This window comes from Thalassophryne amazonica, chromosome 10, assembly GCF_902500255.1.
Source record: "Thalassophryne amazonica chromosome 10, fThaAma1.1, whole genome shotgun sequence".
NCBI classification, from domain to species: Eukaryota; Metazoa; Chordata; class Actinopteri; order Batrachoidiformes; family Batrachoididae; genus Thalassophryne; species Thalassophryne amazonica.
The window spans coordinates 89,912,370-89,966,577 of NC_047112.1; the positions used below are offsets into that span (position 1 = coordinate 89,912,370).

The following is a 54,208-nucleotide window of genomic DNA, read 5'->3' on the forward strand; positions in this document are numbered from 1 at the left end:
CCCCCACCCCCAAAACAAAACCCATAACAGATGGCCCCATGACAATTCAGTTGTGGCAGATAAAAGGCCCATGGATCAAACATTTGAAGGATGCTTGATTCACTTTTAATTAAAATCAATAATGTTTTCATTGTGAAATATTCTAATTTTACCTAAGGATCCTTCGAAGACACCTAGTACCAAAGACATGCAGTCTTCACCTTAGGTCACTGGTTAGCATCCGAGTCTTGCAACCATATAACAAGAAAGGCAGCACCAGAACCCTAAAGACTTGGACCTTCACTCACATGCAATGATATCGGCATTGTCAAACACCTCTGTTCAGTGACCTCATGACTCTGGACAAGTTCTTCCCAGGCACCCCTTGATCTCAAAGGCCGAGGACCCAGAGACATGTATGTCACTGCTAAGATGGATGGATGATGGATGACAAATTTGTGTGAACCACCACAGCCAACTGCCACATTTATGCAATGTTTGCTTAGCTAGTTGGGGGCAGTTGGCTACCTTTGGTCGTAACATAAAACAAATGTCACATCCCTGGTAGGCACTCCGTTGGGCATCTCCCAGTACACTCGTCTTTTTTTTCCGCTCTTAATCTGGTATCAGTTGTGCAACATTGTCTCCAAGTGACATATAATAATGGAAACATTCAAGCTCCCTGTTTTTCAGTCGAGCAGAATTTGGATCCAGATATAATACAATGTTCCTTTTACCAAAAACCAATCAATACCAGTAGTCTGTTAAAACTATTCTTTATGGGCTATGTGCAAGTCTGATGTCAAAACAAGTCATCTTCTGCTGCAGATCTGTATCCTGATGTCTGAGACCTGACTGACATTTGGTTGTTGATATTTGTGTCGAACCTGAGTGTCGACATCCAATCCAGAACTCCACCAAAGTCAGTAAATAATGGTCCTGGTTCATCTCTCTTGACTGTAAATGAAGCACAACAAACTAGTTATGATGCTTTTGTCATGGCAGTTTTAAATGGAGCTGATGGAAACAAAGGTTTTACTCACAGTCAGGCATCAGAAAGTATTTGCTACTTCGAAGAAGATCTGTTGACTGCAGTGTGCCTTTATCCATTTTTTCAATTTCCTGGTTGATTTTCATATCGATGCTCCCCTCTCTATCCTTTCCATCCTTCTTGCTTTCACCAAACCCTTTGATTTTAATTTTTGTTACATCAGCAACTATTAACAAAACAAAGATAGAAGCAGTGTAATAGACATATGTGTGTATGTATAATATTTGCATTGTTGTAACACTTACTCGCTTTGTGTTTAATGCCTGATGAGCTTCTCTTGATCTCGGATTGTAAATCGAGGAGTGTTTGTCTGAAGCCTCTCATCAGCTCCAGCTCCCTCGTCCTGTACTCCTGATTCAGTTGCTGGATCACGACATACTTTGCTTTCTTCCTTCTGAACTTCTCATGAATTCTCTGATGGATTGTGTTCATATCCGGGCAGAAGAGCTGGCCATTGTTCCCTGCCACCATGTCATCTATCTTTCCATAGAGCTCCATAATCTGACGCACATCATTTTTCTTTGTATTATTCAGGACAAGATATCTGTTCTTGCACTTGTCTACCAGCCAGCGCACAGCATGATGCTCCTTCTCAATGTGCTCCTCTATGGATTCGTCTGCGAGTTTGTCTCCATAGGTGAAAAGAACCAATGTGTGATTCCAGACGCTGGAATCCAGGAGGTTCATGTGGTCCTCAGTGGCAACCTTCTGAACATCTCTGAATGTCAAGTGCAAGGGAACAACCAGCAGAACCGCATGAACTCCTAATGGGCACAGAGTCAAACCATGCACAAATTTTTTTGCCCATTTCTTTAGTGCAGTAGGACGGGTCCTTCCACCAGCCCGGGGTGTTGACGACTGTGACCAGTCTGTCACCAACTTTCCCCTGCTCTGCCTGACAATACTCATTCTGACAGGGGGCAAAGACTTCTTTGTGTAGCAAGATATTTCCTAATGGGCTCTTCTCAACTGTGTTTTCACCAAGCAGAAACAATCTGAGCTCCGGTAATTTGTATCTAGAACCTAAGAAGAAAACTATATCAGTGACTGTTCCATGTAACATTACAAAGTACAACATTCATGATTCCAGAGTACTAAGAGTACTCTGGAATGAAAGCCAACAGTTTTTCACATTTCCTTATAAAATGTGAAAAACTGTAGTTTCACTATAGTAGTTTCACTGTAGTTTTATAGGTCATAGACCACAATGCATATAATTCAATCAATCAATCAATTTTTTTATATAGCGCCAAATCACAACAAACAGTTGCCCCAAGGCGCTTTATATTGTAAGGCAAGGCCATACAATAATTATGTAAAACCCCAACGGTCAAAACGACCCCCTGTGAGCAAGCACTTGGCTACAGTGGGAAGGAAAAACTCCCTTTTAACAGGAAGAAACCTCCAGCAGAACCAGGCTCAGGGAGGGGCAGTCTTCTGCTGGGACTGGTTGGGGCTGAGAGAGAGAACCAGGAAAAAGACATGCTGTGGAGGGGAGCAGAGATCGATCACTAATGATTAAATGCAGATTGGTGCATACAGAGCAAAAAGAGAAAGAAACAGTGCATCATGGGAACCCCCCAGCAGTCTACGTCTATAGCAGCATAACTAAGGGATGGTTCAGGGTCACCTGATCCAGCCCTAACTATAAGCTTTAGCAAAAAGGAAAGTTTTAAGCCTAATCTTAAAAGTAGAGAGGGTGTCTGTCTCCCTGATCTGAATTGGGAGCTGGTTCCACAGGAGAGGAGCCTGAAAGCTGAAGGCTCTGCCTCCCATTCTACTCTTACAAACCCTAGGAACTACAAGTAAGCCTGCAGTCTGAGAGCGAAGCGCTCTATTGGGGTGATATGGTACTACGAGGTCCCTAAGATAAGATGGGACCTGATTATTCAAAACCTTATAAGTAAGAAGAAGAATTTTAAATTCTATTCTAGAATTAACAGGAAGCCAATGAAGAGAGGCCAATATGGGTGAGATATGCTCTCTCCTTCTAGTCCCCGTCAGTACTCTAGCTGCAGCATTTTGAATTAACTGAAGGCTTTTTAGGGAACTTTTAGGACAACCTGATAATAATGAATTACAATAGTCCAGCCTAGAGGAAATAAATGCATGAATTAGTTTTTCAGCATCACTCTGAGACAAGACCTTTCTGATTTTAGAGATATTGCGTAAATGCAAAAAAGCAGTCCTACATATTTGTTTAATATGCGCTTTGAATGACATATCCTGATCAAAAATGACTCCAAGATTTCTCACAGTATTACTAGAGGTCAGGGTAATGCCATCCAGAGTAAGGATCTGGTTAGACACCATGTTTCTAAGATTTGTGGGGCCAAGTACAATAACTTCAGTTTTATCTGAGTTTAAAAGCAGGAAATTAGAGGTCATCCATGTCTTTATGTCTGTAAGACAATCCTGCAGTTTAGCTAATTGGTGTGTGTCCTCTGGCTTCATGGATAGATAAAGCTGGGTATCATCTGCGTAACAATGAAAATTTAAGCAATACCGTCTAATAATACTGCCTAAGGGAAGCATGTATAAAGTGAATAAAATTGGTCCTAGCACAGAACCTTGTGGAACTCCATAATTAACTTTAGTCTGTGAAGAAGATTCCCCATTTACATGAACAAATTGTAATCTATTAGACAAATATGATTCAAACCACCGCAGCGCAGTGCCTTTAATACCTATGGCATGCTCTAATCTCTGTAATAAAACTTTTTGGTCAACAGTATCAAAAGCAGCACTGAGGTCTAACAGAACAAGCACAGAGATGAGTCCACTGTCCGAGGCCATAAGAAGATCATTTGTAACCTTCACTAATGCTGTTTCTGTACTATGATGAATTCTAAAACCGGACTGAAACTCTTCAAATAGACCATTCCTCTGCAGATGATCAGTTAGCTGTTTTACAACTACCCTTTCAAGAATTTTTGAGAGAAAAAGAAGGTTGGAGATTGGCCTATAATTAGCTAAGATAGCTGGGTCAAGTGATGGCTTTTTAAGTAATGGTTTAATTACTGCCACCTTAAAAGCCTGTGGTACATAGCCAACTAACAAAGATAGATTGATCATATTTAAGATCGAAGCATTAAATAATGGTAGGGCTTCCTTGAGCAGCTTGGTAGGAATGGGGTCTAATAAACATGTTGATGGTTTGGATGAAGTAACTAATGAAAATAACTCAGACAGAACAATCGGAGAGAAAGAGTCTAACCAAATACCGGCATCACTGAAAGCAGCCAAAGATAACGATACGTCTTTGGGATGGTTATGAGTAATTTTTTCTCTAATAGTTAAAATTTTGTTAGCAAAGAAAGTCATGAAGTCATTACTAGTTAAAGTTAATGGAATACTCAGCTCAATAGAGCTCTGACTCTTTGTCAGCCTGGCTACAGTGCTGTCCCAAAACTCCTCTTTGTCACCACCTCCTCTCTGTGCATTCTATGTAGATCTGAGGCATCACTTTTGAATGAAAGCTCAGGAGCTTTGTTAATGGATGTAGCAGCGTTCATTTCACTCTGTCTGTCAGCCATCGGGATGTTTCTGTTTTTCCTAAAATGTACACACAGAGAAATGCAGAGAAATACAGAGTAAAGCCCCATTCACACCGGGCCTATGTAGAGTTGCATTGTGCTGTGTATCTAGTACACAGGAATGGCTGTGTAAGCTGTGTGCAGGGGAGAAAAACCTTGCACACAGTGGGGGAGAAACCTGGCTCCATGACAGTTTACAGACTGCCTAGACACGCAGTTGATACATTGGAAAAAGTCAGAATACATTATTTCCAGGGGTTAATGGACTTTATTTAATGCGCCAGAACTTGAGGAAGTGAAAGTGCCAGCAATCGCGCAGCCAGCAATCGCGCGTGCGATTAGTCCATGAGGAATGGATGACATGTCCTCTCACTGGTGATCAATCAGTGAGGAGTTATACTCATCGATTTCTATTTAATCCAGTAGATGGTGGATGCAGCCTATGAGCTTTTGCCAGGCACCACCGCGACGCGCGAAGCCTCCGCTCCTCTTTCCATGACAAAAACTCTTGTAACAGTGGACTGTGCCGTTCATTTCCAAACTGGACTCTGTGTTTTATTCGGGACGTCGTCTGACTAGCACAGGAATTGTGAAAAGACGTGGACATCAGCACTTTTTCGGCACATTGAGACAGACGTACGGAGGAATTCCGCGCGTCGTGGCGGTGCCGCATGGCGCACAGCAATGCCGTGATGAAGCCTCACGGGACATGTTCTGGCATGTCCAGGCACATCCACAATTTCTCGGATAATCACTCGATGGAAAAACCACCAACAGCTGTCTGAACGCCATCTCAAAGCCGTCCTGTGAGACCAAAACGGAGGTGGTTTTGTCTCGTTCCAGTAGTGAATCCATTGTGATGCGCGAAGCCTCCGCTCGGCTTTCCATGACAAAATCTCTTGTTAAAAGTGAAATCTGCCGGAAAATGGTTGATGTCCAGCTCTTGTGATAACCAGAGAAATGGCACACAACGGTCCTGGCTCCACAGAGCCATCCGTTTAGAAATGATCCAGTGGTTTGTGGCTCTCGATGGCGGCACAGAGCGCGGCACGCCGAGCATCATTAAAGCCGCCCTTAAAGCTGTAGTAACAGTCCTTATTCTCTGTAAAGCCTGTAAAATTTTCACCGAAAGCCAGATAAATTTTTCGAATGGTTTCCAGCTGCCAGTCTCTAACAGTTTCTGAAAAAATTCTGATGGAAAAAAAGCCCAAATCATTCCGCCATTTCCTGACAATGAAAATCCGCCGAGGGGGTGGACCACTCCTCACTCAAAGCCTGCTCACAGGCGAATGACGCAACCGACAGGTGTGGAAAAACTCACGCATGCGCACGAGGGTTCAAGCTTGTCTGACGCAATCACACATGATTCAAATCCATATGGTTTTTGAAAAAAATAATAAGGTCGGATACTTTTCTAATAGACCTCGTATTATGCAACTCTAAGTTGGCCAGCTGTGAAAGGGGTATTAGGAACCAAAATGGCGCCATGTTCTGAGATGACACCACTCTCTCAGTTAAGGCAGTCTGTAGTAAACCTCCCTCCCCAACAGCTCAAAAGGATTATCTGGTCACAAGGCCAGAGCCCTGGGTTTTAGCATTCTGGTTAGATAGTCCACCTCACATGCTAGGGATCGTGAGTTCACGTCCCAAAGGGAGCGAATGGGCGGAGTCGAAACAACACAACGCAGAGTGCAGCTGCTACAGTGGTGCCGTGATCTGGATTGGAATGAGTTTAGGGGGGGGTGAGTGCAATGGAAGCCAGCAGGAGTCGCTGTGCATATGTAGTTAGTAAACCTCACTCCCCAACAGCTCAAAAGGATTATCTGGTCACAAGGCCAGAGCCTTGAGTTTTGGCCTTTTGGTTTTCTGCCTCCTATGCCAGGGATCGTGTGTTCACGTCCCAAGGGGACCGAATGGGCAGAATCAAAACAGCACAACGCAGAGTGCAGCTCTTACACCTGTACATCACTAAATAATGCAAGGATACATAAATATGTGACAGCAATACTAATAAATTATATTACATTATTGTGATTTTGTTTACTGTGGAGTGTGTTTACTCCTGTTGTGTGGGCACAGGTGTAACAATACTGATGAGAGGTGACCATGAGCTATACCTTTGAAGCTGTTTCTTCTGGTGTCAACTTGATTTTGTCTTAGTTTTGCAGCTTCTTCCACTTTTTCTCTTCTTTCTTCAATTTTCAAAAGGATTTGCTCATCTGGGACACAATGGCTCCAGTCATTTCCAGCTTTAGTTTCAGAGATTTTCTGGAGCAGCTCTGTAACTTGGCTGCCATCATCTGCGTTTTTGCTGTCCATGACATGTTCAACTAGAGACTGCAGGGCCTCTCCCTCGCCTTCAATGTACTCTTCTACATTACGGGTTCCCAGCCAGTCTCCTCTGGTGAAGACTACAATGGTGCATTTCCATACTTCTCCAAGAAGCTCCAGATGCGTCAAAGTGCCTTGCCCGGAAAGACGCATCTGCATCAATCACCAGGAGAAAGACATGGGGCCCGGGAGGACAAAGGAACATGCTAAGCTTCATTTCCTCCTTGACTACTTCCGGAGTGTCAATGACAGTGAAGCCTTTCCACCAGCCTGGTGTGTCAACCACAGTTACTTCAGTTGTACCTACAAAACTTGTCTGGGCTACTGAGTGTGTCATTCTTATGCCATCCTCGTGGTCTTTGCGTCCTAAGATGGTGTTCCCAACTGAGGTCTTCCCAAAAGATCGACTTCCCAGAAGAATGAGCTGCAGTTTTGGAATTGATTTCTTTTTTTCTGTTGTCGGACAAAACACAGTTAGACATAGACAATGCAGTAGACCACATGACTGAACTAACAATGAAACATGGAGAGGAAACAGAGTCTTTGCAAATGGTTATTAACAATCAATAACTATCCCAAGTGGACAAGACATCCATATGATGGATAAGAGAACTGCTCATGTGTGTGTCCACCTTTTTGTCCAGAGTGACAGTTCATCAACATCAGTGTGAATTTCCTACAGATCTGCTAAGTTGCCAGACTGAGCCCAATTTGCTATCCAACACATCAAAGTCTGCAGCCCTTTGGCTGAAATCTCAGTATCTATTTGATGAAGTTTCTTCATTTCTTATAATGTTAATGTTTAAAATAATGAATAGTATCCATGATGTGCATGAATTCTGTCCAAGGTGTACCCTGCCTCACGCCCTATGACTGCTGGGTTAGGCTCCAGCCCCCCATAACCCTTAATTGGAGTAAGTGGGTATAGAAAATGGATGGACGGATGGATGATGTGCATCATGAAAGAAACCTTTCAAAAAGTTATGACGCTGCTCATGTGTTGCCATACAATTAAACATTTTACACAGTATATTTGATATGGATATTTGCCTCCTGCTAGTCATATGTATGAAGATCATGCTTTCCATCTTGACACAGGATGTAAAAAATGATCTGCACAGTGGGAATAAATAAATCCATTTGGGGGGTGTGACTGAGTGCACATTACTATCCTACAGCTGGAAATACCAGCATTGTATACCATATGTGTACCTCCAAGCTGTGTCCCCCAGCAGCTTCATGTGCTCCTCCACAGTTATCCTCTGCTGCTTTGAGAAAGCCGAGCCTATTGGAACAATGAGGAGAACAGTGTTTGGTCCAGGTGGACATTTGGATGAACCTTTTCTTGTCTCCTTCTAGGATCTCTGTGAGGGAGAGGGATTTGCTGCATCCTGGGGCGTCGACCACAATGAGATTTCAACCCTCGACCTCTCCGTGACCTACTTCTGCCTGAGCTGTTCGGATTCTTCCACACTCAAACCGTTCGGTTCTCAGTATGGTGTTATCAGAGGAGCTCTTACCGGCCCATCTCCAACCAATCAGCATGAGCCTGACCTCTGGCAGGGCGACGCCCTCTTTGTCTCCTGTAAAACAAAGAAGCACTTGACAGTAACTGTCACCTGTCAACTTTTCAGACATTTTTAAAACAGGCATCATGACAGTAAGTTTTGGTTCAGTCAAAATAATGCTGAAAGTTTTCTAAGGGCACTCGGTAAATCTTCTCCCATGAATCAGGAGATAACAGTCACCAAAACTGAAGTGACAGGGTTATGACCTGAGATGTCTCTGCCGCTTCAGATGACTGACACAAAGGGAATGCTCACCTGCTTTTTTCTTTCTGTGGGATTTTAAGGCAGTTATTTTAGACTTTAATGATCCTTTTAATTTAATCAAATGCTTAAAAAAAACAAATAACACTGTGAAAATCAACCGAAACAGTGAGACATTTTTAGAATGACCCAAAATCAACACAAATGATTTTATAAACAGCTGACTTGTAATGACTCAGTGGAGACTGTAGGCAGGAGGCTACAGAAAGCACCTCACTGTATAAGGCATCATTTTAAGAAGTTTCTTTACATTTATTGACGTAATCATGCACGTTTTCTGTGCTTCCAAACACCTCTAATTACATTTTTAGGTTTTTCAGTGGTGAAAAGAAACATGTTTACTGTGAGTGTTTTTAGGCTGACCCAAAAAATTAGATGGTGTCACTGTGACAGTGTTTGTCTTCTAATGCAATACCAGATTGATTAAAATTGTCTCTGACCTAAGTGAGTAGGTGAACCAAAAAAACCAACAACAAAAAAACATGTAAAAGTAGATCCCAAGATGAACAATCCCAGAATTCCCCTTTAAGAGCAGGTAAAAGGTGAAATATGTCAAACATTTGCAAATTGTCTTCAGTCAGAGCTCTCAGTGTTCTTTGTTTCAATTTCACTGATCAAAAAACTTAATTGATGACTCATTTGGGCTCTTCAGAAGGATTATTAATTATTATTATTAATACTTTACCAAGGCGTTGCTAGGCCGGTAGCGTAGATTTATGTCAACGCTACCTGGCTATACCCGCCCGCTGTGCGTAAACAAATGACATCATAGTGCGTGCAGCCAAGAACTGTCCGCAGAGGAAAAGATAAAAAGGCGAGACGTGTGTGTTGGTCCCAATATGGATATTCCGGATGATTTTCTCATGGATAGTACGACAATGAACAGCAGCCAAAGCAGCCAAGCTTGATGAGGACGCACTGCCGAATTTAGAGAGCAGCGCGCGCCAGCCGACAGGACAAAAGTTAAAGTGGCCAACTTTTTATGTACGCGTTACGTGTTGTGTATCTCAGTAAGTGATAATAATGCAAATAACATGCATTTGTTGTACGGTATGCATTTTCTGAGTCCCTCCGTCCATGCCGTTGCCCGCAATGAGAGATATTCGCCCTCATCTAACTCGGGCGAATATCTGTCATTTTGGGTGACTGGGCATGGACGTCGGGCCTCTGAAAATGCATACCACCCTCCAAAAGCATGTTATTGTATTATTATTATTATTACTATTATTAATACAGTGGGGTAAAAAAGTATTTAGTCAGTCCCTGATTGTACAAATTCTCCTACTTAGAAAGATGACACAGGTCTGTAATTTTCATCATAGGTACAATTCAACTATGAGACACAAAATGAGAAAAAAAAAAAAATCCAGGAAATCACATTGTAGGATTTTTAAAGAATTTATTTGTAAATTATGGTGGAAAATAAGTATTTGGTCACCCACTAGCAATCCACAAACTTTCAACTCCCTCAACAAATTTTCTATGGGGTTGATGTCTGGAGACTGGCTTGGCCACTCCATGACCTTGAAATGCTTTTTACGGAGTCACTCCTTCATTGCCCAAGCATTGTCTTTGGGATCATTGTCATGCTGGAAGACCAAGCCACATTGCATCTTCAATGCTCTCACTGATGGAAGGAGGTTTTGGTTTAAAATCTGACAGTACATGGTCACGTTCATTCTTCCCTTAACGCGGATCACTCGTCCTGTCCCCTTTGCAGAAAAACAGTCCCAAAGCATGATGTTTCCACCCCCATGCTTCACAGTAGGTATGGTGTTCTTGGAATGCAACTCAGCATTCTTCTTCCTTCAAACACAATGAGTTGAGTTCTTACCAAAAACTTCTATTTTGGTTTCATCTGACCACATGATATTCTCCCAGTCCTCTTCTGGATCATCCATATGCTCTCTGGCAAATTTCAGATGGGCCTGGACATGTACTGTCTTAAGCAGGGGGACACGCCTGGCACTGCAGGATCTGAGTTGTTCTTCCTGGTGTCCTTCAACAGCTCTTTGGTCTTGGCCATGGTTGAGTTTGGAGTCTGACTGTTTGAGGCTGTGGGCAGGTGTCTTTTATACAGATAACGAGTTCCAACAGATGTCATTAATACAGGTACGAGTGGAGAACTGAAGAGCTTCTTAAGGAAGAAGTTACAGGTCTGTGAGAGCCAGAAATCTTGCTTGTTTGTGGGTGACCAAATACTTATTTTCCACCATAATTTACAAATAAATTCTTTAAAAATCCAACAGTGTGATTTCCTGGATTTTTTTTTTTCTCATTTTGTCTCTCATAGTTGAAGTGTACCTATGATGAAAATTACAGAACTCTCTCATCTTTCTAATTAGGAGAACTTGCACAATCAGGGACTGACTAAATACTTTTTTACCCCACTGTAATAATAATAATAATAATAACAACAACATGGCAGCACGATGGCTTAGTGATTAGCAATATTCCCTCACTGCAAGAGGCAGACAAGAGGCTAAAACATTGCCATTCTGCGCATCCTGTGCCTTTCAGTCCAGCCCGTGCTTGTTCTGTCCCCTGAATATTCCTTCCATTTATCTGGTTTCTTGAGTTCTCCCAGTGTCGTTGTCAGCGGAAACAAAGTTACCGACGATCAGCTTGTTTATCCCATTAACAAATTTCTGTCTGAGATTTTTCATTGGACTGAGGAAAGGAGATGGCAGTCTGTACACGAAGAAGTCAGTGCGCGGCGTCAGATACAGACTACATCATCAGGATTGTGTTGTGTGGGCCGCCGAAGAGGAGGTACTGCTGGCCCACCACCAGAGGGCGCCCTGCCTGTTGGCATTTTTCGGGCTCCAGAGGGCGCACTGGCCATGTGGATCCTCCAGGTGCACCATTTGGCTGTCAGTTGTCTGTCATCATTCATCACCTCATCCATAAAAGCCTGGGAGAGACACCATAACTCTGCCGAATTATCAGCTTACCACGCAGGTAAACCGACTCAGCTGTTTTGTGCCGTATGCACATTCATTGTTACTGAAGTCTTTGCAGTTGTGACTTATACTTGCAGCTTGTAGCCGAGTTTGTGGAAGTTGGAGGAGTTGGCGTCTCCACTCCTCACTTCTGACTTACTAAGTATAACAATAGACATTGCACGTCCTCCAGTTTTTCCTCTGCACTCTGGGAGTATCTGGATTTATTCCTCCAAGAGGATTTCTGTGAGTTGCTGACTGTTTGCTGGGTGTTCACACACCCACCCTAACCTGTTTTTGCTCCTGCCAGCAGTATCGGGTCTGACAGCCACGAGTGGTGCCACCTGGGGAAATCAGGACTTGGTGGCTCTGGTGTGTTGCAGGCCTCCGTTGGCGGTGGAACTTCGTGGGTCCCGGTTCTTCTCTGGATAGGCGTCTCCTACCCTCGGGCCTGCCCACGCGTCACCATTTTGGTTATTGATTGACTCAAGCATATTTGGTTGTGTTGCACATTTGCATAATAAATTGTCATTTATTTTGAATTCCTATTGACCATTCATTTACGCGTGGGTCTGTGCATTTCACTTTCCCAACAGATTGTTTTTGAACAATCTGACTGTTTTTGCGAGTTGACTGAGAACAATTTTGGATTGGATTAGACTGCTATTTAAAGTTTGTGTAGGACTATTTAAAACATGTTGACCTCAAAGGACCAGCAACGCACACCAAAATGTAAGTCCCTTTTCTCTTGTTTATAAATTAATGAAATATCAAATGACAACAATCTGTTTTAGGCATTGTATAAAACAAATAATTAATGTTTTTTAATTTGTGTAATGGAAAGAATATTTCATGAGGTGAAAGCTGAAACATTCCATCTTTCACCTCATGAGACATTCTTACCATTGCACAGGTAAACATTCATTATTTGTATAATAATTTATAGATATTTATGCAAGATGCGCTTGCTTATCTACCATGGTTGGTCATAATATTGACCCGTAGTGGAAGAAAAGCAACAAGATTAGTGTATGTTCGATAACAATTTTGACAAGAACTATTTCATTTCAATAATTTATACTCTTTGCATGGCTATCGTTCTTCAGCTATTCAATGGGGCGAAGAGTAAAGATGGTCAGTTTGGCGAGATGACCGTAAACTGTGATAGAGCATGTGACGAATTTGCATGACACGCAAATTCATGAAGCGTTCCAGATTTTTAACTCTCCCTGGCCTTGCCCCACCTCCTCTGGAGGAATTTATTAGACATAGTCCTAACCTCAGGACTCGGTCTGCTTCTAGAGGGGACTGTGAGGTGCCCTTCAGACAAACTGCCACAGGACAAAACATCATTTCTGTGAAGTGTTGTACAAACTGGAACAGCCTTCCAACAACTATACGAGACAGTCCCACCCTGAATGCTTTTAAAAATGAGCTTAAAAAATGTAAAATAAATAACCTGTCGACACAGGTGACATGTATTAGTACATAATCTCATGTTTTGTTTTAATTTATTTATTGTAATTGTTTGTTGTTGTGTGTCTGAGGACTACAGATGGAAAGTAGCTTTTAGCTAAATATGACATATTTACACTAAGGCATGAAAATGTACAAAGTGTTCATTAATGTGCATTGTCCTCATCAAATAAACAATAAATAAATCAAATAAATAAATAAACATCCATATTATTTTGTTCAATTCCTGCTTGGGTTAACTAGAATCAAAACATTTAACCAGGGAACAAATGGTTTGCATGTGCTCACTGTTAGTAATCAAGTCTAACTGGTTTTGTGTTTCTCATGTCCTGAGGTTACATTTGGTTACATTAACATTTGTTAAAGCATTAAAACAGTTTTAAATTATGAGATTTACTGATTTGTTTTGTATATATTTAATAGCCAGTGTGAGGTTATTATTACGAACTGTAAGTGGTACATTTATTTAGTCTACAGTCTGTTCAATGTATACATCAACATATTTCTAGCTGAGGCAAAGGAAAACATAGGTGAGCGAACTAGTTTTACCACTTTCAGTTTGATTTTTTTGAGACGCCCACAGAAACACAGACGCAGTTAAGTGCTAGAAAATGGCACAATAGATAATGGATGGATTATCCATTTTCTATACCTGCTTACTCCAATTAAGAGTCACGGGGGTGCTGGAGCCTATTCCAACAGTCATGGAGCATGAGCCCTGGACAGGACTCAGATTAGTAGCCAGTCTATTGAAGGGCCATATATAAACACATTCAGACTTACACATTCAGACAAACACTTCACCTAACATGCATGTTTTTGGATGTGGAAGGAAGCCAGAGTACCCCAAAGGAACCCACCCAAACATGGTGATAACATGCAAACTCCACACAGAAAAGCCCCAGGTGAGAATCGAACCCATGACCTTCTTGCTGTGAGGCAACAGTGCTAACCACTAATCCACCATGCTGCCATGGGTAGATTGTTATTAATATGATCATTCTTATTATATGTAAGGTAATGTTTTGAAAATATTTTCAAAAGTGGAACTTTACCCTACGGGGGGCTGAGAGAGTGCGGGGTGGGGTGGGGTGTGTGTGTGCTTTCAATATCTCTTTCTGGCTACATGCCTTTAGGAAAACAGATGATGTGAAACTTGTTTTTATTGGGGGGGGGGGGGGGGGGGGGGGGGAGGATTGCTACCTGATTGTCTGTATTCGAAGAAGGGCCGGCTACTCACTAGAGGGCACCAGGGTGCCACTCCCTCAAAATATTGAGAAAAGGAAATATACTACATCATAATTAGTAAATAAGAAGTTTGCTCAGAGTCAAAGTATAAAAGTGTGTATAAATGTATCAGTATGCATTTAAAGACTTCATTTCAGTGTTTTAATTTCATTTCATTTTGCTAGTGAGAATAAAGCCGACTTCCTGTTTGGATCAACAGTCATATGAAAGTCTATGGAAGGTTGTGAACATTTCACAGTCATGTGACTCAATACTCAAATTAAAACTCGGGGACTCTGAGCAAGCCATACTTTTTTCTTATTTATTAATTATATTGTATTATATTTCTTTTTCTCAGTGTTTTGAGATGCTGGTGCCTTAGTTTTTGAACACATCTAAAGTCACAATTTCAGTCATTTTTATGAAATGTACGCATCCACAGCAGTGTTCCCATGCCTTTTAAATCCTCAGAAATTACCTAAGTTTATATTAATGTGCTGTGAACACATGCCTCTGTGGGAAAGGATTGTTCTGCAGTTTATCTCAAGCATGGAGACATGCTTCATGAGAGAAAGTGACTGCAGAGATAAATCCATTCTTTCAGAACTGAGATCAAAGATAAATACGCAGACGCATGTCAATTTATTTTTGTTGTTTTTGCTTTTATTTTTCAAGGAGTGACAGCTGTGTGTCTTGCCTGTTCCTTCAGTATCCATTCAGTCATTTACGGTGTATCTGGAAAGTATTCACAGCGCTTCACTTTTTCCACATTTTGTTATGTTACAGCCATATTGCAAAATAGAGTAAATTCATTTCATTTTTTCTCCTCAATATTCTACTCACAACACCCCATAATGATACCATGAAAAAAGTTTTTTTTTTTTTTTTTTTTTGCAAATTTATTAAAAAATAAAAAACTAATAAATCACATGTACGTAAGTATTCACACCCTTTGCGCAATACTTTGTTGATGCACCTTTGGCAGCAATTACAGCTTCAAGTTTTCTTGAATATGATGCCACAAGCTTGGTGCACCTACCTTTGAGCAGTTTTGTCCATTCCTCTCAAGCTCCATCACGTTGGATGGGGAGCATCGGTGTACAGCCATTTTCAGATCTCTCCAGAGATGTTCAATCGGATTCAGGTCTGAGCTCTGGCTGGACCACTGAAAGACATTCACAGAGTTGTCCTGAAGCCATTTCAGGACAACTGAAGTGTCCTCACACCAAAGAGTTCAATTTTTGTCTCATCAGACCAGAGAATTCTGTTTCTCATGGTCTGAAAGTCCTTCAGGTGCCTTTTGACAAACTCCAGGCAGGCTGCCATGTACCTCTTACTAAGGAGTGGCTTCCGTCTGGCCACTCTACCATACAGGCTTGATTGGTGGATTGCTGCAGAGATAGTTGTCCTTTTTGAAAGGTTCTCCTCTCTCCACGGAGGAATGCTGGAGCTCTGACAGAGTGACCATTGAGTTCTTGGTCACCTCCCGGACTAAGGCCCTTTTCCCCTAATCACTCAGTTTAGCCAGGCGGCCAGCTCTATGAAGAGTCCTGGAGGATCCAAACTTCTATTTACGGATGATGGAGGCCACTGTGTTCATTGGGATCTTCAAAGCAGCAGAAATGTTTTTGTACCTTTCCCCAGATTGGTGCTTTGATAATCCTGTGTCAGAGGTCTACAAACAATTCCTTTGACTTCATGCTTGATGTGCTCTGACATGCACTGTCAACTGTGGGACCTTATATATAGACAGGTGTGCGCCTTTCCAAATCATGTCCAATCAACTCGGTTTACCCCAGGTGGACACCAATTAAGTTATAGAAACATCTCAAGGATGATCAGTGGAAACAGGATGCACCTGAGCTCAGTTTTGAGCTTCATGGCAATGGCTGTGAATACAAATGTACATGTGATTTGTTTCTTACACACACACACACACACACGTATGTATGTATAGGAATAAAGCAGTCCTGCCACTGTTTTATTTATTATTTTGAACACTTGGTCCAACTGAAGCTGCGATCTGACGAAGGCCTTTGGCCGATACATTATTATGAAATAAAACAGTGGCAGGACATCAATATTTTGAGTGTGCTATGCTTTTTCTTTATATTTGAGTTACTATTTCTGCATATGCACCTCAGCAGAGGATCTTGGTGTGCATTTGTACCTATTTATATAGGAATAAAGCTGTAACATAAAATGTGGAAAAAGTTAAGTGCCGTGAATACTTTCCCGATGCACTGTATATTGAGCTTTCTTATTCCATGCACTTCAGTCTTAATAAATCTTACACTATTTCACCTCTTTAGATGAAACTAATGTCTTCTGAATAGGGTTAAACACTTTAATCCTTCAGTTATGTACTTCATTACTGTGGTGGTGTGGAATATAGCTCTTTACACAAAAAGGTTCTCAAAGAAACCCATATACATATTGACATAATGTTGGGCACAGATCAAATCTAAATTTGTAAAGACAGAAATTTTCATCTAAGCAAAAGTAGACAACACCAGCCAAATCAAAGGTGGACTATGGAAGCATGTTGCATTCATTTGATAAATTTATCTTTTGTTTTACTGAGTAACTATTTTTGTTTTTCTGATTAATTTATTTTTCATCTGTTTTTTTGAATAATTATTTCTGTTTTTCTGAGTAATTAATTTTTTTGGTCTGTTTTTTGGAATAATTTTTTCCTGATTTTCTAAATTTTTTTGTCTTCTGTTTTTCGGATCAATTTTTTTCTGACTTTAGAGAGAATTGGAAGACGCATTCATTCACTGAGAGCTGGATTTGGTAACAAACATGACATTGTTCAGTTTAATCGAGTTTTACTTTGATCTGGGTTTAAGACACTGGGAGACTGCCCTGTCTTTAAGTCATATGGATGGTATTATCATTAGTTTGTCAACTCTACACAGGCACCTGAGGACTATTTCAGAAAAAAAATACCCCAAAAAACAGGGGGGGATTACCACGCAAAACAGAAAACAAAAACTCAGAAAAACTGGAAAAAATCGTAAAAAAGAAAGAAAGAAAGAAAGAAAAATAGCAAAAAAAAAAAAAAAAAACCAGAAAAAATAGTGAAAAAACAAACCTAAAAATAAATTACCCCAAAAAACAAACCTAAAAATAAATTACTCAGAAAAACAGAAATAATTATTCTGAAAAACAGACAAAAAATAAATTACTCAGAAAAACACAAATAATTACTCAGAAAAACAAAACAAAAAATAAATTTATCAAGTGAATGCAATAGTGGACTAACTTTAGGAAGGAGAGTTCACCATTTTTTCTTGATTCTCTAAAAAACTGCGGGCCTCAAGACCACTTTCATTAAGTATACGAGGTCTGTTAGAAAAGTATCCGACCTTTTTATTTTTTTTCAAAAACTATATGGATTTGAATCACGTGTGACTGCATAAGCCAAGCTTGAACCTTCGTGTGCATGCGTGAGTTTTTTCACGCCTGTCGGTTGCGTCATTCGCCTGTGAGCAGGCTTTGTATGAGCACCGGTCTACCCCTCTCGTCGTTTTTTTATTGCGAATAAATGTCTGAATGATTTGGAGCTTTGCTGCATCATTTTTTTTCCAGAAACTGTGGAGACGTCCAGGTGGACACCGTTCAGAAAATTAATATGACTTTCAGGGACGATTTTATGGGGGTTACACAGATTAAGGAGTGTTACTGACGCTTTAAGGACGGCCCACAACTGCTGAGAGCGCGCCGTGCTCCAAGCGCCGATCGACAGGCTGACACCCCGCTGAAACAACCAGAGCATTTCCCACGTGAAGGCTTTGTTGATCCTGGACGTCATCTGACTTTCACAAAAAGGCAGAAGACGTGGATATCAGCACTTTTTCGGCACATTCCACTGTTACAGGAGTTTTTTTCATGGAAAGAAAAGCGGAGGGACACGCCACGGAGCCGCTCATTACGCGGCACAAAACCACCTCCGTGTTGGTCTCACAGGACGGCTTAAAGGTGGATTTCATACAGCTGTCGGTTGCTTTTCAGTCGTGTGATTATCCGAGAAATTGAGCATTAGCTGGACATGCCCCAACATGTCCTGTGAGGCTTCATCACGGCGTTGCTTTGCGTCATGCGGCTCCACCGCGATGCACGGAACTCCTCCGCACGTCTGTCTCAATGTGCCGAAAAAGTGCTGATGTCCACGTCTTTTCACAATTCCTGTGCTAGTCAGACGACATACTGGATCAAGACAGCATCCAGTTTAGAAACAAATGGCACATTCCACTGTTACAGGAGTTTTTGTCATGGAAAGAGGAGCGGAATTCCGCACGTCGCGGTGGAGCCGCATGGCGCAAAGCAACGCCGTGATGAAGCCTCACAGGACATGTTGGGGCATGTCCAGCTCATGCTCAATTTCTCGGATAATCACACGACTGAAAAGCAACCAGCCGTCTGAAATCCACCTTTAAGCCGTCCTGTGAGACCAACACGGAGGTGGTTTTGTGCCGCAAAATGAGCGGCTCCGGCAAAAAACGCAAGAAAGCATGCAAAAACTGTCCTTTACAGGCGCATCTGGTGTTACTGTTGGCAGATGACCGGAAGTGAATTACCCCAACTCTCCCGGCTGAGTGGCTGAAATCTTGGGGTCGCAAGCTCACAAATAGAACTCAGTGGAAAGAGATCTGCAGTTGGCATTCCAGTCTCTCTACTTCTATGCTTCTACCAAAATGCTGGAAAGAGAAACATGTGGAAAAGAATTTACTCATGATCCAAAACGTGCCACCTCCTGTGAAAAATGGTGGTGGTATTGTGATGTTGTTAGCATGTGTGGCTGTTAGTGGAATTTGTTCTCTTGTTTTTGCTTTCCCTATCCTTTGCCATCTATGTGATACGCCCAGGTGGCACATGACTTTCCAGGTGATGGCGTCCTTAACAGTAAGGTACCTGTACACTGGACCATGATTAAGAGCACCACATGGCTAAATTGTCATACTTGACATTCCTTCACATTGTAAGTATGTCTCACCTGAGCCTCCCAAAGTAACCATTCATTTGAAAGAAAGGCATTCTGATGGTACCCAAGGACCTTGCATTCAGTCAACATCTTACATCACTGTGTACCATCTTGGTCTTACAACTTTTTCCTCAGCAACAATGACACCTAAGCTGCAAAATTTCACAATCATACCTAACACTCAGTCTGTGCAAGCACTGAACAGAGCAGGAGCAAGTACACATCCCTGATGTACACCAGTATTCACTTGGAAGACGTCACTAACTCTGTTCCCACTTGCCCGACACTCACAGTACCTAGGTTGATGCCAGCTAAGATTCAGTTGTCCAGCAACTCATTGGGGTTACCACAAATTCTCATGATGTCCCACAGAGCAGCAACTGAATGCTTTGAGAAAATCTAAATAGGCTGCAAAAAGTACTTTGTATACTTTGTATGCTTGCATTCAATGAGTAGTCCCACCTAGGAAACAGCTGATGATTGAATTCTTAGGAATGTTGTAAGCTTACTCTTGTTGCTCTGGCTGCTTCCCACCTCCTCCACTAGTGCAGAAAGGGAGACTGGTAATTAGCAGTGAGTTATTCCATTTCATTGGCTGGAGAACTCTTTGCATTGAGTATTTCTGATTGGTTTACACAGATGCAAGCTATTTATGGCACTGGCTGGTTCCCTTCTCCTCCTGAAGGAATTGTTAAATATGCTACCATGCTCATTTTTATGCATGCTTATTTTTCACGCATAAAATTCTAAGTATAGTTTTTTTTTTTCACTGACATGGAAACAAATCCTTATTTGCTGGTCAAAAAGTGTGGCTGCCACTATAATTGACATCAAGTAATATAAATCAGCTTGAATTTTGTAGCTGTTAAGAAAAACAAAAATTCACAAAATGCAGCTGTACTAAATGTGTGATTTCACTTATTTGAATGGCAATACGAGTGTTTTAGAGAACATAAGCAGATGTGGGTAATGATGGCTTCATTAAGTAAAAGTCCAGCCACAGATTAGTTCTGGTCACCCACTAAACAAGCTGATTGTAATTGGTTTTACTGTTCAGGCAGGTAGATGAGCTCATCAGTGAAATCACCTGTTTTACATCCACAGGTTGAAGCAATACATGGTATGAGTTTTGCCCACCTCTGAACATAGTATGCATAAAGTGCACACTTGTATTTATAATATATCTGATTTGGATCAAAATGTGCAACAGGGGTCAGTATTGTACAGTTAGGATGCAGAAAACAAAGCAGAATTAAGCAAAAAAAAATAAATAAATAAAGGAGAACAGCAAAAAAAAAAGTCATCACTTCCTGTGTGTGCCTGTGTCCTTTTCCACCCTAGCGCAAGAGGCGGGAGCCAACCAGTCTTGTCACTGTGTGTCAAGTAACTATGACTGAATCCTGTCTCTTGCGTTGGTGGTTTCAGATCACTCATTATGTTTACAGTCTCAGTGCCTTGTCCACTGGTACGAGATGCTTATTTATCGTCACAGCAATGCATCAACTCCTCAACCACAAACAAACTTGGGGCGAGACTGTCTGGTATCTTGGCATCACTTCGGAACATGATCATTCAGTAGATAGTCTTATAGACACCTTAAACTCAGCACTCGCGAGCATGAATGCTCTGCCTACATGAAAACTACCCCACCCCCCAAAAAAGCACACTCTCCTTGGTTTAATGACCATTTATGTGGCCTCAAGTACAAGTCTAGAGGTCTCGAGCGAAAATGATATATCTCAAAACTAGAAGTATTCGACCTTGCGTGGCGCAATGCTATTCTGGACTATAAGCATGCATGATTGGCTACAAAGCAGGCCTACTACTCTAATTTGATCAACAAAAACAAGTATAATTTAAAGTTCTTGTTTGACATGGTGACAACAGTTATTCAAGGACAACCACCTGTAAGTCACTCTCTATTTACAGTTCAAGATTTCTTAGATTACTTTGAAAAGAAAACAGATGACATTAGGCCTAATATACCAGCATGCCTAAGTCCGGCCACTGCACCCTTTTACTGATGTGGGTGCCATTGCTGACACCTCACCTAGACTACTGAATTTGATATTATCTCACTGGCTGCACTGAAGAAACTTGTAATTTCTGCTAAATGCATGTCTTTTTTGATCCTATACCAACAAAACTGTTTAAGGACTTGTGGCCTACTTGGGCCTACTGTATTGGAAATTATTAACCTGTCACTAACCTCATGATCTGTTCCTAAATGCTTTAAATCTACAGTGTTTAACCAACATTTAAGAAATCGAACCTTGACCTCAGTCTACTGAAAAGTTATAGGCCAACATTAAACCTATAATTTTGTTCTTAAATTCTTGAAAAAGGAATTTTGCAGCAGCTTGTGGACCACCTTACTGAGAATAACCTCTATGAGCCACTGCAGCTCTTACTAAAGTGGTAAATGACCTGCTCACTATGGATTAGGAGACCACCACAGTTCTGTTACTGTTAGATCTTAGCACTGTATTCAGCATGGTGGATCATCGTATACTACTTGATATCTTGAAAAATCACTTTGGGATTGCTGCAAATGTCCTTGTATGGTTCACATCCTACCTCACCAGTTGCTCTCACTGTATCCTGTGCAATGCCATCACCTCAAACCTTGTTCCAATAAAATATGGGGTTCCACGGGGATCCATCTTAGGCCCCCTGCTTTTCTCCCTTTATATAGCACTCCTTGGGAGGGGTGGTGGCTAAGTGGTTAATGCACTTGGTTTCAGTACAGAAGGTTCCGGGTTCAAATTCAAGTATTCATGGATTAGTGCCTCCCTACCTAGCTGACCTAATTACACCCTACGTACTGGCCCGGGCTCTGCATTGTCAAGGTGGAGTACTACTTTGTGTCCCAGAGATTAAAAAAAGTCAGGAGGCCACAGAGCCTTCTCCTACTGTGCACCTGCCTTGTGAAATGATCTCCCTGCAGAGACAAAACAGTCAGATTCCTTAGAGATATTCAAGTCCAGACTAAAGACACATGTCTTCTCCCTCTTGTATGGCTAGCATACAGGTGTAGAATGGAACTATGCTTCCTCTCCCTTTAATGCATATTATTATTCACAGAACAGGTCTCTGCCTTACTACATCTAAATTCTGGGTCTGTTAGTGAAGCATAGGGCTTGCTGCCAGCAACCACCTTAGTAATCTCTTTGCTTCCCTGTTGATTTACTGCTGGTGAATTCATGCCTCAGGTGCAGTTATTTCTGGCTGACTGATTCTGCTCTTTTTCTCTCTGTCCGAGGCACTGACAACAGCCAGGATTGATCCTGGCCCTGCACCCCAAGGTGCTCTCCAGTGGTCCTGCCCTGCCTGCTTACCGATGCTGAACATGGATGCCTATGTATTGGAGACCCAAGATGGACTCTACTGTCCTTACTTTTCAATTAAGGACTCTATTTTTGTTGCTCTTCTGTTTGTAAAGAAACTTCTTCAATCTGTAAAAACCTTGTAAAAGTTCGAATGGCCTGGTCACCCCTCTGGGTCTGGTCTGCTTGAGGTTTCAGAGTGAGTTTTTCCTACCACTGTCACCTGTGTGCTTGCTCAGGGGGACGGTAAGGTTAGACCTTACTCATGTGAAGAGCCTTTAGGAAGCTTTGTTGTGATTTGGCGCTATACAAATAAAATAAAATAATTTAATCCTTGTGAGTATACCTTTCCCAGTACAGGGAGCAGTGTAATACACTTGTAATATTCTTTGAATGCAAAAAAAAAGTGTAAGTGTTTTACGATGGCTAAACTGATGACCTGGAGAAAAAAAAAATACTGCTGGCACACTCTAAAAGAAAAATGCCGAGGTGTGTGCATGTGTTTGGTCAGTTAGTGATGCCCAAGGAAGTGAGAATAACAAACATGCAAATAGTGTTTGTGGCTATTTGTACTGGAGTACTGGAATATTTTAAGATTTTAATGTTGCTCATGGTAGAGTACAGGTTGCTATTTTGCACCTCTTAGCAGAATACAGATGGAAAAAATACTGCTCCACACATACACACAAATATAGACCTGCTAAATGTCAGGAACATCTGTAACCACATTCTACCACTGTTCGATCAATTCTGAGACCCTGATCTTGAAGCTGTAAAAATGTCTGTAAATCCGAAACCTTTTATTTGATTTGCATGTTAATACGCACAAATTATAACCAAAGGTTTCCACTTGAATCATATCTTGAGTGTTTTTTTTCTGTTTGTGATGTCATACAGACCACCGGTGACCATTTAGTTAAGGACATAACTATGTGCTGCTTCATCAGTCTTTGCTGAAAGAAACCTGTGATCACACTATGGTGCTGTTGCTGTCCGTTCGCTCTGCCAGGCATCGGTTCCTGCCCTCATCATACTTTGTTACCACGGTGACAGAGTAGCTGTCATCGGAGACCAGATGGCTGCAGTTTGACTACAGAAGCATATTTGGATAGTTCCTGAGCCACTGGGAGTACCAACTAAACCTGGAAGCGGACTCAACTGCGCACTGCAGGAACACACACTCACCTGACCCCGGGGGCCAAACAGACACACTGACCTTCACAGTCCCTGCAAAAAAAAATAAAAAAATAAAAAAATAATAGCAGTATGGCTGCACACTTGTTTATGTAAAAATGCAAGCATGGACGCAATTTGGTGGGGATAGGGGGGACATGTCCCGCCACCTTTTCAACTAGGGGGGACAGAATATGGTATGTCCCCCCCACCTTCTGAAATATATGTGTGTACTTGAAACATGCTATGCCAGTCTTATGTGCAAAACCATGTCAGAATAGTATCTTTGTTTCTGCAAGTTTGTATTTTTAGCAGCATTGACTTGTTTACAACACCCGTTTCTTGTTTGTCACATTCAGAGTTTTCTGCGACTGCATTTGCCCACATTTGAAACGAAAAATAGTTGCCTCTAGGGACTAGTGTCTACACATAAGTATCAATGGACCACATGCTAATTTACTAAATTCTGAAAGTTAGAAAAGTAAATCAGAAAAGCTATCTGGGACTTCAGAAAGCCCATCTGCAATTATTGCTTGATCTCCAAAATCAGTCTATGTAAGTGAAATTATGTTCAGTATGAGTGCTGTCATTAGTGCCACTTCGAAAATTAAATTCATGATAAGTAATTTATCCTAAACTTATGATCTGTTGGTTTTTCAAACTTATGCAAAAACAAACACAAACCTTGAGAAAAAATACAGTATGCGATAGTTAATAATTATTAAGAGCCTGTTCTTTCATATTTATGAATACATTTTACCACATTGCAGTTGTTTTTTTTTAATGAAAACTCAACCTATCATTCTTGTTGTGTGGGCCGCTGTAGAGGAGGTACTGCTGGCCCACCACCACCAGAGGGCGCCCTGCCTGGAGTGCGGGCTCCAGGCACCAGAGGGCGCTGCCGCCTTATGGGAGCAGCCTGGGTGACAGCTGTCACCCATCACCGGACACAGCTGTTCCACTCAGCACAGAGGTATATCAGGAGGACCGCGTCTCCACCTCAGTGCCGAGTTATCGCCTTTAGACTGAGGTAACGTTCTCTGCATTTATATTCTGACTAACTAGCTAAAAGACTTGCTAAACCTTTTCAGGACTGCTGATTACTGAAAACTAAATTGCTTGGATAAGTACTCACCTGCCTGCCATATTGTGACTAGAGGTGGAGGCGGCTTCTCCCCTCTCCGTTACTGGGTGCTGTCGCATCCACACCTGTGTTGTTGCTCTCTCCCGCCAGCAGTACCGGATCCGACGAGCGGAGGCAGTGGCCACCTGGGAATTCGGGACTTGGCGGTTCCAGTATTTCCAGGGTTCGGTGGCAGAGGAGATCTGGGTGGTTTCGGTTCGACTGAGACGGACGTCTCCTACCTTCGGGCCTGCCCACACAACACCAGCGGATTCGACCCCCAAATTGTGATTGTTGTATTCATTGTGCTCGTTTCACAATAGTAAACCTTGTTATTCACCTTCCTCCATTGTCCGTTCATTGCGCCCCCCTGTTGTGGGTCCATGTACCTACACTTTCACAATTCTTTTTGAGTTCTACACATGTGGTGATACCTTATTTACACCAGGATGTTAATAAAATCAATGCTGGCTATTCTCAGAATAAAGTACTTATATCCACAGTTTCAAATTGCATAAATCAAATGGTGTCCACTTTATGGTCTTCTCAAAACATTAAAATTACTGTTCTGGATGCTCAGAATGCATCTGAGCTTATCTAGAAACTGTTTGCTTCTGGGCGCCTAAAGCGGCCCCCAGACCCCCGGCCTATGGGCTTCGGCCCTGCGGGCCTCGCACTTTGTCCGCGCCCCCCCCCCCCAATTTCTAGTTCTAAATTGCGTCCTTGAATGCAAGTACATAAGGTCATAGACAATACCTTTTGATCAAGCAACATGGTCAACAAATGGTGTTGCACCTGATATGCAATAAGGACTACTTGACACAAACCCATTCACAACAGATCATCTCATCTAATTTTCAAACATATCTTGTTCCTGCCACTTCTGAGGCATTCTGGGCTTCACAGTCCTGACAGTACACATCCTGTTCTGCCAAACAGCACTAAAACGTATTAACACCAACGCCACAGGGAGCTTGGACGACTTGTTCCCTCGTGGCAGCACTCCACAGTTATGGCACAATGCTGATATGGAGTTTCTGAATTATACAGTAAAAATGATGCAAATAAAGCAAAATAAGCAAATCTGTGCAGGAAGTTTGAGTGTCTGTAAAACAGCTTCTGTTCACTCTGTTGGTGTTATTTAAAAAAGTCTTCATATTGGAAGCTTGCTTTTGTCAGTTCAGAACACACAAGATCATCAAATGATGTGTATGCACATACTTTGTGCATTGACCCTGAAAAAAACATTTACCTTATTTTGTTTATTAGATTTAAAATAAATACATAAGATAACTGATATGCTATTGCTGTGATAGGCTCCAGCTAGGACTGGTGTCCCATCCAGAAGGATGCTAGGCCCAGGTGCCTTGGCCTCAACCCGAGCACGACTTTTGCCTGTAATCACACAGCATTGCACATTCTGGGTGGGGCTGATGAGATTAGTTTCAGATTAGGAGGTCAAATTATGTAATATATATTATGATCAAATAGTGCAGGATAAGAAAGTGTGATATAAATGATAGATGGGCATCACTCCTCAATGAACAGGCCAGATGCAAATACCCCCAAAAATGTATTTAACCAGGAGAGTCCCATTGACATCGAGATCTCTTTTGCAAGGGAGACCTGGGCAATTCTAAAGTATCCAGTTCACCGAACCTACATGTGTTTAAATGTTGGGAGGAAACCAGAGCACCTGGAGGAAACCCATGCAAACTCACACAGAAAGGCCACAGGTAGGACTCGATCCCTTGACCTTCTTGCTGTGAGGCAACAGTGCTAACCACTAAGCCACCGTGCTGCCTGAAAAAAGAAAAAATAATTAAAATAACAATAAAAGGAAAAACAATGAACAGGCTTCTGCACTTTTTTCTTTGTCCTCGGCTCTGAAAGAATAGATTCATATCTGCAGTCAATTTTTATTAAGCAGAAGATGTACATGATTAATATAATAATTACTTCACCCCACCTGTCCATATAAAACTTGTCTCATCCAAATACATTTTGCAATAAGAGATTTATCAATCAATCATACTATATGCCTCAGTTTGAGCAGTGTGTGTGTCTTAAACAATAAGTTGTTATTGTTGTTGGAGCTTACATCGTTACTGCAAAAAATTACTCGTGTACTTTGGTCAGCTGCTTGTAATTGTACTTTATGGTGGTTGTGTTGATTTGTTACTTGGATTTTGGCTTGTATGTCGTGTGCTGCTGCCTTTCTTGTCCAGGTCACCATTGTGAAAGAGGTCTTGATCTCAATGGGTTTTTATTAGGCCGTGGCCCAGCGCACTCACACTACTGAAACAAACAAGGCACGGCGCATCAGCTTTTGAGGTATAAATGTTTTTTGATCCAGGGTGGCTGAGAAACAATATTTGAAAGAAATATTTGATCATCATGAAGAATGATTCCCTCAGGCTGCTCTGCAGATCAGGTGAACTGGTGAGAGAATAAACTGACCATAGGTGTAAGTGAGAGTGTGAATGTGTGTGTCTGTCTTTGTGTGGGCCCTGTGATAGACTGCCCAGGGTGTACCTCGGCTCTCACCCAGTGACTGCTGGGAGAGGCTCCATAACTGGAAGAAATGGGTTTAGAAAATGGATGGGTGTATGAAGGGTTACACCAAGATACTAAGCCCTTTTATGCCTTTATAAGATTTTACAGTTTTTACTAGTATGTTACCTGTGGGGATCCATGGGCTCCAGATTGGGTAGTGTTTATAAAATAGGTAGCTGAGATTTTTCAAGGATGGTAATAAATTATGCAACGTTTCTATATTGAGTTGGAATGGCATGTTAGTCCAGGATGTTTCTAGAACTGTAGACCATAGAACTCAACTGTTAGAGAAAGAAATCAACCTTTATATTTCCTGACAATTTTGTCATTTATAAATGTTAATTTACGGTCTTAATATATTTTAAAATTGTTTAGGTTGTTGTTATCATATACACACTATTATTGATATTATTATTATTATTGTTGTTGTTGTTGTTGTTATTATTTTATTTTATTATTACTTCTATTTTGTCATTTGATTTTTAAAAGGACCACAATGGAACTAAGTGTTTTCACTTTCTTCTGTCATCCATGTAATTCATTTTAATGTATTTACGATTATATTACGTACTTATATTAAATTTAGTAAATAAAATCACGCATGCATGCACACGCATACACGTACACAGACGCCACTTCGCTTTTAATGGATAGATGATTTACGGCCCCTGCTGGAATGGCGTTGTGAGTCCAGAATGTAATTATCAATGTCCATTCTTCAATGGTGTTAGCTAATATATCCACAGATTCTCCTAAAATATTAATCCTATCAATGTTCCCTTTTCGTGGCATTCATCCTTTACTCGCAATCGGTGTGTGGACACTTAAATTTTAGGCTGCTGTATAAAATTCAGTTTTGATTTGACTGTTTTTGGGAGGGATCATCAGTGGGGACGATTCTAATTGATGATTTCATTAGGCAAACATGTAAACCCTAACACATAAGCATTCAAAATTGAGCTCAGGTGCATCCTGTTTCCACTCATCATCCTTGAGATGTTTCTGGGGGTGGTGGCCAAGTGGTTAATGCGCTTGGTTTCAGTTCAGAAGGTTCCGGGTTCAAATCCCACCCCTGCCACATTTCTCCATGTAATGTGGAGTTGCGTCAGGAAGGGCATCCAGCGTAAAACTTGTGCCAATTCAACATGCAGATCCACCTTGGATTTGCTGTGGCGACCCCAAATGCAAACAAGGGAGCAGCCGAAGGGACTTACTTTATCCTTGAGATGTTTCTACAGCTTAATTGAATGAATGACTGAATGAATGAATTTATTCGGCACACAGTTCGACAACAACAAAAAAAAAACTCATAAAACAACTTTACAAAGATCCTGTGTGACTGAAAGGGTAAGGGCAGAAGCAATGCTTATAAATGCCCACCCCTTATACTAAAAATAAGTAATATATACACACATTTATACAAGCATGCAACCATAAACACAATTTTCAGAATACAACCAGACAAACACTGTCACAGAACACACAATCCCAGAAGCAATAACAAAAACAATAAACCCAAGTCTTCAACTATAACAAGAAATTTTACAGTTCTTGTAATGCCTCCTAAAGCCCACCACCTTTAAAACAGACACAGTGACCCTTTGCAGTAGTTCGGATCTTCAATTTCTCAAAAAAAAAAAAATTGGAGTCCACCTGGGGTAAATACAGTTGACTGGACATGGACTGGAAAGGCACACGCCTGTCTACGTATCTAGTGCATTCAGAAAGTATTCACTGCGCTTCACTTTTTCCATGTTATGTTACAGCCTTATTCTGAAATGGAGGCAATTAATTTTTTCCCTCAAATTTCTACTCACAGTTCCTCATAATGACAACATGATTTTTTTTTATTTTTGCAAGTTTATGAAAAAAAAACCCAACAAAAACAAAAAACTAAAAGATCACATGTACGTAAGTATTCACGCCCTTTGCTCAATACTTTGTTGATGCACCTTTGGCAGCAATTACAGCCTCAAGACTCCTTGAATATGATACCACAAGCTTGGTGCACCTACAGTGGGGTAAAAAAGTATTTAGTCAGTCCCTGATTGTGCAAGTTCTCCTACTTAGAAAAATAAGAGAGGTGTGTCATTTTCAACATAGGTACACTTCAACTAAGAGACAAAATTAAACAAAATCCAGGAAATCACATTGTAGGATTTATAAAGAATTTATTTGTAAATTATGGTGGAAAATAAGTATTTGGTCAATAACAAAAGTACAACTCAATACTTTGTAACATAATCTTTGTTGGCAATGACGGACATGGACTTTCAACTTCCTCCACAAATTTTCTATGGGGTTGATGTCTAGAGACTGGCTCAGCCACTCCATGACCTTGAAATGCTTTTTACGGAGGCCACTCCTTCGTTGCCTGAGCGGTGTGTTTGGGATCATTGTCATGCTGGAAGACCCAGCCATGTTGCATCTTCAATGCTCTCACTGATGGAAGGAGGTTTTGGCTTAAAATCTCACGATACATGGCCACGCTCATTCTTCCCTTAACGCGGATCAGTCGTCCTGTCCCCTTTGCAGACAAACAGCCCCAAAGCATAATGTTTCCACCCCCATGCTTCACAGTAGATATGGTGTTCTTGGGATGCAACTCAGCATTCTTCTTCCTCCAGACACGACCAGTTGAGTTTTTGCCAAAATGTTCTATTTTGGTTTCATCTGACCACATGAAATTCTCCCAATCCTCTTCTGGATCATCCACATGCTATCTGGCAAACTTCAGATGGGCCTGGACATGTACTGGCTTAAGCAGGGGGACACGCCTGGCATTGCAGGATTTGATTCCCTCTCTGCATAGTGTGTAGCCTTTGTTACTTTGGTCCCAGCTCTCTGCAGGTTATTCATCAGGTTCCTCTGTGTTGTTCTGGGATTTTGCTCACCGTTCTCATGATCATTTTGACCCCACGTGATGACATCTTGCATCGAGCCCCAGATCGAGGGAGATTATCAATGGTCTTGTATGTCTTTCATTTTCTTACAATTGCTCCCACAGTTGATTTTTTTCACACAACCTGTTTGACCATTGTAGATTCACTCTTCCCAGCCTGGTGCACATCTACAATTTTCCTCCTGGTGTCCTTCAACAGCTCTTTGGTCTTGGCCATGGTTGAGTTTGGAGTCTGACTGTTTGAGGCTGTCAACAGGTGTCTTTTATACAGATAATGAGTTCCAACAAGTGCCATTAATACAGGTAACAGGTGGAGGACAGAAGAGCTTCTTAAAGAAGTTATTACATGTCTGTGAGAGCCAGAAATCTTGCTTGTTTGTAGGTGACCAAATACTTATTTTCCACCATAATGTGATTTCCTGGATTTTTTTTCTCATTTTCTCTCTCATAGTTGAAGTGTACCTATGTTGAAAATTACAGACCTCTCTCCTTTTTCTAAGTAGGAGAACTTGCACAATCAGGGGCTGACTAAATACTTTTTTGTCCCACTGTATCTTGGAGCAGTTTTGTTCATTCCTCTTTGCAGCACCTCTGAAGCTCCATCAGGTTGGATGGGGAGCATCGGTGATTAGCCATTTTCATATCTCCCCAGAGATGTTCAATCAGATTCAGGTCCAGGCTCTGGCTATGCCACTCAAGGACATTCACAGAGTTGTCCTGAAGCCACTCCTTTGATATCTTGGCTGTGTGCTTAGAGTCATATTCCTGCTGAAAGATGAACTGTCACCCAAGTCTGAGGTCAAGAGCACACTGGAGCAGGTTTTCATCCAGGATGTGTCTGTACATTCCTGCATTCATCTGTCCCTCAATCCTGAGTAGTCTCCCAGTTCCTGCTGCTGAAAAACATCCCCACAGCATGATGCTGCCACCACCATGCTTCACTGTAGGGATGGTCCCTGGGTTCCTCCAAACATGACGCCTGGCATTCACACCAAAGAGTTCAATCTTTGTCTGATCAGACCAGAGAATTTTGTTTCTCATGGACTGAGAGTCCTTCAGGTGCCTTTTGACAAACTCCAGGTGGGCTGCCATTTGCCTTCTACTAAGGGGTAGCTTCCGTCTGGCCAATCTACCATACAGGCCTGATTGGTTGTCCTTCTGGAAGGTTCTCCTCTCTCCAGAGAGGAATGCTGGAGCTCTGACAGAGTGACTATCACCTGCCTGACTTAGGTCCTTCTCCCCCGATTGCTCAGTTTAGACGAGCGGCCAACTTAAGGAAGAGTCCTGGTGGATCCGAACTTCCTCCATTTATGGGTGATGGAGGCCACTGTGCTCACTGGGAGCTTCAATGCAGTAGAAATGTTTCTGTACCCTTCCCCAGATTTGTGCCTTGAGACAATCCTGTCTTAGAGGTCTACAGACAATTCTTTTGACTTCATGCTTGGTTTGTGCTCTGACATGCTGCCAAAGGTGCATCAACAAAGTATTGAGCAAAGGGTGTGAATATTTACGTAAATGTGAGTTCTTAGTTTATTTGTAATAAATTTGCAAAAAATAAAAAACGTTTTTCATGTTATCATTATGAGATGTTGTGAGTGGAATTTTGAGGGAAAAAAAAATGAATTGACTCCATTTTGGAATAAGGCTGTAACATAAAATGTGGTAAAGTGAAGTCCTGTGAATACTTTCTGGATGCACTGTAAATTAAATGCATAATTTACCTAGTAATGTATTTAATTATATTTTACATTTATACATTTCTTCTTTTTCTCATTTTCCCCCTCACTCATGGATGGAGTTTAAAAATCAACACCAGAATCTTCGCACTTACACTGACCTGTTGTGAAAGTGTAGGAACACGGACCCACAACAGGGGGCGCAATGAATGGACAATGGAGGAAGTAAAAAACAAGATTTACTACTGAAACAAGCACGAGTAGTATAACAAACACAATGTTTAGGGTCGAATCCGCTGGTGTCGTGTGGGCAGGCTCGAAGATAGGAGACGTCCGTCTCAGTCGAACCGGAACCACCCAGATCTCCACTGCCACCGAACCCCGGAAATACTGGAACCGCCAAGTCCCGAATTCCCAGGTGGCCACTGCCTCCGCTCGTCCGATCCGGTACTGCTGGCAGGAGAGAGCAAGAACACACAGGAGTGGATGAACGCACCCAGTACAGAGAGAGGAGAAGCCGCCTCCACCTCTTGGCAAAGTTCAGCAGGAAGGTGAGTACTTATCCAAAGAAGGAGGGTCTCAGTAGTCACCAGTCCTGAAAGGTTTAGCAAGTTTATCAATCACAGAATATGCTGCAGAGGATGTTACCTTGGTCTTAGGCGATATCTCGGCACTGAGGTGGAGACGCCGTCCTCCTGATATACCTCGGTGCTGAGTAGAAACAGCTGTGTTTGGTGATGGGTGACAGCTGTCACCCAGATTACTCCCATGATGCGGTAGCGCCCTCTGGTGCCTGGAGCCCGCACTCCAGGCAGGGCGCCCTCTGGTGGTGGTGGGCCAGCAGTACCTCCTCTTCAGCGGCCCACACAACAGGACCCCCCCCTCAACGGGCGCCTCCTGGCGCACGACCGGGCTTGTCCGGATGGCGTCGGTAGAAGTCGGCCAGGAGGGCCGGGTCCAGGATGAAGCCCTTCTTCACCCAGGAGCGCTCCTCGGGGCCGTACCCCTCCCAGTCCACCAGATACTGAAAACCCCGGCCCATCCGACGGACGTCAAGGAGCCGGCGGACAGTCCAAGCCGGTGCTCCGTCGATGATCCGGGCAGGAGGCGGTGCCGGACCCGGGGTGCAGAGGGGTGAGGTGTGGAGAGGCTTGATCCGGGAAACATGGAAAACTGGATGGATCCGCAGTGAGGCCGGAAGCTGGAGCCTCACTGCGGCGGGGTTGATGACCTTGAGGATTTTATACGGTCCGATGTATCGTTCTTGCAGTTTAGGTGAGTCAACCTGTAGGGGAATGTCCTTGGTGGATAACCAGACCTCCTGCCCAGGACGATACTTGGGGGCCGGGGCTCGTCGCCGGTCTGCATGTTTCTTCGCCCTCGTCCGGGCCTGCAACAAGGCAGAGCGGGCGGCCCGCCACACCCGACGGCACTTCCGTAGGTGGGCCTGGACCGAGGGCACACCGACCTCTCCCTCAACCACCGGAAACAAGGGGGGCTGATACCCCAAGCACACCTCAAACGGGGAGAGGCCGGTGGCTGATGACACTTGACTGTTGTGGGCGTACTCGATCCAGGCCAGGTGGGTACTCCAGGCCGTCGGGTGCGCGGCTGTCACACAGCGAAGTGTCTGCTCCAGTTCTTGATTCGCCCGCTCTGCCTGCCCGTTGGTCTGGGGATGGTACCCAGACGAGAGGCTGACCGTGGCCCCCAGTTCCCGGCAGAAGCTCCTCCAGACATGCGAGGTGAACTGGGGACCGCGATCGGAGACGATGTCTGATGGTATGCCATGCAGACGGACGACGTGGTGGACCAGGAGGTCCGCTGTCTCCTGGGCCGTAGGGAGCTTCGGGAGGGCCACGAAGTGGGCCGCCTTGGAGAAACGGTCCACTATCGTGAAGATAACAGTGTGTCCCTGGGACGGCGGGAGACCCGTGATGAAATCCAGGCCGATGTGGGACCAGGGGCGATGAGGCACAGGCAATGGCTGTAGTTGCCCTGAGGTCTTTCTATGATCGGCCTTGCCCCTGGCGCAGGTGGTACAGGCCTGGACGTAGTCCCGGACGTCGGTCTCCAGGGATGCCCACCAGAAGCGTTGCCGGACGACTGCCACGGTCCTTCGCACCCCTGGGTGACAGGAGAGCTTAGAACCGTGACAGAAGTCCAGGACTGCGGCCCTAGCTTCTGGTGGGACGTACAGTCTGTTCTTTGGTCCGTTTCCGGGGTCTGGGACACGGGTCAGGGCCTCCCGGACGGTCTTCTCCACGTCCCAGGTGAGGGCGGCCACGATAGCGGACTCCGGAATGATGGGATCCGGGGGATCCGACGGTTCCGTTTTGACCTCATCTTCGTGCACCCGGGACAATGCATCCGATCTCTGATTCTTGGTCCCGGGGCGGTAGGTAATCCGGAAGTCAAAACGGCCAAAGAACAGTGACCAGCGGGCTTGCCTGGGGTTCAGACGCTTGGCGGTCCTGATATACTCCAGGTTCCGATGGTCAGTGAAAACCGTGAATGGCACGGCTGTTCCCTCCAACAGATGTCTCCACTCTTCGAGGGCCTCTTTCACAGCAAGGAGTTCCCGATTGCCGACGTCATAATTCCGTTCAGCGGGGGTCAACCTGCGAGAAAAATAGGCACACGGGTGAAGGACCTTATCGGTCTTCCCGCTCTGGGAGAGCACCGCTCCTATCCCTGAGTCCGAGGCATCCACTTCAACCACTAACTGGCGGCTAGGATCGGGCTGCACCAGAACTGGTGCAGACGAGAAGCGCCGTTTCAACTCCTTGAACGCGGCCTCGCACCGGTCCGACCAGGTGAAGGGAACTTTTGGAGAGGTCAGGGCTGTCAGGGGGCTAACTACCTGACTGTAGCCCTTGATGAACCTCCTATAGAAATTAGCAAAACCGAGGAACTGTTGCAGCTTCCTACGGCTTGTTGGTTGGGGCCAATCTCTCACCGCCGCAACCTTGGCCGGGTCCGGGGCGACGGAGTTGGAGGAGATGATAAACCCCAGGAAGGACAAAGAAGTGCGGTGGAACTCACACTTCTCGCCCTTCACAAACAGACGGTTCTCCAACAACCGCTGCAGAACCTGACGGACATGCCGGACATGAGTCTCAGGATCCGGGGAAAAGATGAGTATATTGTCTAGATATACGAAGACGAACCGGTGCAGGAAGTCCCGCAAGACATCGTTTACCAACGCTTGAAAAGTCGCGGGAGCATTAGTGAGACCGAACGGCATGACCAGGTACTCAAAATGACCTAAGGGGGTGTTAAATGCCGTCTTCCATTCGTCTCCCTTCCGAATCCGAACCAAATGATACGCATTTCTAAGATCCAGCTTGGTGAAGATTTTGGCTCCATGCAAGGGAGTGAACACTGAACCCAACAAGGGCAACGGGTATCGGTTGCGAACCGTGATCTCGTTCAACCCCCTGTAATCAATGCATGGACGAAGCCCGCCATCTTTTTTACCCACAAAAAAGAAACCTGCGCCCATCGGTGAGGTGGAATTCCGGATCAATCCGGCAGCTAATGAGTCCCGGATATAGGTCTCCATTGATTCGCGTTCCGGCCGTGAGAGGTTGTACAGCCTACTGGACGGGAACTCACTGCCTGGAACCAAATCAATGGCACAATCGTACGGACGGTGGGGAGGAAGCGTGAGAGCCAGATCCTTGCTGAACACGTCAGCGAGGTCATGATACTCCGCTGGCACCGCCTTCAGATTGGGCGGGACTCAGACCTCCTCCTTAGTTTGGGAGCCGGGAGGAACCGAGGAACCGAGACACTCCCGATGGCAGGTTTCGCTCCACTGAACCACTACCCCGGACGGCCAATCAATCCGGGGATTGTGCTTAAGCATCCATGGAAACCCTAAAACCACACGGGAGGTGGCCTGAGTCACAAAGAACTCGATCACCTCCCGGTGGTTACCTGACACCACCAGAGTTACTGGAGGTGTCTTGTGCGTGATTGGTGGGAGTAGGGAGCCATCTAGTGCCCGAACCTGCACAGGCGAGGTAAGAGCCACCAGAGGGAGCCCTATCTCCCTGGCCCATCTACTGTCAAGCAGATTCCCCTCAGAGCCCGTGTCCACCAGTGCTGGGGCCTTCAGGGTTGAGTCCTCGAACAGGATCGTGACTGGGAGTCGTGTAGCAATGTGGGTGTGTCCCACGTGAATGTTTTGGCCCACCCCTGGCCCAGTCTCTAGGGGCGGGCGTTGGAGTTTAACCGCTCGGGGCAGTCGTTTGCCATATGCTCACTCGAGCCACAAACATAACAAGCTCCGTGGGCCCGCCTCCTTTGTGCTCCAGGTGCCCTAAATGTTGCCCTGCTCGTGTCCATAGCTTCGTCAGCAGGGGGAGCCATAGGCGCACGGAGCGCAGGAACAGAGGAGCGTGGGGAGGGCGGAGCTCGATCGGACCCGGAAGGGAGAGGGACGACGCGTGCCTGGCCACGCCCTTCGCCTCGTTCCCGGCGGCGTTCTTCTAACCGGTTGTCGAGTCGTATGACTAGATCGATAAGCCCATCTAAATCCCGCGGTTCGTCCTTAGCCACCAGGTGCTCTTTTAGGACCAGTGACAGTCCGTTTATAAAGGCAGCGCGGAGGGCAGTGCTATTCCAGCCGGATCTCGCCGCCGCGATGCGGAAGGCGACTGCATAGGCAGCTGCGCTCCGGCGTCCCTGTCGAATGGACAGTAGTGCGGTTGAAGCGGACTCTCCTCTGTTGGGATGATCGAACACCGTTCTGAGCTCCCGTACAAACCCATCGTAAGTATGAAGGAGCCGTGAGTTCTGCTCCCAGAGCGCTGTAGCCCAAGCGCGTGCCTCCCCACAAAGCAGATTTATCACATAAGCTACTCTGCTAGCGTCAGTCGCGTACATCACGGGACGCTGAGCGAAGATGAGCGAACACTGCATAAGAAAGTCCGCGCACGTCTCCACACAGCCTCCGTACGGTTCTGGAGGGCTTATGTATGCTTCTGGGGACGGAGGAAGGGACCGTTGAACGACCAGTGGAACGTCACTTTCACGCGCAGGGTCCTCGGGAGGGAGAGCCGCAGCGGCGCCCGAAGGGCGTGCCTCCACTTGTGCGGCGAGAGCCTCCACCCTGCGGTTTAGGAGAACGTGCTGCTCGGTCATTAAATCGATCCGAGAGGTGAAAGCGGTGAGGATCCGCTGCAACTCACCGATTACCCCTCCCGAAGCCTCCACTGCGCCTTGGTCTTCCATTGGCCGTTCAACAGCCGGTTGACGCCCCTCGGGATCCATGACGCTGGCCGAGATATCCTGTTGTGAAAGTGTAGGAACACGGACCCACAACAGGGGGCGCAATGAATGGACAATGGAGGAAGTAAAAAACAAGATTTACTATTGAAACAAGCACGAGTAGTATAACAAACACAATGTTTAGGGTCGAATCCGCTGGTGTCGTGTGGGCAGGCTCGAAGATAGGAGACGTCCGTCTCAGTCGAACCGGAACCACCCAGATCTCCACTGCCACCGAACCCCGGAAATACTGGAACCGCCAAGTCCCGAATTCCCAGGTGGCCACTGCCTCCGCTCGTCGGATCCGGTACTGCTGGCAGGAGAGAGCAAGAACACACAGGAGTGGATGAACGCACCCAGTACAGAGAGGGGAGAAGCCGCCTCCACCTCTTGGCAAAGTTCAGCAGGAAGGTGAGTACTTATCCAAAGAAGGAGGGTCTCAGTAGTCACCAGTCCTGAAAGGTTTAGCAAGTTTATCAATCACAGAATATGCTGCAGAGAATGTTACCTTGGTCTTAGGCGATATCTCGGCACTGAGGTGGAGACGCCGTCCTCCTGATATACCTCGGTGCTGAGTAGAAACAGCTGTGTTTGGTGATGGGTGACAGCTGTCACCCAGATTACTCCCATGATGCGGTAGCGCCCTCTGGTGCCTGGAGCCCGCACTCCAGGCAGGGCGCCCTCTGGTGGTGGTGGGCCAGCAGTACCTCCTCTTCAGCGGCCCACACAACACTGACCTGCCTTAACAATGAAAATTCAACACTGACAAATGTTTTGTGTGTGTGATTCCAAATGCACTTGATACGTATCACCTCCTGTCGGGCATTTAATGTCAATCTGACATTGATGATTCTAAGGCCTTGATGTTACTTTAATTAAAGGTCAGCTGAAATTAACCCAGACAGATGAAAAACAGCTTATTTTTGCTGCCTTGTTAGTCTCCAGGTGTGTCACTCTTTTTCTTTGTGGAGAATAAAGTCCACACCTCAACTAACGAGCACACTGGTGGCCAACTGATGTCACATACTTTTAAAAGTAGTTTATATTTGGAAATGATGTTAGTGTCACATTGTCCACAAACCACATCAGGCTTCCTGTCTAAGAAGGTCAGCCTCTTTGTCCTACTTTCATACTCGTTAGGTTCATATTCACTTCCTTGGTTTCGGTCGGGTTGGCGTTACACAAAATCTGGTGCAGACCACACAGTTGGCCTTACCATGAGGAGCTATAGTGCATGTGGTCCTTTTTTTAAAATAATTTCATTATTACATAACATATATATTTTGGACACATATTTTCTATTGGGTGCACACTTTAGTTAATATTTGTCTGAATTGTACTTACACTTGTTTTCTCTGTTTGAGGAGCTGCTTGGGGAAAAGGATGGCTGAAGGGGCTGGCAGCCAGTTTATAACTTTGGAGGCCTACCAAGTCGAAATGGACTGAGGGGGAACTTCAGTCTAATTTTTACCTTTGTTGTTAAATTGGTAGTTTTGTTTCTTTTTGTTTGAGATCTCCCCTCTTGAGTTAAGGTTTGGTTACTCCACCCCTTTTTAAGCAGCTTCTGTTAATTATCATGAGGGCAGTTTTTCTTGAGTTTCTGTTTTGTTCAGTTGGGCCCAAATCTTGGTTATTTTGATTTTTTACAATGGTTTGTTAACTTTTGTTGGCTTTATTAAAATTGGAAACTTTTTTACACCCTTGTTGTCCATGTTCATGTTTGGTCCACTACAGTGCATAAATAGACCTCAACAGTCTGTCCCCCCTGTAAAGTCTTTTGGACATTCCTCTTTTAAATGCACTGCCTGGATTGAGTTACCTAGTCATATTCAAACAAATGAGCCCAAAGGTGCTTTCAAAAAGGGGGGGAAAATGTTTTCTTATATGATCAGTATTATCAACAGTCATGTAACCCTTTTATCCCATTTTGGTGTATTTACATTTATTTTGTTGTTTTACTATTTCGTCTTTGTATTGTCAACACTTTTGTTATTCTTTCTAATATTTAGGTTATTATTGTTCTAGTATCATTTATTATGGTACTATATACCCGGATTCTATATGCCCCGCGAGGCGGGGCATATAGAATCCTGGTTGTCCGTCCATCCATCCTTCCGTCAGTTCGTCTGTCCGTCCGCAATTCATTCGCCGCAACGTAGCTCGGCACCTATTGCTTGCAGAAACTTCATATTTCGTGGGTACATGCCTTGGAGGAGTACTTCGCATGGGTTAGAAGGCCAATGACCTTGACCTACTTTTCAAGGTCACCAGTGGTCACAACTGTCAAATCATTCGCCACAACGTAGCTCGGCACCTATTGCTCGCAAAACTTCATATTTGGTGGGTACATGCCTTGGAGGAGTACTTCCCATGGGTTCAAAGGCCAGTGACCTTGACCTACTTTTCAAGGTCACAACTGTCAAATCTTTCGCCTCAACGTAGCTCGGCACCTGTTGCTTGCAGAAACTTCGCCATCTTTGATTGAATGCACTGAATTTGTAGGATTCCAGCTGATTTTGTTGTCCAATATCACACCCAGAAATTTATTTTCATACACTCTCTCAATAATAACATTTTATATTTTGATTTGCACCTCTGCATTTATAAAACTAGAAGCACTCAGAGAGTGCAAACCTCTGCCAAGGCCACGGGGTCACTGATGCCATAACATCTACACGTCGTGAAATCATTGAACCCAATGATGTTTGCTCAGTAGTAAAAAAAGTTTCATCTGCTGTGACTGGATAGCATGTATCCTTAGCGCTTGGCATCACAGTTTATTGCAACTTGCACCTTTCCCAGAAGCTACTGTCATCTGAGCGCTGATGTTGATATTGCATGTGCTTATAGACAAAAACAAATGAGACAAAATTCAATTTATTATTCAACTAAACTGCAAATATATAATTTTTTTTTTTTTTAACATTTATGAAACACTTCTCTAAACAAAGCCATAGGGTCACTGACCCTAAAGAGATTCCCTCCTTGGCACAATGATCTATTTCTTTTTGTCTCTTTCTCTAAAATTGTATATAATAATAATTAGATTATTAATATATAAACAAAAATAAATTTAAGAAATATTACAATTTGAAAACAAATGCACCCCAATGTGATGACAGCTGCAACTGCTTAATGCTAACTTTTAACATTGAAAATGCCATAAACATGCTAACGCGTTAGCATCGGGATCTGGACCGTGATCTGGATCACCACTAAAATTTAATCACTTGTTCCTCTTGTCATTTCCAACCACTCCACAAAATTTCATCAAAATCCATTCAAAGCTTTTTGAGTTATCCTGCTGACAAACAGACAAACAAACGTGACCGAAATCATTACCTCCTTGGCGGAGGTAATGATTTCCACATAACAAAAAATTTGTTTTGTTGAAATTTTAAGATAATTTGTTTATATCAAACCACATTTTTAATTTAGCATTTCCTTTTGTGATATCTCTCAGAAGCAGTTGTAAATTTTCCCCACAGTTAAAACTAGTTGTGTCATCAGCAAACAATGAATTTTAAAGTTTTGGACACTCAAAATATGTTGCTTATGTCCAGGAGGAACAGTTTTGGACCCAAACTGATTCCCAAGGTACACCACAGGTGGTATTCGGACATGATGTGTTACGGCCGAGCTGATCAAAACCCAGATTAGGACCCCAAAAAAGATGGGAGTTGAGTGGGGAAACAAAGTAACAATTTATTGGAGTAATGATACAGAGTAATTTGAAGTTTACAGAAGACACCGGAGGCATAGGCTGGACCAGAACAGGAGCTGACACAGAGTACCGGTGTCGCAGACCAAACGGTTCCCCCTACAAATCTGTTCACCCTGCCTTCACTGCACGTGTCATTTCAGAGCCTCAGCAGTGATTCACAGATTATCGCCTCATTTCTGCTTAAAACTGACTTTACAATGATTTAAGAGGTTTTACTTTGTCATCTGATAGTTAATAATCACATTATTCCCTTTGATTGCTTTGGGTGTAGAGAGTCAGATTCAGAGTCAGACACGCTGGTGTTGCGCTCTGATGGGTCCCCTCATCTTTTATTATGAAATAATGCTGAATTTATGTGGAAATGATTGTTGTACAAAAACGTCACATATCTGTCGCTGAGATTGATGATGACTGGTGCAGTTTTAAGCAGAAACGAGGCGATAATCGGTGAATCGCTGCTGATGCTCCAAAATGACGCATGCACAGTGAAGGCAGGGGGACCGATTTTTACTGGGGGCCGATCAGTCTGCGACAACGGAACCAGGTGGCCACCCACGGAGCTGATAGGAGATGGGTGATGCTGGGAACAGAAGACAAGAGACTAGGTCAAAACAACAAGGAAGAATAAACAGGTATCATGTCTAATAGTGATGAGGAGGTCAGGTACAACGTATTGAAAACGGAGTTTCTGGTGAATTCTGGAGTGGATGAACCGGGTCTTTTATGCAGGTGTTGATGAGTACAAAATCAGGTGATGATAATCAGCTCCGTGATGCAACGCCTGAAGAATCAGAAGGGTAGGGGGAGCAGAACAGACCACACAACAATGACGATTTATATTCACTTACATATCTGTACAAATTTCTGCCTGTTTGTTAAATAGCTTTACAACCAGTTCAGTACTGTTCCCCTGATGCCATACTTTTCCATTTTTTCTATTAATGTGTACAATGCTTTTTTTTTATCTATGAAGAATTGCACTGAGTACATTTTCTTTTCTATGCTTTTTGAATGAAACCAATCATTATTCTTTCTTGTTCCCTTTAACAGCAGTGTCCACTTCAATCTGGCGCACTGCTAAGACTCAGTAGATGACCAAAGTGAGCGGTTTCCTGGTGAATAAAGAGATATGCACACACAGTGTCAAACCGTGCCTGCAGATCATTCTTGGCGGCAGACAGCAGACATCCACCAGCTCTCTGAGGAGAAGCAGGTGACAAACTCATTAATGCAGGACCTACAGACCTGTTTCCTCAAAAGAAAACATTTAATTTCTGTTATTCATCTGCTTAGTCTGTAATAGCAGCAGCAACATGCCAAGATCAAACTCACAACTCTCTGAAAGGGAATGACAGATGACAAACTCCTTGTCTTCATGCTATATCCAAAAAGTGTTGTCACATTATCACGGATTGAGCAGACTGATATGTAAATACTGAACTAATATGACCGATGGCTTAATCCATTAGTCTCCAGTGGATTTGGGTCTCTGATGGATAGTTAACATCAGATTTCCACTGGCAACACATAGAGCCGCATTCAGTGGAATGATTTTCCCAGTTTCAACACATATGCACAGCTGGATGGAGCCGTATTTGAGCAGGACTTGCTATGTTTGCAATACAAATGTAACTAGAATGTGGCTATCTTAGGGATCATGACATTATACTTCCTTACTATGTTTGTGCAGTGATAGCATCTTCACTGGGGTGGCAAGGTCAGCAAACAACCTTCTTTCTCTGCGGCACCTTCTCGCCAAGAGAACCAGCCATGTGTACTCCAACATGCACTTAAAAACACACAGACACACTGTTTTTCTTCAGTCTGACTTTGGCTAAATGAATAGCCATGCTGTATGTTGCTCCATCTGGAACTGTCTTCTCTCCCCTTGTGCTAAATTCACACCCCGTGCCAGAGCTTTGGACAATCAGAAGCCCAGTCTGAAGCATCGGACAGCCATAGGATATGAATGAAAGAGTACCGTAGAAGTAAAACAACTGCAGGACAAAACAGTAAACAAATGTGCAACCACTTCCGATGGACTCGCCATACATCAGATGATGAGGAATGAATTTAACGAATGAGAAAAGAACTTGAACAAAACACATACGGACATGAACGAATATCAAAATTTCACGTACATTATCATATGTGTTCTCAAGCCGTCATAGTGTGACAGACACCAAAGACACTAATTAAATAAAATAAAATCATTAAATAAAAGACCAATACAGCCCGTTTATGCCCTAAGCCTTAGTTTGTGCACAGATTAAATACAGTGTAAATAGCAAAGTGCAGCACAGTACACCCCAAACTCACACACACTATGTACTTTAGACCACCCACTATAAATCATCAAAATAGGGTCCACAATTTTCATTTTACGACACTTGGTAACCTACATTAGCTTGCCAAAAATCTATAATAGGACTCCTTTAATAAGGCAGTTGAGATGGTTACATTGCCATAGGAATACACACAAACAAGGGAAAAATATAGCACAGACATATTTACTATGTATTCCTGTGAGACAGTCAGACCCACAACACACGTTGTACCATATTAAAACAGACCTACATTTTGAGCAGGACTCATGGCTGTTTCATGCTGAATGGACAAGACAAGAGTTTGGCAACCCTCTTCAAATTGTTTTCATTAGCACTACTCAGGTTGTGGCTGGTGCAGATCATTTTAATTTTGCACAGCGTGAAACGGCCATCTGCACGAATAACAGCCCGCTAAAATTTATATCTCTGCATACTCTGCTGATACCAAACCTACCAGGAATCAAATGGGAGAGAACAACTTTGGGTCCAAGTCAGCAGTGCTGTGACAGCTAAAAGCTGATGCCTCATAAAGTGCATTAAAGCAAACTTGTTTTGTCCAGCACCTGCATTTTTTTCTTGTTTTAACTATTTAATCAAAATGTAAACACGTAGATTTGTCCTGTAAATCTGTCCAGTACTGAGTTAAAGTGGCAGCTTCTAACTCACCTGGAAGTGAAACAATATATATGTTCATTCTATTCAGAGGCTTTAGAAAGTAAAAGTCCAACCACATTTTTGTTCCATCTTACTAATAAACCAGCTGATTGCAATTAGTTCAACCCTTCAAGCAGGTGGATCAGCTAATTATTGAGATCACCTGTTTCAGGTGCACAGGTAGAAGCAACACATGGTCGGGCTTTTACTTTCTGAAGCCTGACTTTCCACCTCTGATTCCATTAATGCTCGAGTGCCCAAAAGTAGATTCAATGCTAGAAATATTTTTTCCATAGAAAATAAATAGAACTATCACTTAAAAATACATTACAGTTACAATATTTTTTCATTTTCTCTGTGCTGGTAAGAATGTAGGTAGCACTTATGATGTTTGATGCACTGGATCGATCGAAAAATAAATCTAATTTCCTTTTCCTTTGTCATATCCCATAGATGAGTCTGTCACCTGCTGGATTTTAGTGGATGCTGGATGGATTGTGGAAAATTGGAAACAGCTCCAGGCCTTTGAAAGAGCATCAGCTCGCAAGGTAGCAACTGCTTTCATGTGATGTCGCCTAGCAACTGTGTCACCTAACAAGCTAGCAAGAGTAGGTAGAAACATGATTAGATTAGATTAGATTAGATTAGATTAGAATAGATTAGATTAGGTAGAATTTTATTGATCCCTTGTGAAGACTCCTTCAGGGAAATTGAGGTTCCAGCAGAATTGTATAGAAGCTCACAGGGTAAGAAGCACACACATCATCAAAAGTCAAAGTTAAAAAAACAATTTGCAAATATAAATAAAAATACATAAATATAGATAAAAGACATACTGATCACTGCTGGTTTGCAGCCAGTCTGCTCTGTGTAAGCCTGAACCCATCAGATCTCAGAAGCTAAGCAGTGTGGGACCTGGTTTGTACTTGGATGGGAGACCTCTTTGGAACACCAGGGGCTGTGTGTGTTTCTCCAGGTAAAACTGGAGTTGTGTCAGGAAGGGCATCCGGCGTAAAACTTGTGCCAAATACCAATGCGGATCTAGCTCTATCCTCTGTGGCGAGCCCCGAACAAAATGGGAGCAGCCGAAAGGACACCAGTAACTGATCGCGACTGGTTTACTGGCTACTACTGTTCCAATGATGACTACTATGGGGGCAAATGTAAGGGAAAATATACAATAAAATCAGAAAATTAACCTAGAGTTAAAGAATGGAAAGACGTTTGGTTGGGGATGATAAAACTTTTCGTTGGTAGCACAAATTACTATTAGCAAAATCAGACACTGTTCAGTTTTTCAAAACCTTTTCAAAACCATATATCCAACAGGTGTAAAACAGCAACGCTTTGATTCATTCAGTCTTTTTCTGCTGCTTAGATTTTGGTGGCAGAAGAACAATCAGCTCATCCCACACTTCCCCTTCTTTGGCTAAGTCCTCTAACACCTCCTGAGTGATCCTGAGGTGTTCCCAAGCCAGCTGAGAAATATAAACCTTCTGGTGTGTCCTCGGTCTTTCTTGGGACCTCCTCCCAGTCAGATGTGCCTGGAAGACTCCCCCCCGGGATTTGACCAAATGGTCGAATGACCTCACCTGGCTCTTTTCCAGTCATACTTAAGAAGAATTTTTACGTATCTGTACTTTACTTTGTTATGTACATTTGTGGTGACTTTCACTTTTACTCCACTACATTTCCTCAATAAAATATATACTGTTACTTCGATACATTTCCCTTACCCATCTTCGCTACTTGTTACTACAATATAAAAGAAATTTGATCGGGCAGTGCCTGTTTGCAGAGGTGAAAGTAAGTCGGAGTGCAGCAGACACAGTCCTCTTCGACCGGAGCACAGCGCCTTTCACCCCTGTACCATCAAGTGTTGTGTTTGGCATAAAACACGTTTAAAAGACAAAAAATAAAAGATGACAGGTTGAATCTGCACCCCAGCTGAGGAAGAAGAAGACTGTGGAGGGTGAAAACCATCTGTGATTTGGACTCAAATTCACAAGAGCCTGGCTGTGATGTTGAACAGAAAAGTGAGTGTGGATCTTCCATGAAAATGACTGCAAATTCTGAAAAAGAACAGCGGCTTTCTGTACAGCTGTATACATCCACCTGTTGCTTCACTCATTCCGTCACCAACACCAGAGGCGGATTCAGCCTTTTATAGGGGCTGAGGCCCCCTCCTGGTTTCTCCAGATGCCACACTGGCTTTCTTTTCGTGTCGCTGTTTCACTTTCCACTTGTTTTTGTCATGCTCAGCCCCGGCTTGGGGTTTAGGTCTTAGCTCTTGGGGTATTTCCTTTGTGATTTTCTGGTTTTACTTTTCATTAGTTCATATTTTATCATGTTAGTCTCAGTTTGGTTCTGTTTATTGTTTTGCTTTGTTTATTATTTAGTCACTGGTTTCATTCAGCACCTCATCATTCAGTTTTTTGTTGCTTTTCCTCGTGTTACACTTTAATCACTGGTTCATTCTTTGCTTATCATTTATTGTGTAGTTTCTATTTGTTCACTCTGGGTCTTTTAAGTTACTTTAGTTTTAGTTCTGTTTATCACATTGGTTGTATAATGTTTAGTCACAGGTTTTTCTTATTTGTAATCTTCAGTGTTGCTCATCAGATTATGTTCCATTTGTCGTTTATTGCATTATTCAGTAGTCACCGGTTTTATTTTCTGTTCATCACTTATTCTCTGTTTAACCAATAGTTTGTTTTGCCATTTTACTGTATTTACTTTGCTGTACCAGTCAAGAACATTTCCATTCTAGTTTTAGTTTTAATCATTAGTTTTCTTGTTTTCTCCTTTTTGACTTGTCACATTAGCTCTTAGGTTTACCCCTTTTGTTTTGCTCACATTAATTATTTGAGCACATCATGTTTCTCATAATTAGATTTTCTGTCACTCACTTCTCTTGTTTTGCACCGCTTTGTTTTGCCCTTCCACACTCTTGCCTTTCTTCCCTCTTCTTTGTTCACTAAACCACACCTCTTTCCAGAAACCTGATTAGTTTGCTCCTTATTAAAACCCTCAAAGTTCCACAGTTCACTGCCTGATTGTTGACTCTCTTCACTTTCTCATCTCTCATTCTCATCCTGTTTGCTTTTGTGTATTTTTTTACCTTGCTTGTGTACTCTAATCTACGCCTTGCCGTTACCTTGAACTCGGCCTGTTTTTTTTTGTTTTTGTTTTTTTTTTTACTCTGCCTCTGTTTGTCTGCTTTGTTCCTTGATGCCGTGTGTACGAATCCTGTCTGATTTATGGACAAAGTCTCAGCCTGCACCATGTCTGCTACCTCTGCCTGTAAACTTGAACTCTTGTGTACTGAACCCCATGCCTGTGTAACAGATAAAGCCTTTTATCTATTAAAAGCAACCATGCCTGTGAGTCTGCATTGGCCTCCACCTGTTACCTGTGTCAAGCGACCTCACACCCTGACAGTTACTGGATTTTACTTTTACTCAATACTTTAACTTAAAGTACATTTTATATGAGAAATTTACTTTTGATACTTAAATACAGTAAATGTCAGATACTTTAAGACTTTTAATCAAGACATATTTTTAAAGGAGACTTTAACTTTTCCAAAGTACTTCTATACTAAGATACTTGTACTTTCATTCAAGTATCACTTTGAGATACTTTATATAAGACTGCTCTTTTCGATGTGAAGAAGCAGTGGCTGAAATCTAAATCCGTCCAAGATATTCAAACTTGAATATCCCTGACTGTAAGTCCAGATTCCCAACAGCAGAATCTTAGTTCTGTTGTTTGAATCTGTGACCTAAAAGTTTATAACTATAGGCAATGGGAGTGTAAATCAACAGGTAAATAGAGAGTCTTGTTGTGAAAGTGTAGTGACACGGACCCACAACAGGGGGCGCAAATGAACGGTCAATAGATGAGCCAAAAGGTAACAATTTAATGTTGTGAAACGTGCACAACGAACATACAGACAATCTCAGAATATAATTACAGTCAAATTACAAAGGTGACGTGTGGGCAGGCTCGAGGATAGAAGACGTCTGTCCTGAGAAGAGCCGGAACCACACGATTTCCGCCCCCACAGAACCTGGTGAATACTGGAGCCGCCAAGTCCCGAATTCCCAGGTGATCACCGTCCCCGACTGTCGGATCTGGTACTGTTGGCGAAGAACAAAGACAGTCAAGTGTGGGTGTGTGTACACCCAGTAACAACAGCGGTGGGAATGCCACCTCCACCTCTCACTCAATATGTTGCAGAGTACCGCAGTGATTCCTCAGGGGAAAAGAGTGCCGTCCTGCACTCACTCAGTCTCCACAGAAAAAGGAACCGGTACTCCTGCAAACACAATATACAGATATATTGCAAAAGACACAAACGGCTGAGGATATTACCTCCAATGAAGTATGATATCTCGGCGATGAGGTGGAGATGACGTCTGGTCTTTATGGAGTGCGATGATGAAGAATGTGTGACAGCTGTCAGGAATTAATGAGTGACAGCTGTCACTCCCGGCTGTGTCCGTGGCGGCAGCGCCCTCTCGTGCCTGAAGCCCGCACTTCAGGCAGGGCGCCCTTTGGTGGTGGGCCAGCAGTACATCCTCTTCTGGCGGCCCACACAACAGGACCCCCCCCCTCAACGGGCGCCTCCTGGCGCCCGACCAGGCTTGTCTGGGTGTCTGCGGTAGAAATCGGCCAGGAGGGCCGGGTCCAGGATGAAGCTCCTCTTCACCCAGGAGCATTCTTCGGGTCCATACCCTTCCCAGTCCACCAAATACTGGAACCCCCGGCCCATTCGACGGACGTCCAGGAGCCGGCGCACTGTCCAAGCCGGCTCCCCGTCAATGATCTGGGCAGGAGGCGGCACCGGACCGGGAGCACAGAGGGGTGAGGTGTGGTGAGGCTTGAGTCTGGACACATGAAAAACCAGGTGGATCCGCAGTGAAGCTGGGAGTCGGAGCTTCACTGCGGCAGGACTGAGGATTTTGAGGATCTTGAAAGGTCCAATGTACCGGTCCTTCAACTTGGGGGAGTCCACTTGGAGGGGGATGTCCTTCGTGGACAGCCACACCTCCTGCCCGGGCTGGTAAGCAGGGGCTGGGGATCGCCGGCGGTCTGCATGGGTCTTCGCCCTCGTCCGGGCCTTCAACAAGCCAGAACGGGCGGAGCGCCACACCCGACGGCACTTCCGCAGGTGGGCCTGGACCGAGGGCACACCGACCTCTCCCTCCACCACGGGGAACAACGGAGGCTGATACCCCAAACACACCTCAAATGGGGAGAGGCCGGTGGCAGAAGACACCTGGCTGTTATGCGCATACTCGATCCAGGCCAGATGATTACTCCAGGCCATCGGGTGCGCGGATGTGACGCAGCGGAGGGTCTGTTCCAGTTCCTGGTTGGCCCGCTCTGCCTGTCCGTTCGTCTGTGGATGGTACCCGGACGAGAGGCTCACGGTAGCCCCCAGTTCCCTGCAGAAGCTCCTCCAGACGTGTGAGGAGAACTGGGGACCACGATCTGAGACGATGTCGGTGGGTATCCCATGCAGACGGACAACATAGTGGACCAGGAGGTCTGCTGTCTCCTGGGCTGTTGGGAGCTTCGGGAGGGCCACGAAGTGGGCCGCCTTGGAGAATCGGTCCACTATCGTGAAGATGGTGGTGTTGCCCTGGGACGGCGGGAGGCCCGTGACGAAATCCAGGCCGATGTGGGACCAGGGGCGATGAGGCACAGGAAGCGGTTGGAGTAGTCCTTGGGCCTTCCTGTGGTCAGCCTTGCCCCTGGCACAGGTGGTGCAGGCCTGGATATACTCCCGGACGTCGGCCTCCATAGACGCCCACCAGAAGCGCTGCCGGACAACTGCCACGGTCTGCAGCTCTGGCCTCTGGTGGGACGTATAAACGGTTCTTCGGACCTGTACCTGGGTCCGGGCTCCGTGCCAGGGCCTCCCGGACGATCTTCTCCACGTCCCAGGTGAGGGTGGCCACGATAGTGGACTCCGGCAGGATGGGCTCCGGTGGATCCGACAGTGCAGTTTTGACCTCCTCTTCGTGTACCCGGGACAAGGCATCCGACCTCTGGTTCTTGGTCCCGGGGCGATAGGTGATCCGGAAGTCAAAACGCCCGAAGAACAGTGACCAGCGGGCTTGCCTGGGGTTTCAGCCGCTTGGCGGTCCTGATATACTCCAGGTTCCGATGGTCAGTGAAAAGCGTGAACGGCACAGACGCTCCCTCCAACAGGTGTCTGCACTCCTCAAGAGCCTCTTTCACCGCAAGGAGGTCTCGATTGCCGACGTCATAGTTCCGTTCAGCCGGGGTCAACCTGCGTGAAAAGTAGGCACACGGGTGAAGAACCTTATCGGTCTCTCCGCTCTGGGACAGCACGGCTCCTATCCCTGAGTCAGAGGCGTCCACTTCAACCACAAACTGGCGGCTAGGGTCGGGCTGCACCAAAACTGGCGCAGTAGAGAACCGTCGTTTCAACTCCTTGAACGCGGCTTCGCACCGATCCGACCAGGTGAAGGGGACTTTTGGAGAGGTCAGGGCTGTCAGGGGGCTAACTACCTGACTGTAGCCCTTAATGAACCTCCTATAGAAATTAGCGAAGCCGAGGAACTGTTGCAGCTTCCTACGGCTTGTTGGTTGGGGCCAATCTCTCACCGCCGCAACCTTGGCCGGATCAGGGGCGACGGAGTTAGAGGAGATGATAAACCCCAGGAAGGACAAAGACGTGCGGTGAAACTCGCACTTCTCGCCCTTCACAAACAGTCGGTTCTCTAATAACCGCTGCAGGACCTGACGTACATGCTGGACATGGGTCTCAGGATCCGGAGAAAAGATGAGAATATCGTCCAGATATACGAAGACGAATCGGTGCAGGAAGTCCCGCAAGACGTCGTTAACCAAGGTTTGGAACGTCGCGGGGGCGTTGGTGAGGCCGAACGGCATGACCAGGTACTCAAAGTGACCTAATGGGGTGTTAAATGCCGTCTTCCATTCGTCTCCCTTCCGGATCCGAACCAGGTGATACGCATTTCTAAGATCCAGCTTAGTAAAGATTTTGGCTCCATGCAGGGGGGTGAACACGGAATCCAACAATGGCAACGGGTATCGATTGCGAACCGTAATCTCATTCAGCCCCCTGTACTCAATGCATGGACGGAGTCCGCCATCTTTCTTGCCCACAAAAAAGAAACCTGCCCCCATCGGGGAGGTGGAGTTCCGGATCAGCCCAGCAGCTAATGAGTCCCGGATGTAGGTCTCCATTGATTCGCGCTCAGGTCGTGAGAGGTTGTACAGCCTGCTGGACGGGAACTCAGCGCCTGGAACCAAATCAATGGCACAATCGTACGGACGGTGCGGGGGAAGGGTGAGTGCCAGATCCTTGCTGAAGACGTCAGCAAGATCGTGGTACTCAACCGGCACTGCCGTCAGATTGGGAGGGACTTTGACCTCCTTAGCCTGTAAACCGGGAGGAACCGAGGATCCTAAACACACCCGATGGCAGGTTTCGCTCCACTGAACCACCACCCCAGACGGCCAATCAATCCGGGGATTGTGCTTCAACATCCATGGGAAGCCCAAAATCACGCGGGAGGTAGAAGGAGTTACAAAAAACTCAATCTCCTCCCGATGGTTTCCAGACACCACCAGAGTTACTGGTTGTGTCTTGTGTGTGAGTAAAGGGAGGAGGGTGCCATCTAGTGCCCGAACCTGTAATGGCGAAGGAAGCGCCACCAGAGGGAGCCCTACCTCCCTTGCCCATCTGCTGTCTAGCAGATTCCCTTCTGACCCCGTGTCCACCAGTGCTGGGGCTTGAAGGGTTAAATCCCCGCTCAGGATTGTGACTGGGAGTCGTGTGGCAATATGTGTGTGTCTCAATTGAATGTTTTGACCCCCCCTTAGCCCAGTCTCTAAGGGCGAGTGTTGTCGTTTTGGCCGTTTGAGGCAGTTTTTCTGTATGTGCTCCTTTGAGCTGCAGAGAAAACACTCCCCGCGGATCAGCCTCCTCATTTTGGCCCTGTGCGTTTCCCTAACAACATCAGCAGGGGGAGCTGTTACCCCACGGAGTGCTGTGGCTGTGGAGCGTAGGGAGGGCGGCGCCTTTTCGAACCCGGAAGGGAGAGGGGCGGCGCGTATCCGGTCACGTCCTTCGCCTCGCTCCCGACGGCGTTCCTCCAACCGATTGTCTAACCTTATAACGAGATCGATAAGCCCATCTAAATCCCGCGGTTCCTCCTTAGCTACCAGCTGCTCCTTCAGAACCAACGACAGTCCGTTTACGAAGGCGGCGCGGAGCGCAACGTTATTCCAGCCGGACCTCGCAGCCGCGATGCAGAAGTTGACTGCATAAGCGGCTGCGCTCTCGCGTCCCTGTCTCATTGACAGCAGCACGGTTGAAGCGGTCTCTCCTCTGTTAGGGTGATCAAACACTGTTCTGAACTCCCCCACAAACCCAGTGTATGCTGATAACAACCGTGAGTTCTGTTCCCAGAGCGCCGTAGCCCAGGCGCGTGCTTTACCCCGAAGCAGAGCAATCACATAAGCTATTTTACTAGCATCTGACGCGTACATGACGGGACGTTGTGCGAAGACGAGCGAACATTGCATGAGAAAGTCCGCGCACGTCTCCACACAACCTCCGTACGGCTCAGGAGGGCTTATGTATGCTTCAGGGGATGGTGGGAGGGGTTGTTGAACCACCACTGGAACGTTCATATTCTGCACAGGGTCGGCAGGAGGAGGAGCTGCAGCAGCGCCCTGAGCGCTCGCCGCCATCTGTGCGGAGAGAGCCTCCACCCTGCGGTTCAGGAGGATGTTTTGCTCGGTCATTTGATCCAACCGAGCCGTAAAGGCGGTGAGAATGTGCTGTAGCTCACCAATCACGCCTCCTGCAGACGCCTGCGCTCCCTGCTCTCCCATTGGTCGTTCAACAGCCGGGTGACGCCCCTCGGAGTCCATGACACTGGCCGAGATATCCTGTTGTGAAAGTGTAGTGACACGGACCCACAACAGGGGGCGCAAATGAACGGTCAATAGATGAGCCAAAAGGTAACAATTTAATGTTGTGAAACGTGCACAATGAACATACAGACAATCTCAGATTATAATTACAGTCAAATTACAAAGGTGACGTGTGAGCAGGCTCGAGGATAGAAGACATCTGTCCTGAGAAGAGCCGGAACCACACGATTTCTGCCCCCACAGAACCTGGTGAATACTGGAGTCGCCAAGTCCCGAATTCCCAGGTGATCACCGTCCCCGACTGTCGGATCTGGTACTGTTGGCGAAGAACAAAGACAGTCAAGTGTGGGTGTGTGTACACCCAGTAACAACAGCGGTGGGAATGCCACCTCCACCTCTCACTCAATATGTTGCAGAGTACCGCAGTGATTCCTCAGGGGAAAAGAGTGCCGTCCTGCACTCACTCAGTCTCCACAGAAAAAGGAACCGGTACTCCTGCAAATACTCACAATATACAGATATATTGCAAAAGACACAAACGGCTGAGGATATTACCTCCAATGAAGTATGATATCTCGGCGATGAGGTGGAGATGACGTCTGGTCTTTATGGAGTGCGATGATGAAGAATGTGTGACAGCTGTCAGGAATACATCCGGGGCTGGCGGCGGCTACGACCGTGGCTGGGGCGGCTGTGAACGAGGTTAGCAACGGGGAGGGTTGGGGTGCGGCTACCGGACCTGTGGTGGTGGAGGCTACTGGTGAGAATTGTTTTTGTAATCAATAGTGGCCATACTGAGCCACGACAGTAGGCATGGCACCACCCAGGAAAACAGATAAACTCGAGGAAGATATAGAGGAGATAAAGACCTCATTAAACCATATATCAAAAGACATGTCTAATCTAGACAAACTGATGGTGGAAATTAAAGAACTCCAAAATCTGGTTAAAGAGAAGGACAAGATCATTAAGAAACTTGAGCAACGTGTTGATGAACTTGAACAATTTACTAGAAAAGATGACGTTATAATATCTGGACTAGAAACAAGGCATCGGACATATGCAAGGGTGGTGGATTCTGGTGTAGCCAGTGGGGAGAATGCACCACCTGAAGAAAAACAATCATTGGAACAACAAGTTACAAACTTTTTATATCAAAAAGGTGT

The 54,208-nt window shown here is 44.5% G+C and overlaps 1 protein-coding gene across 1 annotated transcript; it reads right to left on the bottom strand.

Annotated features, from left to right (window-relative positions):
• Positions 1-781: 781 nt before the first annotated feature.
• Positions 782-19,304, bottom strand: LOC117518158. Its single transcript, XM_034179216.1, is given in 9 exon segments — positions 782-936; positions 1,023-1,196; positions 1,276-1,822; positions 1,824-2,053; positions 6,684-7,024; positions 7,026-7,350; positions 8,099-8,182; positions 8,319-8,480; positions 19,289-19,304. Coding segments are annotated over 9 exon segments (2,034 nt in total).
• Positions 19,305-54,208: the final 34,904 nt, after the last annotated feature.